Source organism: Macadamia integrifolia, chromosome 1 (assembly GCF_013358625.1).
Source record: "Macadamia integrifolia cultivar HAES 741 chromosome 1, SCU_Mint_v3, whole genome shotgun sequence".
Classification (NCBI taxonomy): domain Eukaryota; kingdom Viridiplantae; phylum Streptophyta; class Magnoliopsida; order Proteales; family Proteaceae; genus Macadamia; species Macadamia integrifolia.
In genome coordinates, this window is record NC_056557.1 from 11170967 (window position 1) to 11232802 (window position 61836).

The 61836-nt window shown below is 40.8% G+C and overlaps 3 protein-coding genes across 6 annotated transcripts; 2 read left to right on the forward strand and 1 right to left on the reverse strand.

Moving 5' to 3' along the window:
* The first annotated feature begins 13447 nt into the window (after positions 1-13447).
* Positions 13448-28416, forward strand: LOC122079492 (mitogen-activated protein kinase homolog NTF6-like). Its single transcript, XM_042646010.1, has 6 exons — positions 13448-13997; positions 14632-14761; positions 14856-14993; positions 26779-27111; positions 27674-27857; positions 27957-28416. The coding sequence occupies exons 1-6, from the start codon at positions 13846-13848 to the stop codon at positions 28130-28132; spliced, it is 1113 nt and encodes a 370-aa protein (XP_042501944.1). The 5' UTR covers positions 13448-13845; the 3' UTR covers positions 28133-28416.
* Positions 28417-31610: 3194 nt separating this feature from the next.
* LOC122077318 (disease resistance protein At4g27190-like) lies at positions 31611-36295 on the forward strand. 4 transcript variants are annotated; one of them, XM_042643257.1, is made up of 4 exons: positions 31611-31899; positions 32504-33553; positions 33704-35374; positions 35981-36295. In XM_042643257.1, the coding sequence occupies exons 2-3, from the start codon at positions 32935-32937 to the stop codon at positions 34009-34011; spliced, it is 927 nt and encodes a 308-aa protein (XP_042499191.1). In that variant the 5' UTR covers positions 31611-31899; positions 32504-32934; the 3' UTR covers positions 34012-35374; positions 35981-36295. The 4 variants fall into 4 exon arrangements, with proteins under 4 accessions (XP_042499191.1, XP_042499177.1, XP_042499186.1 ...); XM_042643243.1 differs by having other exon boundaries at positions 32504-35374; XM_042643252.1 differs by having other exon boundaries at positions 31611-31781; positions 32504-35374.
* Positions 36296-53561: 17266 nt separating this feature from the next.
* LOC122062569 lies at positions 53562-56814 on the reverse strand. The gene is made up of 5 exons (XM_042626223.1): positions 56500-56814; positions 55106-56280; positions 54710-54949; positions 54418-54601; positions 53562-53582 (listed from the first exon to the last, which is right to left on the reverse strand). The coding sequence occupies exons 1-5, from the start codon at positions 56812-56814 to the stop codon at positions 53562-53564; spliced, it is 1935 nt and encodes a 644-aa protein (XP_042482157.1).
* Positions 56815-61836: the final 5022 nt, after the last annotated feature.

Below are 61836 nucleotides of genomic sequence, written 5' to 3' on the forward strand. Positions count from 1 at the left end.
AACCATGACCATATTGGCTAACCAGGTCGGGTACTTTACTTCCCTCACAAACCTTGCAGCTAGGAGTTTGTCAACCTCCTCGTTAATGATGGTGTTCCGCTCAGTCGCAAAGTTCCTGCGCTTCTGCTGGATAGGCTTGAAGCTAGGGTTAACGTCCAGACTGTGCTCAACTATGGCCCTGGAGATGCCAGGCATATCAGAAGTCTTCCATGCGAAAATATCAGAGTTTTCGTCGAGGAAATTCAAAATCTCATCACGGCATTGGGAGCTTAGCAATGCTCCGAGCTGAACGATTTTTTATAGCTCAGCCTCAGTGATTGGGACAATAAGCAGCTATTCCACTAGCTCGGCTTGGGTCAGGAGGTTTTCATCTCGGCAATCAATAATTTATACCATACACGCCAGGCTCGAGCATGGTTTCTTAACAGATTTTATGAAGTTGGCATAGCATTCCTGGGATTCCTTTTGGCTGGACTTGCATTCCCTGACTCCATTGCTAGTGGGGAATTTAACTTTCATATGCTTAGTGGACACAATCGCCCCAAGGTCATTGAGATCAGGTCATCCAAGGATTGTATTGTAGAGTGAGGCGATCTTGGCAACCATAAAAGAAACCATGGTAGTGGCTATCTAAGCTCCTTGTCTGACGATCACGAGCAAGTCTACAATTCCTTCCAGCTCTGTTGGTGTGCCTGAAAATCCGTATAAGGGTCCTGGGGCTAGCTTTAGGGCCCCAGTGCCAAGCCCCTATTTTATAAAGGTTTCGTAGGACATGAGGTCAATGGAGGCTCCTGTGTCCACTAGGATCCTGTGGAAGGGGTGGTTGCCACCACTAATTGAACTACGACAGCGTTGTTGTGAGGCCAGTTCAACTCTTCCAGATTTCTGTCAGAGAACGTAATGGGTGGATCCATTCTGAGGGTTGTGACAGGCTGTTCTGTGATGCACATGAACTACGCATGTGCTTTGAATTTTCTGACTGATTCCGCCATAGGTCCGCCCATGATTGTTAGAATGACTGGTCCCATTGGTTGGTTATCGTACGCATCAGCTCGATCTGTGGTTGGTTCCATGGGTGGCTCGGCCCTATCTCGGCTCGGTCTGGCATCATCTCTCTTTGGCTCGGGCCAGTTCCCTCCATATTTCTGCTTCAAATACTTGTTAAGTTATCCATCCTTGATGAGCTCATCAATTTCCCTTCTCAGAGACTTGCAGTCTTCAGTGTCATGCCTATGGTCTCGGTGGTATCGGTAGTACCGGTTGGGGTTCCTCTCCTCTGGTTTAGCCGTCATTGGCCTGGGCCAACAAAAATACTTCTGATCCTGGATCTCTAAGAGTAAGTTTGTTCGGGAATGATCAAGTTCATATTGCTCGGGTTCAGCAGTGTCAAGCGATCAATCTGTTCTATTCTTCTTTGGCTTCCCGCGAGCCTTAGAGACCTTTTCTTCTCCTTCTCTGACTGATCACCCCTGTCAGCTATCCCTCTGGTGGCTAGGACTTCCTCTATGTTGGCATATTGATTGCATCATCTTAATAGCTTAGGTATTATTTTTGGAAAGTCAAGGGCCAGAGATTGGACCATATCAGGGTGCATTACCCTGTTGCACAACGTGCTATATGCCACTCCTTCCTATAGGTTTTTTACCTCCAGTGTCGCCTTGATGAATCGGGTAAGGAACTCTCTTGTAGTTTCTATTGCTTCCTACCTCATGTTCATCACGTTTTACGTAGTTTGCTTCTGCTTCCTACTTGCTTCGAAATGTGTGAGGAATGCTCTTGTCAGCTCTTCATAGTTACGGATGGATTGGGGCCGTAAGTTTGACATCCATACCAGCGTAGCTCCTTTTAATGAGGCTACGAAGGCTCGGCAGAGAATGGCATCTGACCTACCATGAACCGTCATGGCTGAGCTATAATACAACAGATGATCATAAGGATCTGCGGTGTCGTCATATCCATTGAAGACGGGTATCATGAAATTTGGGGGTAGTTCAGCATCTATCAGTTCGTCAGATAGTGCATTATGGGTCAGAGTTACAGTTATGTCGGTCGGTGCCTTTGCCTCTGCATTCCTTTTACTCGCTTAGTGAGGCCCTGTATGCGGCTCTCCAGGTCATCCCTTCTCGCCTCGGCTCGGTGGTTCGTGAAGCGACGTGCCCTTTCACCTCTTCTAGGGCTTCTTCCTCAGTCTTGGTGACCACCAGGTCGATCTTGCCAAACTATCCTCTGGGAGTTCTCACGTTCTTCTCTGTGCAAACGTGCACCTCTAGTGAGTCTTTGAGGCGATAGCTGGTGTCTTCCTACCCAAGGTGGGGATCTGTGGGCATCATGTGTCTCTGGACTCTTGGACATGCGGAACAACAAGGTCCCCCATTTTGGGTAGGAGATCGGGGTGGTACCGAATGAACAGTGCGTGATGTTCTGGTCGACCTCCTCCTAGCTGTTGATTGAGGGGTGACACTATTGTCAGGAGATTCGTCGTTGGGTTGTCTGCCCGGAACAAGCGTAGGCGATTAAGCTGAACCAGTCCGTGGCACAGGGAGTGCTGAGCCGAACTGACGTATGAAGTCCCGCATCAGTGTGTTTATCGTTAACACCTGTAGCTGCAGGCTCTGCTTCTGCTCTTCCATATTTGGGTGAGTTACCTAGGATGATGGGACATGGCGAGATAGTTGAGGGTTTTACTCGGGCTGATCTCCCTCTCCCTAGGCAACTTGAGCATCAAGTCGGGCTTGCTGGGGCCCTCGTGGAGGGGTCTCTACTTGGACATTCTCCTGCTCTGCCATTGGTGGGGAATGGGACGTCCAAGTGGTAACTCGCAGGTGGATCTTACTCATTTTGTCGTAGAAGAAACGACCTTCTCACTCCTCAATTGCATTGGTCCAAGGTGGCTTTTTGTAACTGAGCTCCCACAGATGGCGCCAATCTGATGCGACAAAAATTGACTAGATGATCTTTCCTACAGTTCTTGGTGCTCCAGCCGACCAACACAGAAAAGAGGACAGGGGAGAGCCAGGCTGACCCGACAGGGGACTCTTCAATGCCTAAGTCAGATCTTTCCACAACAGATGCTCAAGAGAGCTTTTTCAGTCAAAAAAGTGATCCCTCCCCATGATGGAGGCTTACCGTGATATTTATAGGTTGTCGATGGAGAGAGAATGGGAGACATTTGTGAAGAGTCCTATTTAGGCGTAGAGTCCTTAAGGGGAGTGGCTCTGTAATTCTGGGAATATTTCGAGTCCTAGGGTATTCCAAGGGAATATTTCCCTCTTATCTCGGAGATTCCAACCATGTGAGGGATAGATGTCTCTGGTGACGTGTAGTGGATAGAGTCATGTCCTTATGAATAGGGACCACATTCCTTGAATGTAGGAGTGGATGAGAGCATGTTTCTGGGAATCTTGTTGTTGACTCTGGGCTGAGGTGGCAACACGGCCAGATGAGAGGCCGAGGTGGCAACACGGCTTGATAGGGGGCCGAGGTGGCAGCACAACCTGATGGAGGGCCGAGGTAGCATCACGGCCCGATGAGGGCCAAGGTGGCAGTTTGGACTGATGGAGGGCCGAGGTAACAACACGGCTAGATGGAGGGCCGAGGTAGCATCATGGCCCGATGAGGGCCGAGGTGGTAGCTTGGACTGATGGAGGGCCGAGATAGTAGCACTGCCAAATGGAGGGCCGAGGTAGCATCACAGCCCGATGAGGGCCGAGGTGGCAGCTCGGACTGATGGAGGGCTAAGGTAGTAGCACGGCCAGATGGAGGGCTGAGGTGGCAACACGGCCAGATAAGGTACCGGTGTAGCATTGGTCAGGACTCTCCTTGCCTGTGCTATGGTAGGGGAGAAATAGCCTCAGCACCAGGTAAAAATTGACTAGTCGATATTTTTTGCAGCTCCTGATGCTCCAATCGATCTGCATAGAAGAGAAGATAGGAGAGAGCCGGGCTGACTCGACGAGGGACTCTCTGATGCCTAAGCCAGATTTTCCACAATAGTTTGCTCAAGAGAGCTTTCATTCAAAAGAAGCGATCGAACCCCCTTGAGGGAGGCTTACCTTGATATTTATAAGCTGCTGATGGAGGGAGGAAGGGAGATGTTTGTGGAGAGTCCTATTAGGCGTAGAGTCCTTGAGAGGAATGGCTCTCTGATTCTAGGAATATTTCAGATCCCAGGGCATGCTCTGGGAATATTCCTCTTTAATCTAGGAGGTGCAAGTCATGAGAAGGGTGGACGCTTCTGGTGACGTGTAGTGACCTGAGTCTTGCCTCTATAATCAAGGATCACTTCCCTTAAATGTAGGAGTGGACATGTGTATGTTTCTGGGTGCCTTACTTGACTGTACCGAGCCAAGGTGACGGGTTAGCTTGAGGGGAGACCGAGGTGGCAGGTCAGCCTGAGGAGAGACAAAGGTGGCAAGTCAACCTGAGGGGAGACTGAGGTGGATCGGCTCGGCCAAGGATGACCTAAGGGGTCGGCTTGGACAAGGATGACCCAAGGGTCAGCTCAGCCAAAGATGACCAAGGGGGTCGGCTCAACTCGGCCAAGGATGAGTCAAGGGGTTGGCTTGACCAAGGATGACCAAGGGGTCATCTCAGCCAAGGATGACAAAGGGGTCGGCTTGGCTCGACCAAGGATGGCCTAAGGGGTCGGCTTGGCCAAGGATGACCAAGGGGTCAGCTCGACCAAGGATAACCCAAGGGGTTGGCTAGGCCAAGGATGACTAAAGGGTCGACTCGGCTCGACCAAGGATGACCCAAGGGGTCGGCTCAGCTCGGCTCCGCCAAGGATGACCCAAAGGAGTGGCATGTTTACCCTCATCATGAGCCCCCCACTCCTTCTGGTCAAGGTCCGTAGGTTGACCTGTAGGAGTTCCATAAGTAAGGATTGTGTGCTCGGATTAGGTTATGGATCTTCAATTTAGTGGACACAGCTTTGTTACTTTTGATTTTTCTATAGTTATCTTTTTGTACCGACCTTTGAAGTTAGGTTTTTGAGTGCCAATCACCAAAGAATCACTGGCTCGATGGCCTTTGGTGTCGAGTTAAGGTTGGGCCTTACGTGCTTTAGTACGCAAAGCCTTGGGGTGTTGGGTGTATCTCGGGCTCGCGTGCTTTAGTGCTTAAAGTCTTAAGGTGCTGAGCTAGAGGTTGGGCTTGAGTGCCTTAAGGCCTAAGGGCTTGAGGTGCCGATCAGGGGCTCGGGCTTGCAAGCCTTAATGTTTAAGGGCTCGAGGTACCAAGCCGGAGCTTGAGCTAGTGAGGTGTCGAGTCGGGGCTTGGGTTTGCATGCCTTAATGCCTAAGGGCTTGAGGTGCCTAGCCGGGGCTCGAGCTTGCATGCCTTAATGTGTAAGGTCTTGAGGTGCCGAGTTGGGGCTAGGGCTTACATGCCTTAATGCGTAAGGGCTTGAGGTGTCGAGCCTGTGCTTGGGCTTGAGTGCCTTAGTGCATAAGGGCTTGAGGTGTCGAGCCATGCTCGAGCTTGCGCGCCTTAATGTGTAAGTACTTAAGGTGCTAAGCCGGGGCTTGGGCTTACATGCCTTAATGTGTAAGGTCTTGAGGTGCCGACTTGGGGCTCGGGCTTGCATGCCTTAATGCGTAAGGGCTTGAGGTGTCAAGCCTATGCTTAGGCTTGCGTGCCTTAGTGTGTAAGGGCTTGAGATGTCGAGCCATGCTCGGGCTTGCATGCCTTAATACGTAAGGGCTTGAGGTGTCGAGCCGATCTTGAGCTTGCATGCCTTAGTGCGTAAGGGCTTGAAGTGCCGAATCGGGGGCTCGAGCTTGTATGCCTTACTGCGTAAGGGCTTGAGGTGTTAAGCCCATGCTCGGGCTTGTGTGCCTTAGTGAGTAAGGGCTTGAGATGTCGAGTCGTGCTAGGGCTTGCATGCTTTAATGTTTAAGGGCTCGGGCTTGCAACGTGGATGTAATATTCTTTTGCTGACCAGTTCGGGTTGACCTTTCTTTCCTCGCGAATGAGGTCTTCTTTTGTCGACTATCGGGGTTGAATCATTCTTTCATAGTGGATGAAATCTTTTACCAACCAGTTCGGGTTAGCCTTTCTTTCGTCACGAATGAGGTATTCTTTTTTTGACCATTGGGGTTGACTTATCCTTTCATAATGGATGAGATCTTCTTTTACCGACCAGTTCAGGTCGGCCTTTCTTTCCTCATGAATGAGGTCTTCTTTTGCCGACCATCGGGGTCACCTCATCCTTTCTTTGTGGATGAGACCTTTTACCGACTAGTTCAGGTCAGACTTTCTTTCCTCGCGAATAAGGTCTTCTTTTGCCGACCATTGGGGTCACCTCATCCTTTCATTGTGGATGAAACCTTTTACCGACCAGTTTGGGTCAACCTTTCTTTCCTCGTGAATGAGGTCTTCTTTTACCGACCATCGGGGTCACCTCATCCTTTCATTGTGGATGAGACCTTTTACCAACTAGTTCGGGTCGGCCTTTCTTCTTCGGTGGACTGATTATCCCATTCTGCTCGGCTTGGTCTCATTGTTATTGTTGGGGTGATCATCACGCCGACAATATTGTTCAGATGCTCAGGAATAGACCACAATTGATTCTATGACTATTTTCGCGGCTAGTTCGATGGTTTGCTCATCGTCGCTCCATGAGATGTTGGTGTTGTAGCTTGCTAATGTCGTTCCCACAGATGGCGTCAATCTAATACGGTAAAAATTGACTGGATGATCTTCCCTGCAGTTCTTGGTGCTCCAGCTGACCTACACAGAAGAGAGGACAAGGGAGAGCCGATTGACCCGACAAGGGACTCTCCGATGCTTAAGTTAGATCTTTCCACAGTAGATGCTCAAGAGAGCTTTTTCAGTAAAAGAAGTCACTGTTGAGATTCATAACCAGATAGTTTCCCTCATATCCATGGAATTTAAGTCCCATTTGCCTAGAGGTGTCAAAAGTTGGCCTACACTAATAGGCCTAACTTGAACCAATTGATTGAAGCCCGAGATCGGTCATGATTGATTAATAATCAAGGTGTTCACGGTACAAGATAGTAAGTTGACGGTCGTTTAACAGAGACCAAATAGATATTATCACCTACTGATTACTTAACCCGTTTAAGGATCATTTAAAGCCAAATTAGCCTAATTTGCTCGAGTACCTTGATAATCGTTAATCAACATACTAATAAAAATGTATCCATACCCAAGATTATGAGATTCGATTAATTAAAAACAAGTAAAAATGATTTAAAACATTAAATTGATGGGAATCGATCCGACCAAGTCCAACCAGTTGATATGCCTACATTTGACATACCACCATTTTTTTTTTTTCCCTGGGAAAGACAATTAACCTATCACATGCTAAAGAAAATGTGCGCATACATAGACTCCTTTCCTAGACAGCGATATACCAAATCATTCTCAACCGCACAGTGCCGAAAGCCGATGTTTTTGATATGATCGCCTCTTCCTCTAGGCCTCCAGTCCTGTCGGAGAGTGATTGAGAAGTGCAGATCGCTGCGCTCCACTAGTCTTTAGAGACGTCAAGGAGTTCCCTCGTGAAATCTCTATCGCTAAAAGAGACTTGTAAACTCGCTGTTCACCAGAGATTGAAGACAAATTTGATTCACCGTTGGATTATGTATCATTTGATCGAATGGCTACCAAACCAAACCTCAACTTGTGGTCGATATAATGCGGCTTACTTTCTCTCTCTCCGCTCTCCTCTTCGGCTCTTCCTACCCAAATTCTGGCTGCGTTTGGTAAAATATTTCTTGTTAAAAAATGGAAAATTTATGTTTTTGTGTCAAAATGGCCTTTTTTTTTTTAGAATAAAACTGGAACGAAGGGACTACCTTTTGTCATTCCATTAGTTATCATTTCAAGCATTTTTTATTTTCACCTTTTGTTAAAAAAAAAAAAAGTAAGTAAAACACAGCATAAAATGCACCAAACGCTTTATTCCGTTTTTTCATTCTCATAAAATGAGAAAACTCTAAAAACGTTGTTTTATAACAATACCAAACACAGCCTCAAAACTTGAAATGTATTCAAGAACGAGGCCCATTCTAGAACGGATTTTTTTATCCATTCCAGGTTCTTGTTTTTTATAGCCGGATTTCAGTTGGGGAAATAACACAATTGCGAACACTACTCTCCCTCTCTTTCTCCTCCTCTCCTGTCCTCGCGGGTTGCTGAAGATGATTTGATCACATTCGAGATAGAAAAACAGATGGAACTTATTAGAGGAGATGAACAAATGGCTTCATCTCATAATCATTGGCATCCTTATCATCTTCTCCATCCTGTGTAAATTAAGAATAATTTGGAGCTGAATATACATCCTAAATTTCGAGAATGAGAATGCACATCAAACACAGTCTTAGGTTGTATTCAATCATAGTCATAGGTTGTATTGGATAGTCATTCAATTTCAGAAACGAACGTTTTGTGCCAAAAATAGAATTTTCAATTTCTGTGTTAAAATGTAATTTTAAAACAAAAAAATAGTGCTTGGTGAACATATTTTAGGAACGATTACCCTAATTGTTCAATTTTTTTTTTTTGTATTTGATAAAGAAATCAAAATAATGGAACCAAAATTTCCATCATATTGCGTTTCTATCGTCTTTCTTTTCTTTTTCATTTCAAAAAAATCAAAAAATACCAAAAACGCCTTATTCAATTTTTTTTATTTCAACAGAACTAAGAAAATGCCAGAAACACTTTTCTAGATAATTACCAAACCAAACCCAGCTTTAGTGTTTTGACTTAAGAGCAATTTTACATGTGGTAGGAATGAAGAATCTGGCATTCTGGCAACCTGCGTGATCCCAGTCTTTCTATCGGTCTCATCCATCAACTCAATATCCACCACAAAGTGTAAGTTTCTTGGATCCAAGCCCAATAAGATTTTTCAAATTGTAAGTTTGACTTTTGATTGGATATGAGCAGTCATGTTCGGTTCTTTCCTAATACAATATGTCGATTTGTGATCTTGAGTTTCCAATTTATATTTTCTTAGAATAGATCACCAATTTCATTCCAAGAAAAGTGAGACTTCTTTTGGGTATCTTGGTAGAAAGGAAAATGAGATCACAATGCACCAAAGCTTATGATATCACCTACCCTTTTGTTCAAAATCTAGGGTAACAACTTGGGATAAATATGATCGGATTGGATTGGGTTTCTTAAAACCTTAGACCAACTCTAGGTCTTCAAAATTTAACCCAAGTCCAATCTAACCCTGCCCTAATTGACTCTGTCAGGGTCAGGTTTGATCGGTTGGATCAGGCTTGGCTAGCCTGGGTTGATCTTGACTTCTACAATAGTTGGATTAACCTTGATTGACATGTTTTTGTCATTCATATCCTATACATTAAAAAATTATAGAAAAATAAAATACCAATAAGAGTCCTAAATTCTAATACAAAAATTCAGGGTTAAATTTTGGCCCGGGTTGGGTCAAGCTGAGGCCTCAACCCAAGCCTGACTCAACCCTGACCCAGGGTTGGGGTTTTTCAATCCTAATCCGTCCTCAAGATCAGAAAACTTGGCCCAAGCCCTGTTCAGGTTCAAGGCGGCCCAGGACGGCTTTAGGTTGTAAGAGCTAAACTTTCACCCCTAGTAACAACCATAGTTGAAAACCAGGTTTTACTTTAGTGAGTCATTCGAGTTGAATAAAAAAGAACAATGAAATTTGGTTAGGAATCATGAAGATTCATCTAGGTTTTAGAAATAACTAGACTAGGTTTGAGTCAATATGAGTTTCATTGACTCGATGGTTTGTTGGAGTCATGTGAAACTCACCGAGTCTGATTTTTTTTTTTTTTTTTAATTGCACACAATATATAATATTCATAGAACATAAGTTTGGTATACAACTAACAAAACCTTAGTACTAAAAAAAAAAAACCCTTAAATTTTGTTCGTTATCTTCAATATTACGCCCCCCGCTCCCCCCCCCCCTTTTTTTCCTTCTTAGTTGTGAAGCAATCATATCCTCAACCCCTTCTCATCCGGAAAAGGAGAAGAAAAAATATATATTAGAAAAAAAAAAAACTCGTCTTGACCAAATTTGACTTTCCAAATCTCCATATTTTTAAAAGGCAAGTCAAGCCAAACAACTTAGGCACCGTTTGACAACGTTTCATTTCTACGTTTTCTTGTTCTCAGAAATGGAGAAACAACTTAAAAAGTGTTTGATAAAGTTGTTCCGTTTCATCTGTTTCTAGAAACATAAATCAAAATTTATGTCTACTTATAATTCTAGAAACCACTTTGACGAAACAAGTCGAACTTGTTTTGTAGTTTTTATAAACTAATTTGAGAGAAAAAAAAAAGGTTGTTGCGCCCCGATAAATCTCTCAACTATTTAATCCTAAAAAGAAGCAACTGATCCCTCTTTCCCTTTTGGGTATCCGATGATACTATTGGATTTTTTAATGGAATTATGTCCACAAAAAACGTTTCAAGAAACAGGTTTATCAAACACCAAAAAATCGATTTTTGTTTTTAAAAACGTGAAAAACCATTTCTACTGTTTCTAGACACAGAAACAGCAGAAACGTTGTTAAATGATGTCTTAGTTTTCCAATTATAATAACAAGAAGAAATCTGGGACCAACCTAAAGTAGCTCAGGTTGCAAAAATAGGTCAGGTCTCTAAAGATCATAAGGAAGGGAAAGTCCATTAATTAGCATCACCTCACACATAAAACTGTGGCTCTCATAGCATCATCTCACACATTAAATTGTGATTGAAAACCCAACTATAGATTTTAAAACCAGACTGGACATCGAACCAAGACTAGGCTCCTATCAAATTTGCTGACTAGTCCCATTTGATAAATTGTAGATTAAAAAATTGAGAGGGGTTGGTGGCCAGCGGTTCATCCACTTTCTAGGGCAAAATAGAAAGAGAAACACAAAAGGCATAGGGGAGGGGGTGGGGAGAGAAGTATTTCGTTTCCGTGGTCTGGACTTTGGAGCACTGAACTATGGTGTTAGTTAGCTGGTAGATGGAACATAATTTTTTTTCCTTAAAATATATTATATAAATAAAAATTAGAAAGTTATCAAAAAAAAATTAGAAAACTATCTAATCAAATTAGTAAATTATCTAAAAATGGGACATTATTATTATTATTTTCGTTTTAGTCAAAATATGGTTCTATATCAAGACTAAATTACCAAGTACCAACTTATCAACTGTTAAGTCTAATTCAGTTTTAACTTTTCATGAAAAAAAAAAAAGTTTTAATTTTTTTTTTAATTTTTTTTTTTTTTTTTAAGGTGAAAAGAATGAAGTCAGCTGATAGTACAGCCCTACACCTTGATGGAAAATAATCCTCTGTTTTTCTCATCCCTGTTTTTTCTTGTTTTGCTACCTGCAGAACGCGACATGTGGATAACTTTAAGACCAACGCACCGGATGTAATAATCCTCACCCAATCTTGACCGTTGATCTCCTTATTGTCCACGTGTCGCGTTCTGCAGGTAGCAAAACAAGGAAAAACATGGATGGGAAAAACAGAGGATTTTGATGAAGATGACACCCCATCAATGAGATGATGCATGTGTCAGTGTGAGGGCCATGTGACAGTGTGAGGGCCCTCACCTGGCATAAAGATGACGTGATCAGACAACGTTATTTTTTCCTTCTTTTATTACCCTTTCATGAGTATTTAATGCTACCAAAAAAAAAAGGAAAAATTATTTGATTACCCATTATTGGGTTTGCTTTTACAAAAATATCCACATTATGTTTTGTTCCATAGATTTACACAAAATGAGTTTGGGTATTACAAATATACCCATAATATTATTAATCATACGTCTTTTAACGTATCCCTATGAATTAAGCATGTATTCTTCTGCAATCGGTTGTACTTTTTCCGATTTTGTCCTAGTTTTCTCTAATCGGGTCTAAAACATCCGTTTTCAGCAAAAGGTAGTCATTTCTTCCTCTTGCCCCCGGACCCACCTGCCCCTTCTTCTTCTTCTTTCTTCCTCCTGCAACTCCACCTGCCACTTCCTCTTTTCCTTCTTCCTGCAGCACCACCACCTCCACCCCTTGCTGCCACTTCCTTTTTTGCTGCCGTTGTTTGTTCTTCTTCCTTCAACACAACTCGGCCCCACACCAAGAACCCAACCTGCCTCTTCCTCTTCTTCTTCCTACAATGTAATCTCTCTAGATTCAGCTGAAAAAGTGGATGGAAGCTAGAGGAAAGAATAGTCAGAGAAACCCCTCTACATTAAACTAGTTTGTCCTCTTTCTTTCTCTATCTCTGATGGGTGAGGCAATGGGGCTGCGGTGAGGCCGATGTTGAAAGATCAAGGTTTGCGACGGGTGAGGCGATGGTGGTGAAGGGTGCGATAGGTGAGGCGAGATGGCTCGTAGTTGGGGATTGCGACCTCGGTAGAGAGTTGCAGTAGTCAGGCGAACAATATTGGTGTTGTGACGGACGAGACAAAATGGCGATCTCTGATTTATTTATGGTTTTTTTTCCTGTTGATTTAGTTTTCCCTGCTCCTATTGTCTCTTTCTCTCTCTCTCTTTTTTTTTTTTTTTTTTTCCGGGTCTTCATGTAGTTGGGTTCCCTGATCTTTGGATTTGCAATGGTGTTGGTGATCAACCTATTCCTTGTCACAAGGGTTTTGAAAGTCATGTTCACTCACAAGGAGGATCCCTTCGCAGTCAACCATAGGGAGTGGGGGTTGCACAATCTGAAGGCCGAGGATGGGTTTGTGGGGGAGTAGCAGCGGGAAGGGGTAATCTTCTGTGGGTATGGTATATGGTTCTATGGCCGCTGTAGTGGACGAGAGGTAATTTCAATGGTCGACGGAGCAAACGAGATAGTGAAGAGGTAATCTCTAGGGTCGGCAAAGTAGACGGGATAGTCGAGGGTGTGTTGGATGTTCTTGCGGGTTGGCTTAGCATAGCAGACATGGGTGTCGACTATCGACCAAGATGACGATGTCTGTTAAGAAAAGAAGAAAAAAAAAAAGAGACATTGATGTCTCAACTCGTAGACATGCAATAAAAGGCGTACGACAAACACTATTCTGGGTATATTTGTAATACCTAAACTCTTTTTGTGTAAATCTGTTGATCGAAACATAATGTGGATATTTTTGTAAAAGCAAACCTAATAATAGGTAATCACGTAATTTAAAAAAAAAAAAAAGAGCTTTTAATGGGTGTTAAATTCAATCTTTTTTTAATTCATTACCCTTTAATCTTAAAAGTTTTGTAAGATTCTTGTAAATGAAGAGATTCTTCTTCACCATGTGTTAAAAAAATGCCTTTTTCTTTTGGAAAGTAGGAACGTAAAGGCAAAGTCGCAAAGATATTCCTTGGCTAATTCTTTTTAAGTTCTTTTGTTAAAGTTCAGACTAGAGACTAAAGAGACTACAAAGACTGAGAGACCCACTAAAGCGGTGAAGCCCATACACAGAGAGAGGCAGAAAATGGGTGTCTGTCTGTAGGTGACCTCTCCCCCTCCTCTCTCTGTTCGTCTCTTCCATTAATCATGAGTCACGACTCCATTCACCACTCAACATACGCGACAACATAAAGACGCAGCATTTAACGACCCAGTTTGCCTTGGAGACCTGGACCTCTTTTCTCCTTTCTTTAATCAAAATCCCAAACGGCCTAGCCCAAACCAAGTTGTTCACTCAATTGACCCCACAGAGCAAAAGCAAACTCACAATAAAAAGACACTTTCCGATTTGGGTTTTCTGTTTTTTCTTCTTTTCCCCTTCTTTCCTCTGTAAATCTAGCTTCTCAGTAGAAACTTTCAGATTTGGGTTTCTTTTTTCCTTCTTCTGTGAATCTAGCTTCTCTGTTCTGTGTTAGATATAGGATTCAGAAATGGAGGAATCTGGAGCCATGGAGGTGAGAGGGGTTCCAACTCACGGTGGGGGTTACGTGCAGTACAACTTACTGGGTACCCTCTTCGAGGTATCCGCCAAGTACGTCCCTCCCGTTCATCCTGTTGGTCGTGGCGCTTACGGCATGGTTTGGTAAATTTCCCTCTTTTCTTTCTTTTGATATTTCTTTTGGTTGGAGTTGACTTCAATTTAGGATGCTTCATTTTCTGCAAATGATTCCCTCTGGGATTGTTATCGACGGAATGGCTTACATAAACTGGTTTAATACGGGTTTCTCTCTTCTCTGCTGGGTATTTGAAGCTCTCAACTTGCCGTTTTGAGTCTGCTTGGAGTCTTAACTTTCTAAGTTTGTCTGTGATTGTTGGGATTGTCATCGTAGTATAACCATCTCCCTACAAAGTTTAATGCTGTAGACGATTCATGACTCTTTTTGAAGGGTCTGCATGTTATATGATCATTGGTCTTGGATGATCAAAGTCTATCAGTTGATGCATAATTGCAATTATTGAGGCTTTTTAGCACATTGGAGAAGTAAGTTTCCTACCATTGGGAGGAGACCCAGTTAGATTGTATGGTTGATTTGAACAATCACTGAGGCCATGTTTGGTTACAAGTGAAGTGATGTAAAATTACTACAAAAATAAAGGAGAAAGATTGAATAATTATCAAGAATAACTGTGTAATTGACTTTGTGTGATTTTCTCTTCATTTCCCTTGACCTTGGTGAATATTATCGTCTGAGCTAGGTTTTATTTCCTTATGACAGCTGCGCGAAAAATTCTGAGACAAATGAAGAGGTTGCAATTAAGAAAATTGGGAATGCTTTTGATAACAGGATAGATGCAAAACGGACACTTCGTGAGATCAAACTTCTTTGCCACATGGATCATGAAAATGTACAAAAGAAAGATGTAGATCTGAGTGGTCTTATTAATTAAATGTGCATTAAATCACTAATTCCCTGATAGATTGGCTATTATGCTTGTGCAGATTATCAAAATTAAGGACATCATACGCCCACCTCAGAGGGAAAACTTCAATGATGTGTATATTGTATATGAGCTAATGGATACTGACCTTCATCAAATAATACGGTCAACCCAGCCATTGACTGATGATCACTGCCAGGTGAGTGACTTCGGACTTTCAAGTATATAAATGCCAAATTTTTTCCCTATTTGCACTTGAACCCTGTATGAGAAACTTTTCCCTTTTCCATGGATATTGGTGGGTGCAAAGGAATTGTGATGCTTTAACATCATGTAAGGTTTTGTCAAAGACACTTTTGTCTAGAGTATGCTTTGAAATTATCTCAGCTGGCTCAAAGATATGGTTGCCATGTCTGACTTGTCTAAGATTATCTCTGAGTAGTGTAAAAGAATTCTCCTTCATGGAGTAATAATTGTAGATGGCCATTTTTTGGTCAAATTTCTCTCTCACTACTTACCTTCACATCAGTGTCTCATTGCTTTCTCATATACAGTTTCCAGCCTTTTTAATTTTCACATTGGTGGTTAACCACTAACCACACCTCCAGTATCTACTGTCCTACACCGAAGCATAAAACCTAGTACTGGTGTCTAATGTTTTCCTCAAAACTCAAAATGAAAAAATTATTCTTGGTACTCAAGCCTTTGTAAGTGGCCTCATAGTCCGATGTGAACACAAACTCTATAGTCATAGTGGATGAACTCTAGTGATTCCCATGTGATGTAGGAGGGTGCCTAGTCAACTAGGTTTCCTATAGGGGCTACTCAACTAGAACAAGATAAACTCAATAGGACTTGGATTGGGTTAGGTTCAATGGAGCTTAGCAATAATACAGATTTAGCATGCAAAATAATGGACTAATTAACAGAGCAGCAATGATCAAGAATAGTCTAAGCATGAAAAAGTGAGGTTTAAAGTATCTTCGATACCGATACGATACACTTCGATACGTATATTAAATTTAGCCGATCGATATGATACACACCGATATGATACATGGAATTTTTTAAATCCTTTTGTATCGATATATACCCTACGATACATACCGATATGCATTAATACACCGCCGATACACATCGATACGATACGATACGATACGATACGATATGCACCGTTACGACTTTATGAAAAATATAAAATCAAGGTGAAATGTACGTTTCGGTATGTATCGGTACGTATCAGTGAGTATCAGTGTGTATCAGTGTGTATTGATTGGTATGTATCAGTGAGTATCGGTATGTATCGATTGGTGCGTATCGGTGAGTATCGGTATGTACCGATACAATGCGTTACGGTCATATAATGGCCAAGATGGGTAATGTTTCAAAAAAATACGATTTTTTGAAAGGTTTTTGTTCCAAAGTTGCTACCAGCCATATTTCTCTATAACTAAAGTGGAAATCAAGGTTGGGAACAAGGATTTTACATTTATGGGACAACTACAAACCTTGAATTCTTAGTGCGATATCCTCAATCTTTTTTTAACAAATTCTTTATGCAAAAGTGTTTAAAAAAATGTTTTTTATCTATTTATGTGTGTATCTTTAGCGTATTTCCGATACGATACGATACCCTCCGATATGTATCTTAATTTTGGCCGACCGATACGACGATCGATACCAATACGACGATCGATACCGATACTTTAATCCTTGTGAAAAGCACATAAACTACTTAAGCATCAAATGAGGATGTGGGGAAGGGAACATAGCAGCATGTATATATTAAGTTTTGCACAAATCAGCCAAGACACAAGCATGATAAGCAAACCATACAGTTCTCTGAAATCAGCCAGTTAATAAAAGTAAATCAGCAGGGATTCTTTAAAGACAACAGAAAATAAAAGACTTGAAAACAGAGGATGGTTTCAGATTTCAGTGGAGGGGATGGGAAGGTGACAAAGGAGTTCATTGGAGGTGGAACGGGGAAGGGGTTTACTTACCTTATTGCTGTCCCGATCTGAGGAGAAGAAAAGAAACCAAGGTCTTCCAAAATATAGAGGTGCGATCCACTTTGGTTGAGGGTGAAAATCCAGCTTGTAGTTGAAGTGTTAATTAATAGTTTCGATGGAGTTTGTATGATTGATGGAGCCTTCAGCAGTTGTGAACAATAGATACAGCAGTGTAGCAGTAACTGAGAGAGACAGAGGGTGAGAGAGAGAGAGAGAGAGAGAGAGAGAGAGAGAGAGAGAGACGTTGGTTTCTTTCTTTATTCAATAATTTTCATTCATTAACAATAACCGTGGCCAACGGTCTTACATAAGTAAGGAAAATAACTGCTAAAAAAAAGAAAACCAATTAGGAAAATAATCTAGCATAAAAGAAGTTTCCTAATTGAACCCAACAACTTGGGCCAACTAGGAAGATATTTAGTTTCCTAACTTATTTCAAAGATCTAAAAATTAAAGATACTAGGGAAAATAAAATAACTAATTAACAAAGTAGTGGGCTCCACAAAATTTGGACGATAGGAGAGAGAGAAAGAGACCAGCGATAGTCTCTTTCCTCATTCTCACGATAGACTAAGGCTGGTCGACCAACAACCTTCTTTCTTCTAGTTTCATTCTGTGAGACTATCTTCCAGCCAAATAGAATGCAAGCGTGGCTGGGTCTCACGTCTACGTCGTTGGTACGTATGGATGTCCCCATCAACTCTCCCCCGGCTTGGAAGAATTCACCTCTGGTGAATTATGGTTTATGTAGTACTCAAGCAGATCCAGGTTTAGCTGTTAGATTTCTTGCACTATGATCCAAGTGTTGTCAATTTCCGAACGTCTACACCATTTGACCAAGAACTCTCTAGAACCTCCTGTATGTGTGGATACAATCCTCTCATCAAGGATTTCCTCAATCTCTTCAGCTCTCCTCGTGACCTTAGGTACAGGTGGTAAGGAGGTTGGGGGAAGTGCTTGGGTTGGCTCAGCAGTCTCATCAGGGGTGAAAGGGAAGTCCTCAAGGTCATCAGGGTAAAAGGGGATAATGGTAGAGGCACCATGGTATGGGACAAGATCTTTCACATTGAAAATGTTACTGATTTCCATACTAGCTGGTAGATCAAGGACATAAGCATTGGCACCTATCATTTTCAAGTACTTTGAAAGGACCTGTGCTACGAGCATGTAGTTTGCTCGCTTTTCCCCTAACAAAACGTTGTGGCTTGATTCTAACCTTCTCCATATCTCCCTCTTGAAACTCTTGTAGCTTTTTGTGCACATTTGCCTTTGACTTGCATTGATCGTTGCTCAGTGCCTTCTTATATCTGCATACAAATCATGTATATGCTGAGCAAAAGATTCGGTTGACAGGGAAGTTCTAGAACTTGACACAATTGGGACAAGGTCTATAGGTGCCTGGGGTTGGTATCCTAAACAAATCCCAAAGGGTGACAGATCAGTGGTATGGTTCTTAGAGCTATTATATGTAAACTCAGCCTGGCGAAGGACTCGATTCCAACTGGTAAGGTGTTCTCCTATGAGGCAACGCAACAAATTTCCTAGACTCCTATTGACAACCTCAGTTTGGCCATTGGTCTAAGGGTGAAAGGCGGAAGAGAAACGGAGCTTGGTACCCATCATTCGTCATAGGGTCCTCCAAAAATGACTGGTGAACTTAACATCCCTATCGAACACTATGGTGAGGGGCAACCAATGGTACTTGACAACCTCGTTAAAGAAAAGTTTGGCTACTATGGACGCATCAGAGGTCTTAGAGCATGGGATGAAATTGGCCATCTTCTAGAAGCGATCTACAACCACATAAATCGAATCATGGCCTTGAAGTTTTTGGTAGACCAAGCATGAAGTCCATGCTAAGGTCCTGCCAAGGGGCATGGGGAATGGGTAGGGGAGTGTACAATCCTGTGTTCTGCTTTTGTTGTTTGGCAGTTTGGCATATCCTACACTGATTCACAACTCTAGCAACATCCCTCTTTAGTCCTGGCCAAAAGAATCGCTCAACGAGGGTGATGGTCTTATCTCGACCGAAATGGCCAACGACGCAATTCCTATATTAGGAAATCTCGGAGTGAGGTCTGGGGAATGCACAACTTGTTTCCTTTAAAAAGGGAGCCCTCCCGGAGTAGGTAATTTGAGCGACTGACAAGGTTACCTCCACTCAAGGAAGTGAACATCTCACTAAAATCAGGACAGCTGAGGTACTGGTCCTTGACTCGTTCGAATCATACAACCTCTACACTCATGGTCTGGAGTTACACACTAGCCCGATTCCTAGCATCTGTGTGACTAAGGAATATGTTTACCTAGCTTAGTGCATCTGCAGCGGTATTCTTGACACCAGGTCTATATTTGAGTACAGAAGTGTACTCTTGGAGAAACTTAACCCACTTAGTATGTCTCTGGTTTAGATTCTTTTGGGCGCTCAGGTATCTTAGAGCCTGGTGGTTAGAGAATAGCACGAATTATCACGGTAGAAGGTAATGTCGCCAATAGCGCAGTGATTGGACAACCGCATAGAATTCTTTGTCGTATGTGGAATATCGTTGCCTAGCTTCATTAAGCTTCTCACTAAAGTAGGCAACGGGGTTTCCTTATTGTCCTAAGATACCACCTATTCCAATACCAGATGCATCACAGTTCACTTCGAAGACCTTAGAAAAATCTAGGAGGCGCAGGACGAGAGCCTCAGTCATAAGCTTTTTAATCTCATTAAAGGCCTTCGTAGCACTCTTAGTCCATTGAAACTCTTTCTTTTTCATGCAATCCGTGATAGGAGACATAATGGAACTAAATCAGTAAATGAACCTCCTGTAGAAAGTGGCTAAGCCATGAAAACTTTCGCACTTCATGGACATTAGTTGGCTCATGCCACTCTACAATCGCTCTCACTTTCTTAGGATCAATAGATACTCCTTGGGCTGACACAACAAACCCTAAGAAGATGACTTGATCACTCATGAAGGTGCACTTCTTGAGGTTGACATGGAGTTTTTCTTCTAAAAGCACATGAAAAACCTTCTATAAGTGATCCAAGTGCGAAGACGGAGTCTTACTGTAGATGAGGATGTCATCAAAGTAGACCACTAGGAACTTGCCAATGAATGGTTCAAGCACTTGATTCATTATTCTCATGAAGGCGCTAGGTGCATTTGACAAGCCAAAAGGCATGACTAACCATTCGAAAAGGCCATCCTTTGTCTTGAAGGCTGTCTTCTACTCATCTCCCGGCCTAACCCGAATTTGGTGGTACCCGCTCTTGAGATCAGTCTTCAAAAAGATCAATGAGTTGGCCATCATATCCAACCTGTCATTAAGTCTAGGGGGAGGGAACCTATACTTGACAGTGATCTTATTGATGGCTCTACTATCAACACACATATGTCATGTGCCATCTTTTTTTGGCGTGAGCAAGGCAGGTACTGCACACTGGCTAAGGCTTTCCCTAGTGAATCCCTTCTGTAACAATTTATCCACTTGCCGCTTGAGTTTGGCGTGCTCTTTGGGATTCATTCGGTAATGGGGCGAGTTCGGGAGAGGATCCTGGAACTAAGTCAATAGTGTGCTGGATGTCACGCATAGTTGATAACTCATTGGGTAGTTCCTCAGGGAATAACCTCTCAAATTTCCTCAACAAGGGTTGTACTTCTATAGGAGCCTCAATGAATAAGCGTGACCTATCAGTATTACTCTATATGGCAACTAGAGCATAAATCACCATTGACTCTTGACACTCTCCTTCAAATTGTTGTTGATTTAAAATGTTGAGTGTTTTGGTGGAGGTGTGTTTGGAGGTACTTCTCTTGTGTTCTGGAACCCTTACTTCCTTAGAGGCACTGGGGGTTAGCATAATTTTTTTCCCTTTGAATTCAAAGACATAGGTGTTAGACTTCCCATAATTGATGATATCCCTGTCATATAACTAGGGTTTACCTAGGATGATGTGGGAAACATTCATCTTTAGGACATCACACCCCACTCGATCCTCATATCCTGCAAAGTATTGGGGAACTAGACACCTCAGATTAATGGGAATGGTAGACTGATCTGCCCAGGAAACCTTATAAGGCTTCGGGTGGGGCTTGGGTTTGAGGCCCATTCGAGCAACAAGGCTCTTGGCGACCACATTCATGCAACTCTAGCTGTTTATGGCGATGTGGCAGTTCTTGCCTTGATGACATGTGTAAGTGATGAAAATATTAGTTTATCGCCAATCATCGCTACTCCTAGGTTGTGAGACCATGCATCGCACAATACCGAGCTTGAGGTCACCGGCCTCCTTGGCGTCCTTATCAGATATGGTTTCATCTGGTTTATGGTCCTCGAACTCATGGTCCTGAAAGCCCTCTTGGTCACTTTCTTCAGGAGTTTGCTCCCCCACATAGAGGTTCATGTTGGGGCATTCTCTAGAGAAGTGACCATACCCTCGACACTTGAAGCATTGTTGTTGTCCACTACTCTTGGGTGCTTCTCCCAAGATTCCTTTACCCCTATTCAAATTGTCGTTGTGGCGTAGTAGGGGGTTTTGGGAATCCAGTTGAACCTTGGGGTGGTTTCCTAAAGTGGGACTCCCCATCTTGAAAGCCCTTTCTCTGAGAATAAGTTCTCATGGAGAACTCCACCTCAAGGGCTATCCGGAAAGCTTGTGGAACGTCTCGCACCTGGTGGGGTGCCATACGTGATTGGATTTCGGAGTTGAGCCCAGTAAGGAATCTAGAAAGTGTCTGCTCAACATTCTTCCGAATACGGATTCTAATTCTCAACTCATTGAGCTTGCTTATGTATTCGATCACAGTCAGTTTTCCTTGCCTCAGGGTATTCATGTCATTCAACAACTGTAGCCTATAGGTGATAGACAAGAATTCTCTCTTGAGCCTCACCTACATTTCTACCCATGTTGTGATTGGCTCAAGTCCTAGGTTGGCCTCGTGGTACTCTAGGTCTGTCCAGAAGTCCTGGGCAGCTCCAATAAGCTTGAACTTAGCAAATCTGAAGCGGACTTCCTCAGGCATATCATAAAACTCAAAGCACCTATCCATCTGCTTAATCCAATCTAGAAGGATCCTAGCAACAATTTGACCATCATAGGTAGGGGCTTCTACCTTAATCATCCGCCTGACATCAAAGCCCCTATCATAATGCTCATAACCTCATCATCTCCATATTGGGTATGGTGCCTTAGAGCAGGTTGTCCTCGACCCCTACCCCGACCTCTACCATGCCCTGTGCCGAGAAAATTATCCCCTATTTGGTCATAACCATCAGTGTGGTGGTCATTGTTCTCTATCTCAAGGCTAGGGGCTCTTGTTCTAGGTCCAGTGCCTAAGGTATGGTGGCCTTGCCATCTGTCTGAGTTTAGGGCATTTGTCTCAAGGGCTGCAAGCCTAGTGGTAACAGTTTGGAGACGAGTAGCCTATGCTTCCCTATCAGCCAACAGTGTTTCCCGTTCAACCCTAATGGCAGTTAATTCGGCTTGGAGGTTCTTAGGAACTCTTCGTTTCGTTGGAGGGTTCTTGCCCATTGCTCTGGCTGAATGGCGATACTAGGAGGGTCAGACATGTCTTGGTATGCTCTACCACTACGGGTGAACATGAAATAAGTGGGCAGCCAAGGTGTGGTTGCCAAGAAAGACTCAAGGCCTACTCAGAATCTCCAATTAAGATAGGTAGTTGGCCCTCTCGATCATAAGGTCAGAAATCTCCCTCTCAAGAATGTGTTTCTAGTGGGAATAACATCCAATGCTATTAGGTCCCGCCAAACCAAGGAGAAAGAGGGTGTCTTCTAACCTAAGGTAACACTCCTTTAGCTCAGACTCAACTACAGACATGTTGTGACAGAGATTAGACCTCAATGGACAAGACATGAAAACAGTAACAGCGACACCCAATCATAACAAGACCAACCAAAACCCATGCTCTGATACAAAGATGATGTAGGAGGGTGCCTAGTCAACTAGTTTCCTATAGGGGCTACTCAACTAGAACAAGATAAACTCAATATGACTTGGATTGGGTTAGGTTCAATGGAGCTCAGCAATAATACAGATTTAGCATGCAAAATAATGGACTAATTAACAGAGCAGCAATGATCAATAATAGTCTGAGCATGAAAAACACATAAACTACTTAAGCATCAAATGGGAATATGGGGAAGAGAACATAGCAGCATGTATATGTTAGGTTTAGCACAAATCAACCAAGACACAAGCATGATAAGCAAACCATATAGTTCTCTAAAATCAGCCAGCTAGTAAAAAGGTAAATCAGCAGGGATTCTTTAAAGACAACAGAAAATAAAAGGCTTGAAAACAGAGGACGGTTTCAGATTTCAGTGGAGGGGATGGGAAGGTAACAAAGGAGTTCACTGGAGGTGGAACGGGGAAAGGGTTTACTTACCTTATTGCTGTCCCGATCTGAGGAGAAGAAAAGAGACCAAGGTCTTCCAAAATACAGAGGTGCGATTCACTTTGGTTGAGGGTGAAAATCCAGCTTGTAGTTGAAGTGTTCATTAATAGTTCCGATGGAGCTTGTATGATTGATGGAGCCTTCAGCAGTTGCGAACAATAGATACAGCAGTGTAGCAGTAACCAAGAGAGATAGAGGGTGAGAGAGAGAGATGAGAAGAGAGAGAACAGCGAGAAAGAGAGGGACTAACGCGAGAGAGAGAGAGAGAGGGATGCTGGTTTTTTTCTTCATTCAATAATTTTCATTCATTAACAATAACCATGGCCAATGGCCTTACATAAGTAGGGAAAATAACTACTAAAACAAAAGGAAAACCAATTAGGAAAATAATCTAGCATAAAAGAAGTTTCCTTATTGAACCCAACAACTTGGGGCAACTAGGAAGATATTATTTAGTTTCCTAACTTATTCAAAGATCTAAAAATTAAAGATACTAGGGAAAATAAAATAACTAATTAACAAAGCAGTGGGGTCCACAAAATCTGGACGATAGGAGAGAGAGAGAAAGAGACCAGCGATAGTCTCTTTCCTCGTTCTCACGTAGACTACGGCTGGTCGACCAGCTGCCTTCTTTCTCCTTCCTTCCTTCTTTCTTCTAGTTTCCTTCTATGAGACTATCTTCCAGGCAAATAGAATGCAAATGTGGCTGGGTCTTGCGTCTACTCGCTGGTACACGTAGATGTCCCCATCACCATGACTGTTTGATTCTCAATTTAAAGGCCATATGGTGGTTCAAGTGTCTGGTCTTTCTCATCAGATTCCACTTAGCAGTAGTGACCATGGTGTACCATTAAAGTAACATCCCCTGTTTCTGGACTGTAATGAGAAAACATTTGTGAGAATAAGCCTGGTGGGACCTTTCAATGTCTTTTGTGAATGTATACACTGAAAATGCAACCAAAAGACCTACAGTTGATGCATGCATTCTCCATCTATTTAAAGTTTTCTTTTGTTGGACATGTTAGGATCGGAAGATCTCCCAAAGGGGGTGGGAAGACTAATAACTGAAGTTCAAAAACTTTTGACAATGGTAAACACTGAAGCCATGAATTTCTGAACACTCTCTAACACACAAGAATAACTGTATTAGTTGTTGAAAGGAAGTACAATTTTACCATTTTTTATACAAGTTCGCCAATTAAGCGCATTACTTCACACCCTTACTGTATGATGTCACAAATTAAGCACAATGGAAGATGAAAAATGGAAGGGGAGGAATTTGCATTACTTCTGGTCTTACATAGCAGTCACATTACTCACAAAAAATATTAAAAGATACCACATGTTAAAAACTTGTTAGTGGATTATTGTCCAATTTTAACGCTTGATATCAATTGTAGATTGATGGGTATCATTCCACTTGATAAACAGGCTAAGATTAGAATACTGAGGCCCAAGCCATTGGACTTGCAAAGAATCCCAAAAGACATACCATTTAAGCACATAAAACTATTGCCATTCATGGACTGACTAACGTAAATTCTCAAAAATAAAAATAATTGAAGCACAAAATCTACTACCTCTATTGGCCTTACATAGAACCCAAAAGATATACCAATAGAAGCAAGGGGGAACTAATGCCCCAATTGGACTTACTTAGAGCTCAAAAGATATTCCAACTTAAGCATTGGAACTCTAAAGCCACAAATGGACTTACATAGGCTATCAAAGAGAGTTCTAATGTTCCAACACACTCATAATGAAAATGCAAAAAGACAGAAAATAAAAACAGAAGAATAGAGATACAAGGAATGACAGAGATAGGAACAAAAGGCAATATAGACATAAGAAACAAACTTCATTAAAGAAAAAACCCATAGTACACGCACAACCACACTACATTCATAACATGAGCTTTCCACCCTGAGCTCTGTACAACACAAAAATTTCCCGTATGGGCATACATTTAACAAACTTCAAAACATACAGATGTAAATTGAAGGATATCACAAAAAATAGTGTTTATGGAGTTCTATGACCGCCATGCAGACCTGGTGAGGAGGTCTTGGATGAGGAGGAGCTGGTTGAAAACTTGGAGGAGGGGGAGGAGATGCTCTCAGTTCACCAATGAATCTTGACATATTTCTTGGGTTTTTTCTTTTAATTAGTTCAACAAAGCCTAGTGCAGGTCTGTTATATTGAATGTGCTTCCTTTGACAATTCCTTATTTGAATGGTCAAAAATGCATATTTCTTGGATTCTCTTTAACCTCTTGCAGTCTGTGTTCAAAGGCACCCTGTCCTGTTCTAAGTGTCTGGAATCCTTCCTCAGTGACTCTTCTTATGTCCATAGAAATTTTGTTATGGCTGGCTCTCAGCTCTTAAATTTGAGCCCTTATTTTTCTTGTGCAGCCAAAAACTTCTTAGTTATGGACTCTTGATCTGATCTTGGCACAGTATGGGAGGATTCTGCTGTCTGCTGAAGCTTCTCAAGAGAGGTTCCCAAGTTCTGAATTCTCTCCTGAGGTCTTGAAGTCCACACTCTAGAATATCAAACCTTTCTTCCATTCTTTGCTCAAAGACTCTAGACCCTAGAGGGACTACCTCTTCCAGGCCTTCTGCTACTTGCTTCAGATTCCTTAGCTAAATTTACAGTCCTTTCCTCTTCTTCTTCAATCTTTCTAGTGTATCTATTCCTTTTCTGTCTTGGTCCACATTCTCTCTTCTTTCATCTCCTTCAACGTCAGTGTCCATTGTCTCACCCCAGAGCTTTCATCAGTTCTGATGGTTCTTATTTATGCTATCACCTTCCTCTGGATGAAGAGGAATCTTCATTCTCCCTGGGAAGACTTCATCAATGTCTTCCAGTTACTTTCATTGTAGCTTCTCCGCCCAAGTCTACTTGAAAGTGTTTCCTAAGCTTAGTCATTATTCTACCAAATGGCAATATTCTTGTCTTCACTTTTAGCTCAAAACATGCCATGAATCTCATCAAAATGTAAGGGAGATTTATCTTTCTCCTAACTGTTAGGCTGTAAACAATGAAAGCCTGAAAGGGAAGAACAACATCTCTGTTATCCTTTCTAGGTAGGGTGTTCTGAATAATCAGCCCGAGGTTCTTTGAGGATCTTTTAATTAACTCTGAGACTCTGAGTTACTCTGTATTCATGCCTGAAATCTTTGCAAATGGTTTCGTACACTTCTACCTTATTACCAACACTGTCAATCTCAAAGATAAACAAGAGAGAACATAAGAGATTTAGAGTGTTCCTACTAAGTCAGATTGTTCCACCCAAAAAAAAAGACAGACAGATTTTTATAGATGATGATGGATAATGCCTCATTGCCTAGCGAATAATGGATCTGATGCATCACACAAAAAGTAAACTAAGCACACCAGCACAAGAATATCTGGCTTTTCTGCAGTCTTTTGATCAAGAAAAATCTATAATCTCATATAGCATTTCACTTGTTAAGTTTATTCTGAAGTACTATTCTCTTTATATTATGTAGATTAAAGTTGCAAATGTTTGATACCTTAAAACTGTTCTCTATATTGGCTTTGGCAGTACTTCTTATATCAGGTACTGCGAGGACTGAAGTACATTCACTCAGCAAACGTTTTGCACCGAGATTTAAAACCAAGCAACTTGCTAGTTGATGCAAACTGTGACCTCAAGATTTGTGACTTTGGGCTTGCTAGAACTACCTCAGAGACAGATTTCATGACAGAATATGTTGTGACACGTTGGTATCGAGCCCCAGAGTTGCTTCTCAACTGTTCAGAGTATACTGCAGCCATTGATATTTGGTCAGTTGGTTGCATTTTGATGGAGATTATTAAAAGAGAGCCACTGTTTCCTGGTAAAGACTACATTCAGCAATTGAGACTGATTACTGAGGTTGGATTCAAATCCATACCAGTCCATTCACTTCTTTGTTTGGAATCTGAATAGGGTATATCCGTTATTGTTTGATGCAGTAGATTGCCATATGTCACATGGCGATCTTGACATGGGAAACTTTCTGGGCTAAGGCTCAGTGATTGGGTGTATTCTGGTCCCCTGCATGTGTAACATGTCTGCTGATAATTCATTTGTGGATTCCAATTTTATGATGCTCTACTTATGGATTTACCAATTATGAATCATAAGCAGCTGAAGATGCAATTGGTTATCTTCCCATGGGCTGTGGGAAGAGAAAGTTGGTCCTTTTTCCCCTATGGTTGCCTTGGGGAAATCTTTGCACTTTTGTCTCTCTTTTTGAAAGTGGAAGTTAAAATTAAGTGATGATCATTGGAAGAGGGAATAAAACAATTGTAGGGGCTGCCTCCAATCATTTTCTTTTCCATAGGACAAACATCATATAAAAATTTCTGAGAATATTCTTTTCTGATTCTTATTCATTTTACATGAAAAACAGATGGAGGCTAACAAGTCTTTGATTGTATATTTCCATAAACAGCTATTAGGTACACCAGAAGATTCAGACCTCGGTTTCCTGAGGAGTGATAATGCTCGGAAGTATGTTAAGCAACTCCCCCCAGTCCCAAAGCAACCATTCTCTCAGAAGTTTCCCAATGTGTCCCCGGCAGCCATTGATCTTGCTGAGAGAATGCTTGTTTTCGATCCAAGCAAAAGGATTACTGGTACGTTTTCACTGACATTTTTCCGTTCTTTCGGTTTAGGCTTTCCTTTTACTCCAACTTCTGATAAATATACATATTCTGCATGTTGTCTTTCTCTAGTTGATGAAGCATTGAACCATCCGTATCTGTCGAGTCTCCATGAGATCAACGTGGAGCCAATTTGTTCCTCTCCCTTCAACTTTGATTTTGAACAGTCATCGTTGAGTGAAGAAGATATAAAGGAGCTTATATGGAGGGAGTCTCTGAACTTCAATCCTGATCGGATGTTGGAGTAGTTTATGATTTGTGTTCCTTAATTAGTTTCTGTTACTTAAATTTTGTGATGTCCTGATCAACAATTGTTTCCCTGGGAAGTTAAGTTAGTGCATCATGAGTCATTGGATTTCTGTGTATGTTTTGTGGAGGGAGACAGGTTCTCTCTCTTCTCTCCTTGGTGAGAATGTATTTAAGAGTGTGATGAAGCAGCAACAGCCAGTTGTGTCAGTGTATGAGGATTTTCCAGGGTTCACATCTTTGCGAATCCGAGTTCCATCCTGATGATGATATCTGCATTGAATGTTAAATTTTCCACAAAATGAAGTTTACCTTTAGCAAATGTTTAAGCCTTCTACAATGACAGTTGCTTCCTCTGTCAACACAGGCAGCTAGATTGTAAGTTGGGCTCAATCTGTGCTCCACGTTGAAACACATTGGGCCGGGATGAGCTGACTTGAGCTGAATTTGGTTCAAACAGTGTCAAACTCCTGAACCCAGGTCTGCCTCGTGGTGTGCAGATGGGGTGTACCATGGGCCACATTTAGTCGAGCATGTGATGAAATTTGAACTGAGTTGAAGTTTAGCCCAAGAGTTGGCCCCATGTGTTTCAAGGCTGAAACCCTAAGTTGGCTTAAGGTGGGACCTAAAATTCGTCCAAAAATAGGCTTAATTTCAACTGTCAATAAAAAAGGCATACTCAGTGTATGAGGTTCTCGCATGTGTGAAGTCTACGAAGACAAAAATTATTCAACTTTATCCCAAAAATGTCGTAAGGCTATTTCGATTACTTGACCACTAGGTCGCCACATTTGTATTGTACAATTCAAATGTGAATATGAATTCAAATAAATTGTCTAGTATGTTTCTTAAAAGAAAAGAAAAGGTAATAAAAAAATTAGGTAATACACTTGGTCATTTGAACGTCCTCATGTTTAGGCTGTGTTTGGTAACGTTTCTGTTCTAAAAATGACGTTTCGTGTTAAAAACGAAAATTTCAGTTTTTGTGTCAAAATGTCAATGTTTTTTTGAACGAAACTGGAATGACAGAGTTACCTTTTGTCATTCCGTCAATTCTCGTTTCTAGTGTTTTTTTTTTCAAAAGAAAAATGAAACACACCATAAAGGCACCAAATGCTTTATTCTTTTTTTTTTTTTTCGTTTCCATAGAACAAAAAACTCCAGAAACGTTTTTCTGGAACGTTATCAAACACAACCTTAACCAATGTTACTTTTGAGGTATCGGCCGTAGATCGATATTGATACCTGATCGATCGGGGGGCCGTATTGTAGTTTTTTTTTTTTTTAACCCAAATATTATCTGGGACTTGAGGAAGCCCCTAAAATTTTATTCAATAAAAGAAACAAAATAATGAAGAAACAAAGGGGGGGGGGGACATAACCCGCCTTACACCAACCCATGAGATACAAATCACTTTGACACTAGCAAAACCCAAAGTAAAACTTGCAAAAGAAGAAAGATTACATTGATAATCCCACTTTATCTTCCCGAATGATGCAATTAATATTAGATGGGGTATCCGTATTAGAGTGAAAAACATTTTTGAAAGGGAAATTATCCAGTATCAACCCTAAAATTGAAACTAACTCGGAGTAGCACCCAAAAATGAAAATAATGTTTAGTAGACCCCTCACTTTCTTAAAATTATATCTAAAAAACCCATTCCGTTAGGTTTAAGGTACTAAGCGATGATGTCATCAGTCAGTTTTTTATTAAATGGCCAATCTACCCTTATGGGTATGTTAAGTTACGATATTGACCTTCGTCCCCAATTAGTAAAGCAGAGAGACTTGAAATACTTTCCCAAAATCAACAGCTATTGCTTCGACATCCCTAACCTCCGATCATCACTGTGCTGCTCTGCTCCGTCGCCATTGCGCTGCTCTGCTCTACTCCGTTCACCTGTGAAGACTACACAAAAGAGGAAAACCTCCATACGATGAAGTTGAGCACCTGGTGAAAGCACTAACCTCTGCTCGGACTTCTTCTACTCCATTCACCTGCGAAGACTACACGAAGGAAGAAGCTTCTCAGTACGACGACGACGAAACTTCTGCACGAAGACTACGAAGCACTCTTTCTCTCTCAAAGGCCTAGGATCATGAATGACATGGTTGAATCCAGAGATTCGCCGAGGTTTAGGGCAAACAACCACATCTTTGGCACTCCTCATGTCTTCGCAAGCTGTGAAGGTGTTCTTCTGGTATCCACAATAGTTCATCTCCGCAACTGCTAAAGATCCAAAGCCGAGCGCCGGTAAAACGAAACAAGACTCGAAATTTAGATAAAACCAAGGCTAGAGTTATGGATCTAACAACAAGACACGCGAATCTATTCAACAAAGATGAGATCTTTAAGATCTGTTAAGTTTTACAATCCATCTAAATAGATCACCATCTAGATCACCAAAAAAAAACAAAAAAACAAAAAAACAAAACTTTTAGTCATCTATAATCTTTTGACAATAATTTAGTGAGATTAATATTAAATCATTCCATCTGTTCACAGTGGTTCACCTCTTAACACCTGCAATTTATGCAGTATGCTTTTAATCTGTTCTCACACAATGCACCTGTTCTCGCCAATGGGTAGAATGAGGAGGAAATGAAGTTTGAAGGAAACAAGAAAAATTTGGGTATGCATGAAGACGAATCACTATTTTCTCAGTTATCAAAGTTGATCAATTTTCTTCTTGACTTTCCTTTCTTCGTAGATGGAGGCGAGCGTGGTGCTACAGTAGTTGGCCAAGGTCTTGTCTTCCTAGGTAAGCTGAGAGTTGGCTATTGAGCTACTGATTTCGAAACTAAGGGCAACTAATCTCATAGCTGCCCGCTCTTCTTCCCGACTGTTGAGCTAGAGTAGGCCAACAAGTGAGCCTCTTAGCTGTGAAGCTCTCTTCGATCTACAGAAAGATGATTAAAAAAAAAACCTCCCATCCAGAGTAAAGATTTTTCCTCCAGAAATCTCAGAAAAAAGAGCTCAGAAAATCAATATAACACCTCAGAGAAAGCAAAAAAACATAGAACTATTCAGGTCTGTCGTGGCACATTAGAGAACAGAACAAAACAGAATTTTCTTTGCCCTAAACCGCATTTCCAGTGAGAGGAGATAACCAATAACGGTTTATTCTCCTAGCTAAGGTCGTGACTGAGAGAGTTTGGAAGAAAATGGGTTCTTTTTAGAGTTTAAGTATAAGAGGAAAATGAACATTTCTCACTTTCAGTTAACGGTGTTACAAATTAGGGATGCGGTAGACATTACTTTCATTTTTAGGAGTTATTCCAAGTTAATTTCAATTTTAGGGATGCCGCCGATAATTTCCCTTTTTGAAAAAGCGAGGGCAAAAGTGATACCGATGCCGATAACCCATGCGGGTGATTGGTACTGATACCCCGATACCGACGTACCGTGAACTTAATCCCAGTATTGAAGATTTAAGGGAAAGATGAGGTACTGAGCTTCATAACTGTGGAATTTGGTTCTGGTTTTGCTTCTGAAGGGGTTCCCGGTTCCCACACCGTTGATCTGGTTATAAGTTTCTCATTCTGGTTTTGAGTCGAATAGCTTCTGATCTGCCAGAGCAGTTGAGCTCAAATTGCTTCGCTTCCTCATTGAGGAAGAATGTGGAGGAAGTAAAACGAAAGATAGAGGTAAGTCGAAGAGAGGGATTAAACAAGTGCATTCAGAGAGAGAGAGAGAGAGAGATGCATAAAACCTTCCCGAAAATGATTCTTGAATTTGGATCGAAAGCAATTCGATTTATATCAGGTATGTTGGTTCGAATACATTTCGTTGGCTGTGTTCTTTGTCCTTTTTTATTAGAATGTTTGTCTTGATAAGAGGCTTGTCTTCTTCTATGGTGTCCGTCCTTGCCCCCTTCCTTGCAAGAGGAGAGGAATTTTTAATTTCTCATCTCTAGTTGGTGATCTCTGGTTTCGTTAGTCGGTCCTCCCTGCTTATAAGTGATAACCATGCTTTTTAACTCCATTGAGTTTTTATCTTTGGTAATGTTTTTCCCTTGATTTGATTTTCCAAAGGTAAAGTCCGGATGCCGGTTAGATGTGTCGTTTTCCTTCCTGGATGTCGAAAGTCTATTGCTCTGTTTTTCTACTTTCCAAAAGGTAGTTGGGAATGGTGGAGGAGAACTTTTCTCCAAAGTCCATTACTCTGTTTTTCTATTTTCAAGTTTTGCTGCTTTCTCACTTGCCTCGTCCAAGGAGCGGCTTGATTTCAGATTTCAGGCTTCATAACCTCTGTTTATCTGAATCACAGCAATGGCAGTTGCTGTATCTTCAATTGTTGCTCAAGTTATTAATCAAGTGGTCCAGGTTGTGAATCCTTTGGGTCATCTTAGTTATCTTGTTTACTGCAGGAGGAACGTCAATGATCTTAGAAATCAAATGGAAAGACTTGGAAAGCTGAGAACAGATGTTGAGCGGTCCGTGGATGTAGCTCGAAGCCGAGGGCAAGTGATCAAAGAAGTGGTTAAAAGTTGGTTAGATACAGTTGATGCAATACAGAGAGATCTGATGGAATTTAACGGCAAAATTGAAGAGCACAACGGATGCTTCCGATGGGATTTCCGTGCTCGTTATCTTGTGGGCAGAGAAGCAAAAAGCAAGACCGATGTAGTCAATAATCTCCAAAAAGAAGGCCAATTTGATACTGTGTCAATTCCACCTCCACCTCCTCCTGGCATGGAATCCATGCCAATGCCTAATTTTCAAGTTTTTGAGCCCACCAACTTGGCCATGAAGCAAATTATGGAGGAACAAGAAGCTCAACTTCGTCGGAGTTTATGGGATGGGCGGAGTTGGAAAGACCACCTTGATGAACGAAATAGTGAAGGAACTGAAAAACAAAGGGTTCTTTGATGAGGTTCTGATGGTCACCGTGTCTCAAGACCTTATTTTGAAGAAGATTCACGATGATATTGCTGAGAACTTGGGGTTCAAATTGGAAGAAGCAAATGAATCGGTAAGAGCGAGACGTTTGTTAGTGAGAATTGCGCAAGAGAAACGAATCCTTATAATCTTGGATGATCTATGGGATCCACTGACATTAACGGAAGTTGGAATTCCCTATGAAGATAGAGAAGACATTGGCAACGATGTAAGAGGATTCAAATGCTGCGTTATTATTGCAACAAGATTCATAGAAGTGTGTGATCAAATGAACACCCAATACAATGTTGAAGTTAAGGTGTTACCGGAAGCAGATGCATGGCAGCTATTTAGAACCAGTGCAGGTGATTGTGTGGACTCCACAGTTTTTCATGAGGTGGCCAGGGAAGTAGTTAAAGAATGTGGGGGTTTGCCAGTGGCACTTGTTACAATTGGAAAGGCACTACGAAATAAGGACCAGATCGTATGGCTTGATGCAGTTACACAACTAAAGAAGTCAATCCCATCAAGAATTCCAGGTATGCAAAAAGAAGTATTCTCCTCTATAAAATTGAGTTATGACTATCTCGAAATTGAGGAAACACGACGTTGCTTCTTGTTTTGTTGTTTATTTCCTGAAGACTTTATTATTTCTGATGATGATTTGCTCCCTTATGTATTGGCTGAAGATATATTTGAAGATATTGAAAACATGAAAGAAGCGAAAAATAGGTTGCATACTGTGTTAGACACACTTAAACGGTCATGCTTCTTGTTAAATGTCGATGAAAAAGAGGGGTGTGTTAGAATGCATGATATTGTTCGAGATGTGGCTATTTCGATTGCATCACTGGAAGAGCATGGCTTCGTTGTAAAAGCTGGAATTGGACTAAAGGAGTGGCCAAAGATGGAGATCCTGAGAAAGTGCAAGCGACTCTCACTAATGCAAAATAAAATCAGTAAGCTACCTGAACAAATGTGTTGCTCCCAACTTTAAGACTTTATCATTACGGGATAACCGATATCTGAGGGAAATCCCTGATGAATGTTTTAAGGATACGTTATCACTCAAAGTTTTAGATCTCCGAAACACAAATATTGTCTCAATACCATCATCATTCTCATGGTTAATGGAGCTTCGAGTGTTACATATAAATATAGTTGGGTCTTCAGATTTGTCATTGCTTGGAAACATGAAGAAACTTGAAATACTCGACCTAAGTAGCTCCAAGATAAGGACTTTGCCACAAGAAATAGGGGGATTGACAAATCTTAAGTCCTTGCGTTTATCAAGAGTCTTTTTTATGATTATTCCCCCAAAAGTCTTGTCCAGATTCTCTCTCTTAGAAGAACTCGACCTATTCTATAGCTTCGATAAGTGGGTGCCTGAAGGATCAGAAGATATAAGTAAGGCTTGTTTGTCTGAGGTGGCATCCTTGGCTAGTTTGAAAAATCTTAAATTAGGGATATCGAACATAGAATGCCTCAGTTCCCCCATCTCATTGTGTGCAGAAAACTTGACACAGTTTTTAGTAATGATTTATGCAACACCAAGACCAAATAGCTATGAAATGTTCTATGGGACACTCAATGCCATCTCTGAAGGTTATTATGCAGCTAAGATGTCTTTTTCTGAAATAACATTGCCTAACCTTTCCAATTGGGTTAAGATGTTGTTGGAACGAACAGAGGAGCTAGATCTCTTCAAATGCCATGGTCCAAAGAACATTTATCCAGAACTTAGTGGAGGAAGTGGTCTAAACAACTTGCAATCTCTCAAAATTCAAGTATGTGGGGATCTAGAGCATATTTTGAGTGCTGAGGCAGAAGGGGTCCCTATACTCGCATTCAGCAAGTTGGAAGAACTACAATTAGAAGACATAGGGAACTTGAGGAAAATTTGCCATGGACGTTTTCTAAAGGGGAGCCTGGAGAACTTAAGGATCCTAAGTATTGATAGATGTTCCAATTTGAAGCACATCTTTCAAATGAGTATGGCTGAAGGTCTCCCACAACTAGAAGAAATTCAAATTCTTTCTTGTGATGGTTTGGAGAAAATATTTATGAAGAATGAGGCAGAGGACGAGGAGGGTAAGGTGTTGCTTCCTCGATTAAGGGTCCTAGAATTGGTATCATTGCCAAACTTCTCAATGGTATGCCAGGGGTTACTGTCAGTCCATGATTTGCCTCTCTTTGAAAGATTGTGCATTTACGAGTGCCCCAATTTGAAAAGGCTCCCTTTAAGTCTGAGTCCAAAGAGCACACCAAGACTAAGGGAGATCAAAGTAGGAAAAACATGGTTCAATCAGTTGGAGTGGGATGAAATAAGTAACAAGCTGCACATTCAAGAATGGGTTAAGGTATGTTATTCTATCATTCACTATTAATTTATTGTCCTAGAGTATGGTTCTAATTAATGTGCATCAACAAGACTTCCTCTCTCTCTCTCTCTCAAGTATCAATGTGTCAATATCGTATTGGTCATATTAACCGATATTTATCGATATTGTTGATACCTGATATTGATAAGGATTGACTGAGTTTGACTCCCACTAGGCAACCTTGAGCCACTCAAACGGAGGTGTTTAGTGTTCTTCATTGCCTTCAGTGAAAGTTGAATGGTTCTCATTCAACCCTGGTATGACTCGGTCCATGCAGTTGTGGGGTCAGTATGGGCCCACGGGAATAGTTAGGCCGAAGGCCTGGATACCCGTCGTTAGCCAAAAAAAAAAAGATATTGATAAGGATTAGGATTGTCGTCCAAAAAGTGATATGTTTTCGAAATTATAGTCAATCTGGGCTCGATCCATATCGTATTTGTATTGGTATTGATAATGGTATCAATATCGGCAATGACCAATGATATTAATACCTATAGCCTCTCTCTCTAGCCAAAAATAATATTTTCTCACTCGTGTAGCACAACAAAAGTCCATTTTTTGTTTAATTTTAGATCAATCCAACAGGTTGAATTTTTAAACAAATCCTCAATCTTTAACCGCACCAGACCTTGCCGAAGAACAAGAAGGCCGCGGCCACGTTAACCAAGAGATGAAGCAATGTAAGCTTTCACTTCTTTACCTTTTAAGAATGCTTTAGCCATTTGGGTATGTATATGTCAAATCCCTTAAATTAGCTTGCAATATATATATATATACATGCATGCAATGAAATTTGTTACATGATGATGACAATAATAAGGGCTGGTCCCTTTATGTTTTGTTAAAACAGACTTGTGTACATGGCCTTGAGTTTCTCCCACATTGCAGCTCTATGGGAGCTCAAAGTTTGTGAATGTGTAGTTTATTCTCAATATTTAGGTAGGACCCATTGACTCTTTCCATCGCTATATATATATGCTCCGCCCCCACTGGGGAGAAGAAATAAAAGTATTCACAAGCATGTAATTCAACAATCTCTCTCTCTCTCTCTCTTCAAAATCCTTAACTAGATCAATCCATTTCTAGACTGATAGTGTGTACCTTCTTACCCATTTGTCACCTCACAGCCACTTCTATGGAGGGTGAGGTAAGCATGTCATACCCTGTAAGAAAATGGGGGTGGACAATTCTATTGGTCCTGATACAAATGTACAAGTTAAGGAATCTTCCCCTCCCCACCCCATCTCCACTCCACCCCCACCCCAAGAAAAAAAAAAAAAAAAGAGTATAATTTTTTGGTGCACGCTTGCCCACATAGGTTGGGGGATTATGTGATTTAACATAATATGTCAAACATCCATATGGGTGAAATTTTTAGTTATATAGAGATATTTCAGGTTATTTGTTTGCCAAGGATTTATGTAATATATTTAGGTTGTTTATTAGATATCAGAGGTGAAATTTTTATGTCCCACTTTACCCTCATTTCCGAAGGGCAAATGAACTTTTAGGACGGGACAAACGTAAAGGCCAATCTTTACCTAACCTAGAGAGGTTAGGATGATGTTATCTAAAACTTATAGCGAAAGGGCGAGGTTAAAGCGCTTACCCAATTTCTCATCCCAGTTGATCAACCCATGTGTATCCACCTCAAACTTTTTTGGGATCAGGCCATTGGTATATTTTCTGAAATCCTTATTGGGTGTTTTTCCCCCTTGTTGGAGCTCCATCTATTTCCATGAAAAAAATGAGAGGAAAAGAAAAAAATTCTGTAAGCTAGGATTTTTCAGATAACACAGTTGCATCCTCTCTCAACGTAGGATTTCAGGTAAAACTGGTGCCAACTTTCTTTTCCTTGCCAGATTTTCTTTTTCTTCCTTTTACTATAACACAGTTGCATCCTCTCTCAAAGTGCTAGATTGAAGGTTGGGATGAATCTGGGCTCCACGTCGAAATACTTTAAATGTTACCATGTGGACATGATTTGGGTATTGTGACCACTGTATAGAGAGGTCATGGACTTGATTAGTAACATTTCAAATTTCAAATCTTAATTTAATCAACTATTCTCCCATGTTTTGACCACTGCATGTTTATGTTATCCCATAACAAATATTGTGCACTATTCCTTAACCCCAAAGTTTTATATCTCTAATTGCCACATGTAAAGCTCTAATAGGATTGAAACTTGACATTTGAGCAAGGAACGAAGGGATCCACTTATTGATTCTGTATGAAGCAGTACTGAGACGTTGCCTCGGGTGGATGTGGAATTGATTTTGGATCTGCTTCGACAAAATTTGCTGGATGGAAGAGAGGCGCTCTGAAGGTGATGATATGGATAATGGTGATCGTGAGGCTTTGGATCGAGGACCCCCTCCTCAGGGGCCGGAGGTGAATGCACCTACTCGTTCTTATGCAAGGGCGGTAGGTCTCGCCTCATGGCCTGCAATTGATTCGCTCCCAGAGCCGATTCAAGCAGGAAATATTACAAGGATCGTCATACCACAGAATAATTATGAAGCAAAGAGACAGAATTTCAGATTTTCTCTAATAGGCCGTGTAAATTTTCGTCTTTTATCTTTGGATGATTTACGTCAAGAGGCAAGAGATAACTGGAAATTGAGTCAAGGGGTTGTGATGCACCCTCTGGGAAAAGGCTATGCCATTTTTCAATTTCGATGTGAGGGTGATAAGGCGGCTATTTGGAGAAGAACCCCTTTGCGTGTGCGTGGACAGTTAATTCGGCTTCAACACTGGAGACCGGATTTTAACATCCATGAGAAAAATTCCTTCACGAAACTCGTGTGGGTTCGTTTCCCAGACCTTCCCTTGGAATATTGGCATGATAATGTCCTTCTCTCCATTGCGAAGGCGGTGGGACGTCCAGTTACCCTGGATAATCATACTAGACAAGGAATTTTGGGATATTTTGCCCGAGTGCTGGTTGAAGTTGATAGCTCGGAAGCTGCTACTCGGGTTGAGGAGGTTCAGGTAGAGAGATTTGAACCAGGTACTACTAAGATTTTTGGTTTTCGTCAGCGAGTAATATATGAAGATAATTGTGCAAAGTGTGGTTTCTGTAAGCGGATGGGTCATCAAGTAAATAATTGTCGACTCAAAAAGATGGAGGATGAGAAGCAGAGTGCTCGTGACAATGTAAGGGTACCAGGTGCGGTATACGAGGAAGACGGAGTTGGCTCGGACAAGGGGGACTCGTTGGGTATCTCTGGATCTTCTTTGGAAAGAAAATTTTCAAATCTGCCTCTCCAAAATCAGATTTTGAAAAATAAAGGGGAGTTACCTATTGAAGAGGGAAATGGCTCTGCTGGACAATCTCATAATAAAATCTCTTCTCAACTTCCAAATATAGAAGAAGGTGTGATTCAAATTAATTTGAATCCGGATAATACAAATCTCCCAATTTTGGAAAATGTGGGATTAGCGCAGGAGAGAGTTGAGTCAGAGAAGGACTCTAGTGATGATGTGGAGGGGTCTGATTCTGGTTCTGAATCAGAATTAGAATCTGATTCAGACCAGAATTCTGGTTCAAAAGAGAGTGGACCGTATCAGGTCCGATTTTCCCCAGTCTATGATACGGTGGATACTTCTCAGCAGGAAGTCTCTTTGGCGAGGGTGTCGCAGGGTCCTGTGAGAATGTCATCGTGCACAAAGAGAACGGGACTGATTCAGGGATCCAGTCGGGGCGGCCTGACGAGCAGGGGTGGTCGGATCTCTTCCTCTGGGTATGGTCCGGCCCCTACCTCTACAATTAGTAGAAGGGAGATGTCTGTGATGGGCGCTCAGGCAGTGGATAGAGCTGTTTTGCTGGGTGAGCAGGGCAAAACAGTGGGAGAAAAAAAGGGGAAGAAGAAAAAAGGAGGAGGTCAGACATCTATATCTGACAAGATCGCGGACTCAACAGTTTGATCATGCGTGTTCTTTTCTGGAATATTCGTGGTGTGAAGAAGGAGGCTGGTAAGAGATTNTGATGGGTGCTCAGGCAGTGGATAGAGCTGTTTTGCTAGGTGAGCAGGGTAAAACAGTGGGAGAAAAAAAGGGGAAGAAGAAAAAAGGAGGAGGTCAGACATCTATATCTGACAAGATCGCGGACTCAACAAGTTGATCATGCGTGTTCTTTTCTGGAATATTCGTGGTGTGAAGAAGGAGGTTGGTAAGAGATTTTTACAATCTCTTATTTCAGAGTATTCTCCAGATATTCTGTGTTTGGCTGAACCAATGGTTCAGGTGAGTAAATTCCCTGTTTTATTTTTTAATAAATTGGGATATTCGGCAGAGTTTATCCATAATATCCGCCATGAAAGGTTGTCTAACCTGTGGATAATTTGGAAACGTGGTCTGAGTCACCCTTCCATTGTCTCAATGTCGGATCAACAGCTCTCTATTGAGGTCGACTGGCAAGGGAAAAAACTACTTTTGTCCTTTATTCATGCTAGTTGCTTTAAAATTGAGCGTAGAGATTTGTGGTCGGAATTGGCGGCTGTTTCAGCAGCTTCTCTCCCTCTGCTTATTGTTGGTGATTTTAATGCGACGCTGTTCTCTAATGAGAAAAAAGGCCCGGGGAATTTTAATGTTGGATCGGCAGCAGAGTTCCAAGCAATGGTGGATTCTTGTATGCTTATTTCTACCCCTTCACAGGGTAAAAAGTATACTTGGTCAAATAATCGTAGAAGGGGTAATGTCATGGCTGTTTTGGATAGAAGCTTTCATAATGAGTTATGGATTGATGAATTCAAAAATATTTCTCAAAGAGTTATAAGCTGCACTGCATCTGATCACACTCCCATCTTGATCCATTCAAACGTGATCCAAAAGCCTAGCAACATTCCGTTTCGATTTCACAATTTTTGGAGGGAAGATGATAACTTTCAGTTGGTGGTGAAGCAAGCCTGGTCCCAACAGGTGAGTGGCTGCCCCATTTATATCTTGGCGCAGAAATTGAAGGTGGTTAAAGGGATGCTAAAAGCTTGGGCAAAAGAAAGATTTCCTAATCTAAATGAGGAAGTAAAAAAAGCTACTTCAGAGCTAAAAAGAGTGCAGGATATTATTGAGGTTTCAGGAATGTCGGATGCACTCTTTAATGAAGAAGCTGATGCAAAAACAGCCCTTTTAAATGCTAGTAAGATGCAAGAAAAACTGTGGTCTGAGAAGGCTAAATTACGTTGGTTGAAAGAAGGCGATCGGAACACAAAATTTTTCCATCTTTCAGTGAAGATTAGAAGATCAAGAAATCAGATTAGTATGTTACGTCGTGAAGATGGTTCTTGGATTTCTGATCAATTAGATTTGGCCAACTATATTGTGGACTTTTACAAGAATTTTCACTCTGAAAATCCTGTAGAACCACACTATGAGTTACTTGACCAGATTCCGACTCTCATTTCTAATGAAGACAATGCTTTCTTGGATGCTGTTCCCTCAAGGGAAGAAATAAAGATGGCGATATGGGATCTGGATGCGGACAGTTCTCCGGGACCTGACGGCTTTCCAGGTCAGTTTTTCAGAAGTTGTTGGGATATTGTGGAAAATGATTTCTGTCGGGCTGTTTTCTCTTTCTTTTTAGTAGGGAAAATTCCTAAGGGGGTAAATAATTGTTTCCTAACCCTTATCCCTAAAGCTGATGGTGCTTTTTCTTTGGATAAGTTTCGTCCCATATGTATGGGAAACTTTTTCTGCAAAGTTTTGTCCAAAATTGCTGCTTCCAGGTTATCTCTCTTTCTCCCAAGATTAATCTCAGAAGAACAAGGTGCCTTCCAGAGGGGTAAAATTATTTCAGAAAATATAAGCCTTGCTTCAGAGTTGGCAAACCTAATGCACTCATCTGTTCGAGGTGGAGGTATGGGTCTAAAGCTAGATGTGCAGAAAGCCTATGATTCTCTGTCTTGGGAATTCCTCTTTGCAACCTTGAAGAAATTTGGTTTCTCTCCCAATTGGATCAACAAAATTCACCAGATGCTGCTCTCAACAAGGATTTCAATTTTACTAAATGGAGGTCCAGTGGTTTTTTTTGGTGTGGAGCGTGGTCTCAGGCAAGGAGACCCTATTTCCCCAATCCTTTTTATTCTGGCAGAGGAAGTTCTTTGTAGGGGGCTGAAGAACTTGATTCTGGAAAGGAAGATGAAAGCTCTCCCAGGCCCCAGAGGAGCAATTACTCCTTCCCATTTACTTTTTGCAGATGATATTTTCATCTTTATGAATGGGTCAGCTAGGTACGTGAAGCATCTTCATGAGTTTTTATCCAAGTATCAGTCTTTTTCAGGGCAGAAGATAAACTTGGAAAAAAGTAAAATATTTTTTGGGAAGATTGCCCCTCATAGAAGTCATTTTATTAGTGATTTTCTGGGCATTGCCGCGGCTGATCTTCCTACAAAATATTTGGGGGTGGAGATTTTTAAAGGCAGAGTGAAGAATAGTCATTTGCTTCCTCTTCTGGATAAGATAAAGGGTCGGTTGGCAGGGTGGAAGGGCAAAATTCTTTCTATGGCTGGGAGAATTGAATTGGTTAAGTCAGTTATTTCTGGTATTCCCATACACAATTTCTCTGTGTACTGGTGGCCGGATGGAACTATTAAGGTGGTGGAACGGTGGATGAGGAATTTTATTTGGTCAGGTGATATGGAAGTGGCAAAAAAGATTGTTATGAAATGGGAAGGGGTGTGCAAGCCTAAAAAGGAAGGGGGTCTGGGAATTAGAAGGATGAGAGAAGTGAATTTTGTTTGTTTATGTAAACTGGCTTGGCAAATCAAACATGAGGATTCTCTTCTGAGCAGATTCTTAAGGGAACGTTTTATCAAGGAAGATGGTTCGCTGCGAAGGGGATATAAGTCTTCATCTATATGGCCGGGCTTGAAAAGAGTTTGGAGTTTCGTCGCGAAGAACGAGCAATGGATTCTGGGAAATGGGGAAAAAATTGATTTTTGGTTAGATAGATGGATTGACAATCAATCTATTGCTGAGAAGACAAACTTGGACCCTGTTTTTTTCTTAGATGTAAAAGAAAAAGTTTCTGATTTCATATGCCAAGCCGCCTGGGACCTCCCTCATGTGGAGTCGGTTTTACTTGCTAAAATTTGGGAGAAAGCTAAACATATTCACATCCAAGGTGTGAACGACCAATGTCTTTGGCGATTGACCTCTTCAGGTATCTTCTCTATTAAATCTGCCTGGGAAGAAAATAGAGAAAAATATCAGAAAGTGAGTTGGTTTTCTCTTATATGGAACTCATCTAACCAACCAAGACAAGCTGTTTTTGCTTGGCGGTTAGTTCAAAATAGATTACCAACAGATGAAAATGTGTCTCGTCGTGGAGTGCAAATGGCTTCCCGGTGCAGTTTGTGTGGTAAAGATGAAGAACAAATGTCTCACTTATTTTATAACTGTGAATTTGCTCGTAGTTTGTGGAGAGCTTTCTGTGAAGGCTTCGATGTGCAATGGAAACCTTATATGGACATGCTTTCTTTTATTGCATGGTGGAAACAAAAAGCAAAGAATCTCAATTTTAAAAAGGTGTGGATTACTGGTTTCTCTCTGGTTCCTAGTGTCATATGGCAGGAAAGGAATGCAAGAATTTTTGAGGGGGTCTCCAAATCATCTAGACACTGTTTTGCTATGATTAAAAGTGAAATCAGCCTCCAGATGACTGCTGCTACAGGGTCCCCTCTCTCATTTAGCTCCCTACTGTGTGCCAAACGATTGGGGATCTCTAGGGTGCGATACAAACCAAGAAAGGTAATGGAAATCTTTTGGTGTCCTCCCCAAAGGGGATGGGTGAAGCTAAACTCAGATGGTTGCTCTTTGGGAAATCCAGGAAAAGCAGGTGTGGGTGGAGTATTTCGGAATGAAAATTCAGAAATATTACAGTCTTTCAGAACTTTTCTTGGTGTCCACACAAATTTTGAAGCCGAGATGATAGCGGTTATTACTGGGCTGGAATTTGCAAGAGATATGGGTATTACTCATTTGTGGATTGAGTGTGACTCAGTAGCTGTAGTTTTACTTATATCTAAGGGAAGAATCCCTTGGGTTTGTCTTCAGAGGTGGATGAGTTTAACCTCCTATTTGAACTCTCTTACCTGGAAAATCACTCACTGTATGCGGGAAGCAAATCCGGTGGCTGATTTCTTGGCAAAAACAGCAGCAAAATTCGAAGTTTCTTCTCCTATCCAATCCTGGCCTGCGCTGATTGCTATAGAGTTGGAAGTGGATGGTCAATCCCGGCCTAGATACCGCTTCTTTTAATGTATTCTGTTTTTTTTTTATTTCCAATTTTTGTGATTTGGTTTCTGTTGTGAGTTTTTTCTCTGCTGATGGCAATGCCGAAGGTGGAGTAGAATTTTCCAGAATCCAAATGTGTTATTATTTTTGTATTCTCTTTTTCCCCTTCTTTTAATACAATGAATTTTTAGCGAAAAAAATCTAACATCAGGTTCGGGCCTACTAATGAACTGATTTTTTTTTTTGGCCAAGTAGCGTGTAGTACAATGATCAAGCGCTTTGTAATCCGAACTTCAACACTCTAGAAAGGATATTATCTTAATTTAAATTTTTTATTTTCTCATAAAAAAGTCAGCAATGAACATATATTTAAAAAAAAAAGAAAAAAGAAAAAAAAGCAAAAGATGTACTTTAGTTCAGTGGAAAATATATTAAAAAATATATATTTCCTAGTAGACCACATGATTAAGATAGGAAAGGGTGTCAATTCCAGGCCCAATAAACCCAACTGGTCAAGCCCAAAAGCAGCCTGGCCCATTTAATAAATTTGTGAAGCTCAACCCCTTCCATATTATAAACGGATGTTCTTGATGCAAGGGATTTATCGATAGTTCATCTGACTAGGACTGATGATTACAATCCCTAGCCTTTAACTTATTTGAAATTCTTATTCAACCCTCAAAACATAAAGAATAAAGACTAGCCCCTGCCCAATGCCCTAACCTTGTGTTTCTCTTCTGGCCTTTCACAACTGAGGCTCATTTTGTTGGTATTCCCCCGTGGCCCTACTTTAGAGACCAATTTTTGGCATGGACTGTTTATACTTAAATGGTGCAGTAGTCTGTCCAAGTTCCTTTTACGGATTTACCTCAATTAAAACTCGATAATTGACCGACCGATAATAAACAAGAGGATGCATGCTTGGTAAATTCATTTAGTTAAATGGACGGTCATAAATAAAACAAGAAAATAAATAATAAATTCAGGACAGCATCAATTGACACCCCTAGAGAAAGGCCATAAAATTGAGGTGATGAATCAATTACTAAATTAATTAAACATTTCAGATCAGATATAACAGTAAAAATCCATCAATCAAACCACTGATTATATGGACTAGGTTGGTTGACGGGTTCATTTTCCTCTATTGGTTCTGGTCCACCAGCTGTCGTAGAACCAGAGAACAAAGCCAAGCTTAACCAAATAAAGTTTCGGGATTCAGTGATTTCATGTTGAAATTTTGGCCAAAACTTTCCATCTAAACTACCAACTAAGAAGGAAATTAAAGCTTTATCAGATCACAAAATTTTTAAATAAAAAAAAAGAAAAGAACCCAATTATTTTTAAAGCCTTTTATTGCTCATATGGTGACCAGACATGTAAAGAGAGAGAAGCTTATTATGGTTCTAGCAAATGCAGTTACAAACACATCTATATGTGGGGTGTACAGAAAAATCGTTCTGTTCACAAACTCCTCTGGCGCCGTTAAATTTTTTGTAGCACTCTTCACCACAAGCTAGGAGGGTGCAGCTAGTAGGATGCAATACCACCGGGCAAACCTTCACTTGCGCATCTGCTTTCATCACCACATTGACGATGCAGCTGCATGCAAACAATCCATGATATAAATATTATCCAATAGTTTATCATCAACACCAAATAATGATGAAGTTAAACCTATCATTACATTGCAAACCACATAGGGCTAGGAATTGAAAGTGAGAACAAACCTGTGAAGACAAGGATAGCAACAATGAGGAAAGGGGTACAAGAAACCTTAGCCATTACTTATGAATCTCCAACTGTTATAAGCTAATCCTCAATCCGATGTTAAGTTGAGTGCTTTTTGTTCCCTCCCTGCTTATAATGAGTGGTATTTATAGAGAAATAGGGATTACTTTTGGAGCTCCAAAGATGATCTGCTTACTTAGAATGTAGATATATATATATATATATATACTAGTAAATACACACGTGCAAATGCACATGTAGCGGAATATTTTTCTTAGAGTGTGTTTATTTGGATAAACTTTTACTCGTAAATTTTTGGAACGATTTCCATTGGAATGTAATCTTTTTCCCCTAGAAAATATATATGACCACCTTTGCTTTCAAAAGTTGAGTAGATCTTACTTAGCATTGTTTTATCAATAGTTTCTTCCATAGGTACTAACTTCTCTAGTGAAAATCTTTAATAGTAACGTCTAGAAAGTATAGTGGATACTTTCATTATGGATAGTGGAATCAATGATATTAGAAAGTATAGAATTCATAATTTATAGCATTATAGAAAATAAATATAATCCTATCAATATTCTACCAAAAACCAATGAAATCAATGCATAAAATGATAAGAGCTAACACCGGTGATATGATAAAAAGTATATGATAAATGCACAGAATCATAAGATCCATCCAACAATATGGCATCGGCCAAGAATTGGGATCGGAGGGGGCCGATACCAATATGGTTTGAACCGATTCCTCAAACAATGCAATTACCCAAGCAAGCTACAACCAAGATTGGCCCCAAAAACCTCACTTGATTCTGTGAGAGAAAGAGAAAATATTTTGGTTCTCTATCTTATAAAAATGGATCAAAAGATTCAAAACCAATATTGGTTCTAATATTAACCTAAAATTCATAAGGTACCTTTGCCGGCTCATGCTTTGGTTTCACTTATTGTCACATCAAAACCAAACCAAACCGATTAAAACCCTAACAATATTAAGTTATTCTCTTCTATTCATATTTCGAGGAACGAATAATCATACTGTGAAACTGTTCTATAATGATACTAACAGAATATAGATTACCAGATTTAAAGATTTAACTTCAGAATTAGCGAGCAACTTGTCATTTATCAAATTGATATAACCAGAAACAGAGAATTCGGGGGAGACAGTAAATAAGAGAGAAAAATGAGAGAGGGGATTGTGGGGGTAGAGAAAATGGGGAACGGAATTGTGGGGAAGGGAGAGGAGAGAAAGAAGAGATCAAAAAAAAAAAAAAAAAAAAAACCTTTTCCATTATCAAAATCGTGGGGGACTGTGAGCCATTACCTTATTTAAAACTGTAAGAAAGCAAAAACTGACTAAAAGACGAAAACTCCCCCTTGGATGGCTAAGATGGGTTTCATGGACTGACGAGGAAACTTGAAAAAAAAATAAAAGGCTTAAATAAATCTGGAAATTATAATTCATATTCCACTCTATCTTGATGACTTAATCCCTTCAACAGGCTCCGTTACCGATCTGGAAACCAAAAATCCTATAGATGCCCATCAGGGAACCTATAAACAAAACTTCAAACGACCAGAAAAAATAAGAATATTCTCGCCACGGTGAGCTTAACAAACGATCAGAAAAAACAAAGACATGAGAAAATCGTACAACTTTTGTATGATTTTTTTTTGTTTTGTTTTTCTTTTCTTTGCTTCTCCTATCATCCAAACACGGCCTAAATAGGGAGGATTTTTTTTTTTCTCTTATTAATCACAGAGAAGAACCTTCTGCTGCAACCAAAGAAAAAAAACAAACATTAACATGACATATTGCTTTGTATATATATATATATATATATATAACAGTGATGGGTTAGCTCATATTACAATCTGATAAGTTTAGTTAGCCGTTTAGGTTCTTCAGATATATATGGAAGCAGAAGAAGAAGAAGAACCAAAACCCCACGTCTTTGCTTCTTGTCGTCTTAGTTCAGGTTCTGCTGCTACATGTTTATTTTTTTTGCAAGCTTCATGTTTATTTTTTTTCCTGGCTACATGTTAAGACCAATTTCAAACTGCTATCCTGCATTCAATAGCTCTAAAGATTTCTAAAGAATGTATATAGGTAGAAATTTGAGAAAACCCAATAGCTTTTCAAAATAAAATTATTGATACCTTTCTGCTGTATTTGAAGTCCCATTGGTTTTGAATTCAATTTGCTTTGGCAAGTCCTCATCTCACTTGCGTTCAATCCAGTTCCCCACTGCATCAGATTCAATAGATGAAAATCTCATAGGAAACCTTGAAGATGCCATTAGTTTGCAGATAAATTCTAGGGGGGGGGGAGAAAGAAGAGAGTATAGAGAGGAGGGGAGATCGTGCGTGGGAGAGTTTGGGAGAGTCTAGGAAATCAACTATCTCTCTGACTCTATTATTGGAAAGAGAGGGGAGTTTGAGAGATAGAAGGAGAGTAGAAAAAAATTATTGGAATATAAAAAATATAAGGGCACCAATAATATTAAATTTATAAAAGAATATAAAATAAAAGAAAAGGGTAAAGTAGTCCAGTGAAAGATTTGCCACTTCGTGCTTTTATATAATAGTATGATATATATTTTCAGAGCATCTTGATTAATGTTTGGGTGGTAGTAGAATTTTAATGTAATTAAACAAAATTATCAGTTTATGATAGAACATGTTTAACTCATCTAAAAAAAATCAAGCACCTACTCACAAATTAGAGGGAATAAAATGCATTTGGTGAGCTGTGGTGAGTAAAAATCCCACGTCACCAGGAGGTCTAAAGAAAAAAAAAAAAAAAATAGAGGTAATAACACAATATTCATATTATACCCCCCAAAAGAAAAGTATTCAAAATCTACCCAAAAAAACATAGTATTCAAATCCAGTAGATAACCTAACGCCTCGCTGCATCCTAGACCTTTCCATAAAATATACTCACTGCACTATAAGATTGGTGGAATTGCATAGGTTAGAAATTGAGTCTATAAACCAGGAATTTTTTTGAATTACTATAAAATGAAAATTATTAAATAGATAAATGCACACCTAAAAAATAAGAAACACAAATAAGCAACCGTGTAGAAGGTTTGTGGATCAGAAAATGTTAGCAAAAAGGCTTTGTGCTTCAAAACCATCCTCCTTGCACCTTATGCGCCGCGACTCTTTGAACACCTTCTGTAGAAGACCCTATAAAAGAAGTTCCATCCATCCTGCATAAGGTATGCCTGACATTTTAGAATGTATATAGACCTTTATGTCAATCCAAAAAGTACGTGAATTAAAATTTTCAGCACATAATGCAAAGTAAATCATTAGGTAAGCGGTAGACTATTATGCAAATGCCCAAGACAAGCACACATCATGGATTAGTCTCAGCCAATACCAATCCAATCAATGATGTATTAGCCAAACTGGATTAGATTGGAAATTATTGGTAGCCTTTAAACAACAAAACTGAAATCATATTTTTGAGACTTTCTTTGGGCTTCAAGAATTCAGAACAATTTTAGATATTAGGGGAATCATATAGCTTAAATCAGCAATACAAATTCAGACAATGGATCCAATTATCCTAATCTCTAATCATCCACCATTGCTTTGGACATTTAGGATTCATCTCATCAAGTGTAAATCACAAAATGGATCAAATTAATGACTTTTTGAAGCCCCAAACTCATCAAGTAATTACTTCTATCCATCATAAAGAAGAGGAAATTCTTCGTGAGGCCCTGAGTGCCCATGTGTTGGTGTGACAAGTCTTCTAGGTGACTATTGGAAAGCTCTATTCCTATTTCAGTTGTCCCGTATTCACCATTCCCAGTTTCTGCAGGCCTTCCCAAATGATATCCCTTCTATCGGGAAATTCTTCACATGAGGGAGAGGAGCCATAATTGGCCTGAAGGAAGTTTTGGTTGCATTGATTTCCCCTTTTAATTTTACCAGAACTTAGAAACGGATTTTAGTGGTAATTTCTTGCCTGATCTGAACAATTTGAGGCCTATTGTTTGATGATATATGAAAAACCCATCACTGCTTCAAGTTCTGTCGAAGAGGAGATGTCTTTGGGCTGCTGGGTTCAATCCAATATTGTCTGCCATGACACAGAACTAGACCATGAAGGGAGGAGGTGAGGATGGAGGTGTGCGCAAACAAGAGGTGTATCTTTTTTGTGATTGGAAAATTCTCAATTTACGGCCATTGTACAAATATTACCCTTCCACTTAAAGGGATGCAAGGAAGGCTTTGCTGATTGATGAAATGACAGTTACAGCCCTGCATCCCATGGTACCTGCCTTTATAATTTCTTAGGCAAATTTGGATTGAGAAATGGCTTATGTAACAAATGGTTATCACATGAAGCATTACCCTTTTATTTATTCCATTTTCAAGTAGCCTGTTTTGACAGACCAAGTTTAATGTTTCCCCTTATTATCCATGGAAATAAAAGGCCTGTGAACAATTCCAAACTTTGAGTCCAATTAGAATTTGGAGCATTTAATTTGGGAAGTGCAGTTTGGCCAAATAATTTGTGAAATTTTGCTGAATCTACTATCTTCGGTTTGGCCAAATAATTCGTGAACTTTTTCTGAATTTACTAAATATTGTGCGGACCTGAACCTCGTTCGCTCATCCTGAGCCATGTACTTTATTGGCTAAAATTCTTGTATTTAGGCTGAGTGATGTAGATAAGTCACTTAATGTGCTTATTTTATTGCAAATAAGCCTTGGGTTGGATTATGTATGTGTTGGGCTTTTGATCCCATGGGTTTTCGTTGTAATGGGCCTAAAATATGGGTAGAAAGTAGGAAAATGGGATTTGATTCATTAGTTTAGTTAGAGCCTCTTTTGATTTTATTTCCTTTGTTATTTCAGTTTGAGTCAGTTTAGGTTTTCTATTAGTGAATGACTAGTTAGTTACCTACTCCATGTTAGAGTTATAGTCTAGTCCTATTATGAGTCGAAGTCTTACTAGGAGTGTCTAGTCCTATTTGGAAACTAGCTCCTAGTTATGTTATGATTGCTATTCTGCCCTCTTTAAATAGAGGAGCCTATGTACTCATAATTTGAGATTTGAATAGAGAAGAATTGCAATTATTTGCTTAGAGCAGTTCGGATAGCTATGGGTGAGAAGCCCAGACTGAGATAGCCACCTCTTCTCCCACTTCCCTTGTTTCTTCTTGGTTTAATCACTTTGTTTCCTTTGCTATTTTCTGTTTACTGTTATTAGAAGTTTAGACCTGTTAAAGCATTCATAGACAGAATCGGCCAGCTAAGAAGTTCCTAGTACTACAGTTAATTGATCCCCATTGCTGCCCCATTCTGTGACCTGCCTAGAAAGACATCCAGCAGGAGTGTTCCAGGCCTTCAAAGGATCCATCGATCCCCATCAGAGCACGGTTAAGGAATCAGCCATGTTCATGAGGAACTTCTCTTGTTTCTCTCTCCTCAGCCTGAAATCAAGAAAGTAACTCCTTATCCCTCCGTCAATAGTTCCTCATCTTTTTAGGTTTTTGTCCCCTCCTTAGGGACTACCATTGATCCAATTTTAGCTCATTTTGAGCTTCACAGCAGCAGCCGCCCCATCCCCTTTATTACCCTCTGCAGGAGACTTTCTCTCTCCTGGCCGATTGTCTCTTTTGGGGCTTGTTTCTTGTGGGTTGCTTATTTATTGTAAGGGTTGTTTAATGTAGTTGTTCCCTTGCTCTGAGATCTCTTTAAGTTGTATTGTTTGGGGTTAATCTTTTGTAATCTACTCCTACATTACTGAGCCTTGCTAGCCACGAACTTATTACAGTTTTGCCTTGGGATGATTTGTATCCTGAAAATTAATGTATTTTATGCAGTTTTGCCTTGGGATTACAGTTTTGCTTTTGAGTATGGACGAGTGTTAGATCTTAGGCGTTGAGTGGGTTAATCCAAACTGTGATGTCAGGCCCAAAATTGAGCATAGTCCTTTGCTTGCTTGCTGGCAGAAGTTGCAACACTAGCCTCAATGCATGACTATGTGCAACTTGAAGTCTTGAAAGATATACGTGACTATGTGGTTCCATTTTTAAGCATGACTGTTAGCTAGATGCTGGAATTATCGCAAATTATTAGCTTTTTTTTTTTTGGGGGGGGGGGGGGGAGAGGCCCCAAGGAGAGTTAAACTTGTGACTTCTTAATTCTGAGGTGGTGCCATTTTTAAGTGACTGTGTTAGCTAGATACTGGAATTATCACAAATTATTAGCCTTTTCTTTGGGGGGGGGGGGATAGTTAGGTCCCAAGGAGAGAGTTAAACTCAGGAGTTCTTAATTCTGAGGTGTTGGTCTTTCCCAACTGAGCAACCCCCTTGGGGTTATTGTCTTCTTTCTTATTAAAATCTTTCTATATCATAAGCTTCATATTTATTAATATCTTAATGTCATTATTTAAAAGTTTGCTGTTGTGATGCAGCAGAATTTTAAGTCTGCTGTGAATGTGATTTTCTTCTATGAAGAGGCTGATGTGGCGTATTCCAGCCACATCATAGGTGGCCTCTGGATTAGCCACATATGGTTTCCCTTCTCAATTCCAGCTCCAGTGTACACCTTGTGCACTTTTTCTCTATGAAAAAATATCATTTGAATATTATTAGATATAAATCAGGCTTCAGAAGTGGCTTTTTTTTGGCCATTGGAAAGACCACCCAGGATAAATTTCTTGATAACTAATCATGACTGTGTTAAGAAAAATTAAAAGACGTAGTTTCTTATTTTCTTCTTTTTTAATTCTCGATATTTGCGAATAATTACTTATAGTGGTGTGACTTAAAATTTTGGAGACTATTAACTCATATATTGTTATTTATCCCAGGTGCAAGGTTTGATGCTATTCCTGTTCTGTTCTGTCTATTTTCTACCTATCCTGCCTTCAATAAAATATTTTTGGACGTTCGCAAAGGTTTAATATTCATCAATTCATGGGCATTTCTTATTCTCATTATGAACTTGACAGTACAATAGCCAATGGGGTAATGTTATGTATTTCTATACTATATACCACCCACTCTTTCAAAAAGTAGACTCTAGGGTTTGATAAGTAATTTCACATGCAAAATGTGGAGCTAACAAGAATCCAAGCATCAAAGCATCATGGGATTTGGTTTTTTTCCCCTTTTTTCTTTTTTTTCGCTAGAAAGTCATTATATTAAAATGGAAGAAAAAGGAAGAAATTACAGAGCTACATCAAACTGAGAAAATAGAGTGAATCAAAAATAAAATCGATTCCCTGACCCCCACCTTCGGCATTGCCATCAGCAGAGGAAAGAGAATCCCACTAATCAAATCTATAGTTTGGTCTGCCATCAGCATCTCTTCTGATGAAATCCTTAATGTTGGCAGGAAAGTCAACATTTATGGCTGATATCCCTGTCTTCGCCGCATCTCTAGCCAGGTAGTCGGCAATTGAGTTCGCTTCTCTGAAGTTGTGAGTTATTTTCCATGTGATACTCTCCAAATATGGCTGGAGGAATATCCATCTCTGCAAAGCAAACCATGGAATTTTATTTTGCTGGATAGAGATTGCAACAGCACTAGAATCCGTCTCTACCCACAGACATGGAATGCCCATCTCCCTAGCACGCATCAGCCCCACCATTAGGCCTTCGATTTCAGCTTCGAAGACTCCGGAGACACCCATAAAAATTTTGTAGGAGCCAAGAACGCCTCCCCTGTGATTACGAAAAATTCCTCCTGCACCTGCACGACCTGGGTTCCCCCTTGAGCTTCCATCAAAATTCAATTTAATCCAATTTGCCTCGGGTCTATACCAGAAAACCTCTAAGATTGCTTTTGGTGGAGATCGCTGAATCGGAATACCAAGCTTCCTGCAGCAAATGAGATCGGACATTGTCTTTACTTCACCTTTAGTGCTTGGCTTAGCAAACTGAATATCCTCTAGAATCATCTGCTTCAGGTATCTTGCCGGTCGTTCCTTGCCATCATGCCTTCTCATATTTCTTTCGCGCCAAATGTGATCAGCCACTGTTAGTAACCCCATGATCCATGCCTCTTTGCAGCAAACTGATTTCTGTTTTCTTCTCCACCATGTGAGGAAATCGGCCATGGTTCCAGCAGGCTGCCATTGCACATTGAAGCATCCACAAAAAAAGAGCCATATTTCTTCGGAGTAGGAGCATTGAAGGAAAATATGAGACGATGTCTCAGCCTCCATTCCACATAAGCTGCATTTAGAGACAAGGACTATGCCCCTCTTTTGAATAACGTCATCTGTAGGAAGCTTGTCGTGCACCATTCTCCAACCAAAGATAGACACCCTGGGTTGCATCTTTTTACCCCAAATCAAAGAGAACCATGGCACTTTCGGGTTACGAATCCTAATATCTTCCCAGGCAGAATTAGAATTGAAAATCCCATCTGATGATAGACTCCACAGGCACATATCTTCACAGGGATAAGATGGAATTTTAATGGTTCGAATTTTCTCAAAAATATCATGCAGCAAAGGGGAGATAACATTTGGCAATTTCCATTTAAAATTGTCAATGAAGTCATTGACCTTTCCCTTGCAGAGAAGACTCGACTCTCCCTCCAAGCCAACTAGCTCTAGGATGGATTTGCCGCCCAACCATTTATCTGACCAGAAATTTATGCTGTCCCCATTTCCAATCATCCAGGCTTCTTTGGTGGTCATGAAGTCCCACATCTTCCTAAAGCCTGGCCAAATCGATGAAGGCTTATAGGACTTTTTGAAGGAACCATCACCCCTCAAAAATCTCGCCCTTAAGAATTTGCATGCTAAGGAATTCTCATGCTTGACCCTCCAGACCATATTACAGAGCATGGCTTTGTTTATGTCTCTGAGCCTTCTCAGTCCCAAACCACCTTCATCCTTAGGCCTGCAACAAAGATCCCATCTGACTGATTTTTTTTTGCAGTATCAATCTCACCTGTCCAGATAAAATTTCTCATCCACCTCTCCATTATTGCAATAAGGGATGAAGGCCACCAATATACAGCTGAACTATGGTTCATCATTCCCAAGATCACTGAGCGTACCAATTCCACTCGTCCAGCCATGGACAAAATCTTTCCTTTCCATCCTGCTAGACGCCCTTTGACTTTATCCAGAATGGGGATTAGCGACTCCTTTTTCAGCCTTCCCTTAAAGATCTCGACCCCCAAATAGCGGGTGGGGAAGTTACAAGTGGAGATACCAAGCTCTTCTGCAATGGCTTGCTTCCTAGAGGCAGGAACAGATCCCAAGAAAAGCTTGCTTTTGTCTAAATTTATTTTCTGGCCAGAGAAGCTTTGATATTTAGCGAGGAAATTATTGAGATTTTTAACATACCTGATGGAAGCATTAGAAAAGATAAAAACATCATCAGCAAAAAGAATATGTGTAGGGATAATCGCCCCACGCGGACCCGATAGAGCTTTAATGCTGTTATTGGCTAGGAGCTCAGATAAGCCTCTACAAAGGACCTCTTCAGCAATGATAAACAGCATAGGCGAGATTGGATCTCCTTGTCTCAGACCCTTCTCCACACCAAAGAATCCAACAGGGCCACCATTAAACAGAACTGAGATTCTGCCAGAAACAAGGATCTGATGGATCCAAGAGATCCATTTTTCAGAAAAACCAAATCTCCTCAGAACATGAAAAATAAAATTCCAAGAGATGGTGTCGAACGCCTTCTGGATATCAATTTTTAAACCCATACCTCCACCTCTTGTGGATGCAAACATCATGTTTGCCAGCTCCGAGGCAAGTGATATGTTGGAATGAATGATCTTCCCTTTCTGGAAGGCCCCCTGCTCCTCAGAGATGATTTTTGGAAGAACACACGATAATCGCATAGCCAGAATCTTTGATATTATTTTGCATGAAAAATTTCCCATGCACAATGGCCTGAATTTGTCTAGGGATAGTGCTCCTTCAATTTTAGGAATCAAAACCAGGAAATAATTGTTAATGCCGTAAGGCATGAACCCGGTTCTGAAAAACCATCTGATAGCATTGCATAAATCTGAAGATATGATGTCCCAACATGATTTATAAAAAGCTCCAGGAAATCCATCTGGACCAGGAGCACTATCTGGATCAAGATCCCACACCGCATGCTTAATCTCAGAGTCAGACGGAATACCATCTAATCGACCTCTATCCCATTCTTCCAAAACATTAGGAATGCATTGCAATAAATCCATGTGATTGGTAAGGGGAGTACCTTTGTGAAAATGCTCATAATAACCCGCAACATATTCCTTGATCTGCACTCTATCAGAGATCAGGGTCCCATCAACCATCTTCAGAGATTTAATGGAGTTCTTCATTCGCCGAATCTTCACTGAGATGTGAAAAAATTTTGAGCATCTATCTCCTTGATTCCTCCATCTAGAACGAGATTTTTCAGCCCATAATTTCTCATAATTTTGCAGGGCCTTCAGATATCTGGTCTTTGCATCAGCTTCTTTGGCATAAATTGAGTCATTTATCCCATCTCTGTCAATTTCAGTCTGGATCTCCTCCATGCATTTTTTTGCTTCCATCATCTCCAAATTAAAATTTGGAAAATTTTCTTTTGCCCAGGAGCGCAGGAAGAGCTTCAATCTTTTTAATTTTTGAGCCATAACCATCATTGGCGATCCAGGAATGTCATTCACCCAGGAGGACTTAACTGCATTTAGATAACCCTCATGGTCTGCCCAGAACCTCTGGAAGCGAAAAGGACAGTTTTTTGGTCTTTCAGAGCCTTCAGACACCACCAAAATGGGAGTATGGTCAGACGCCACTCTCTGCAAGACAAATTGGTGACATTCTTGAAAATATGAAATCCAGGCCTCATTGCAAAAGCTTCGATCGAGCACTGCAGAGACATGTCCCCTTCTCCTGTTATTTGTCCATGTGAATTTCCTTCCCTGCGAAGGAACTTGAATTAGTGAACAAGTATCCACCATTGCGCCAAAATCTCCCGCTGACCCTAGGTTGAAAATTCCAGGCCCCCTTTTTTCAGAAGAGAGAAGGGTGGCATTGAAATCTCCAAAAATCATCCAAGGAGTAGTCAGCCCAGGATGGGTTGCCACCAAGTCGGTCCACAATTCTCTTCTAGCAGCTCTTAGGCATTTGGCATGCACTACAGATAAGATGAAAATTTCCTGAGCCCATTGCACAGAGACAGAGATTTGCTGCTCAGAAGATGATAGCACAACAGGCTTTGCTACACCTCTTCGCCAAATCAGCCATAGATTTGAGACTCCGCCTAGACGCTCGTTATGGATGAAATCAGGGTCAAAACCCAGCTTGTTGAAGAACAACGTAGGAAAGGCGTCAGAGGGGATCATAGGTTCGGCAATGCAAAGGAAATCAGGTCTTTTGTCCCTTAAAATATTCCTCAAAGCTAACCTTGCAGCAGCCTTCTTTATCCCTCTAATATTCCAATAGAGGGCTTTCATTTACTATTTTTTGATGAGGCAATGCGGCCAGACTTTCGCAAAGTCTGCTCTGTATTGGTCAGGTGTTTCCCCTTTCCCTGTCTTCCAGGATCCAGATCCAAAGCCTCCCTTTCGCAGAGAGTTTTGTCTATCTGCTCTACCTCCTTATGATTTACCACCACCGTGCCTCCATTAATCTCAAGAGGGTTGAGTGACGAGATGACATTATTGTACCATTGCAGTGGTTGGCACTGACCATTCTCATGTTGCGAAGATTCCTTCTCTTGTATGGCCCTATGGGTGATAAGAGACCCATTTCCACCAACCAACCCATTATCCGATCCATCCATAGAATCCGCCCCATCATCCAAGTCATTCTCCCCATCATCCAAGTAATTCGTGTCAGCTAGATTATTTCTTTCCATATTCCCTTCTTCTTCTAATGGAAGGCATATTTGTATGTCTCCATTCAAATTATGCATAACTGATTTTCCATCAATGTTCCTTAAAGTGTGCGAGTCAAACATGGAAGGAGATCGTTCCTTCGAAAGTAAGGAAAATCTTTCCAAGTTAGACGCACCAGCCATCAGATTCTGCTCATTCCGGCGGCCACTGTTCTCATTCCGGTGACCGTTGCTCTGGACGCCTTCCTCTTCATCAACATAGGTCGCCCCTGGAATAGCCTCTTTGCGCTGCGACTCCTTCCTGGTCTCTGCGTCCATTCTCACTCTACATACATGGACAGAATGTCCCATTTTTTTGCAGAAACCACATCTGATCAAGGCATCTTCATAAATAATATTTTGTTTGAACCAGAATGTTTCGTTAGTTCCTGGTTGCCTTCGTTCTACCTGGATTTCTTCGAGTCTGGTAGCTCCAATCTCTACCTCAACCTGGACTCTCGCAAAAGCGCCCATTGCCGCAGATCGAGTTCGTCTGTCCAGTGCCACAGGTCTCCCTGATGCCTTGGCCATTGTTAGCAGAATCCTCTCGTGCCAGTATTCCAGTGGCAGGTCAGGAAATCTGATCCAAACCAACTTTGTTTTGACGTTCTTGGCATGAACATCAAAATCTGCCTTCCAAGGCTGGAATCTGATGATCTGCCCACAGACTCTTGTAAGACTTCGTCTCCACATGGCTGCCATGTCTCCTTCCCTTTCAAATTGTAGAAGAAAATACCCCTTCCCCATAGGAGCCATCTTCACTCCGCCTTTAAGATTCCAATTCTCCTTCGCCTCCTTTCGAATGTCATCAATTGAAAGGTATCTAAAGTTCGTCCTCCCGATCAATGCAAACCTGAACCGTAGCAGTCTTTCCTCATAGGCATCTTGTGGGATTATGATCTTGGTGTAGGCTCCAGCGTGAATTGGATCAGGTAAAGTTCCCACTTCCGGCAAGGCATGACCCACCACAGTAGAGTAGGATCGTCGCACCTCCTCCCTATTTTCATCTGCATCCTTGACCCGATCAACCTCTCCTCCCTCTACAGATCTAGAATCATTATTAGCAGAAGCCGATACTAAGCAATATTCATTCAAAATTCACTGCTTTACAAACTGACTTTGGTGGCCTTTTATAGGAAAATGATATCCTAAAATCCCAGCTTCTACTAAAAGACTTGAAGGCCGAGGTTGCACAAGATCTTTGCTTATGAGAAAAGAAAAGAAAACTAGATGGTTGTGAAATCCGAATATCTTGGTTTGCTACAAAAGTTATTTCTTATGTTGTTCAAGGTCTTGATGCAAGTTCCACTGGAGAAGAAGGATTCTTGTTAAGGAGAAGGTTCCCCCTCACTTTCCACTAAAGGGTTATGGTGTCAAGGATGCTGAGGTGGAAATCCACTAAGAAATTAGAAGTATGTGCACTGGATAGTTCTTGCACAAGCTGGATTGAACCAAACTAGACTAGCCTCATTGATTGGTTTTCCCTCGGTCTGGTAGACTAGGAGTCTAGGACTAGCTTCAAAGAGATCTTTGTAGGCCTTGACATGATTACACCTTTGTATCACCTTAGGGTGGTCGTAGGTCTTCAATTATTCTGGCTGTGGTCTGGGCTTACATCAAGTTCCTTGTTTGGTTACATAGTACACGTTTCGAGAATAATCACATAAGAAACTCAAATTGTTGACAAAATTATTGTTTTTGGCTCTTCTAATAGGCGAATCTATTTTTTTGGGTGAATAATAAATTCATTACCAAAGAGAAAGAAATAAAATATACATGGGCCTCCAAGAAAAAAAAAAAACTAGCGACAAGCTTAACATAGCAGTAAAAATCCATTAATGGGGAGGGCTGGGAGACTGCAAAATGGAGAGGGACAGACCCGAGGACACAATAATGAGCTTGTTACTCAGGGAATCCCTTCCAGAATGATGGGGGAGCATGGCTAGCTTAAGTTCTAAGTAAATGGCATTCCAAATCTTATCAAATGATCAAGAATTGGAAGTCCATCATCAAAGATTGCGTTCCGTCCAGATGTGATCAGTGGTGGCACAGATGCGAGCTTCCTAGCAATGTCACAAATAGAGCTCCCAGTAAATGCCATATCAGCCCAGATCCAGTCTCTCTGAAGGGGGAGAATTCTTCTCCTAGTAGGTCAACAGCTACTAAGGACTCTCATCGAAATAGTCTAAGGGAAAGGGTAGTAGAAAAAGAGGTGGTCAATGTCTTCTAACCCATTCCAACAAAGACAGAAGGTACATGAATATGCCTATAGAAGAGGAAGGACTGCATTGGGAGGTAGCTAGAAAGAGCTCTCCAGACTATGAATTTTTCCTAGGAGATAAGGGACCTCTCGATCTAACCAAATCTGAGGGAGAGGGAATCTAAATAACTCTGTCTCCTCTACCATGGTAGCTAGGAGGAAGAGGAGGCAAGGAGGACCAAATGTCAATGAGTGAGGGGGTGGGGGGAGGATGGAGAGGGGACTAGGCACCGTTAGAGATAATGGAAGCAACTGGGGAATCCCTATCCAAGTCAGGCAGGTAAAATGTTCTAGTGTTCACCATAGAGAAGAGCACACCAGGAGCCAAGAGGTGTTAGTTATCAAGCTAGAGGGAAGTAGCAGTGCCATCATCAATGGAGGTAGAGATAACCCAAAGAGCATAGGCTTGATTTTGAGAATCTTGCGCCATACCCAAGAGGCATCTTTGGGGGGGGGGGCAACAATCTGTAAAGTCTTTCCATAGGAGAGTGAACCCAAAAGACCCATATACTGTTCTATTTGGATACAAGCTTCCAGATTAGCTTGAGAATGCTCGTAGAGTTTGCCTCTTTGATCCTTCTCAAACCCAGACCCCCCCTTAGGTTTAGGGAGGCAAATTAAAGTCATTATATGGGATGGAGAAGTATGTCAGAGTCCACTCCTTTCTAGAGAAAAATGCACATAGTAGATCTATTTCTAGAGTTTGGTGACCTCCTCGAGGCTTTACTGTGAGAAATGGAAAAAAAATGTGATTGATAAAGTTTTTTTTTTTTTTGGGTCAATAAAAGTCCTTACAGAGGAAGGAAGAGAACATAGCCCCCCAGGGAGAGAGAAATATTTGTATAGATGCGGAAAAACAATTAGTCACCCCACACTAAAAAGCGGTGTGGGAGTTCAAGAGGCGATATAGCCTATTTTTGGGATAGTAAACAAATCTAAGGGGGGGGGGGCAGAGGGCACAAACAGTTTGCTTTTGATTTCAAACAAGATGGAGCCCTAAGTCTTTAGAAACGATGTAGAGATGAGAGACCATCTACTGAGGTTACGCTCTAATCAAATATGATGAATGGCGGTGCTAAAAGCTAATTTACTCATTCGTTCACAAACTAGGGACCTCCAAAGGTCATTTCCACCCAAATCCATTCACGCTAAAAAGTCAAGATTCTTCTTTTGCAGTCTAAATCCTTGAGAAAGGGAAACCATAGAAGAGTTGATCAACATATTCGTTTGTATTCCAACAAACCAAACTGCCAAGATTTGAATTTGTGGCAAGGAATTTGGGATTTAAGACAAACAAAGTTGTGCCAATGAATAACCGAGCCACTAGTTTTGAGAAGATCTCAAGCCGATTTAAGATGAATAGATCCAAAGGAGGCAGGCCAAACTAACTAAATCTCCCCTTCCAACAGGCCTCCTGAGCATGGTTTAAAGTATCTCTGATACTGATACGATACCTTCGGATACATATCTTAAATTTAGCTGACTGATACGGCGTCTGATACCGATACTTTAATCCTTGATCTTTAGCATATCTTAGCATATCTCCGATATGATACAATACCCTCCGATACGTATCTTAAATTTAGTCAACCGATACCGATACTTTAATCCTTTATCCTGAGGATACCTGAGAGGGGTAAACCAAATGGAATTCAATTGGGTGGAGAAAGAAATAGGAGAGGCCTAATCATCATCCAGAATAATGTCAGAGACTATGGCTAGTCTATCCGATCTCAAGTTAGAAAAGGCTCTAACACCCACCAATGAAGGAGGATTCCTAGAGCGTGCCAAAAGTCCAACCAAAGTCCAATGGAACCACCATCATCAATCAAAGAGGTGATAATTCCATAAACAAGTGGCCTAAGTTTCAAAATATTTTTCCAGATCCAATAAGCATTTGAGATGAGGGGATCCGGAGTCTTTATAGAGATGTTTAGAGTAGACCTAGTCAACCCATATACTTTTCTTCTTAGCTGCTAACTTTCAAATTGACTTGAGGATACCAGCCAAGTTGCTTTCTTTAATATGCCCTAACAATAAGCCTACCTTAGCTTTAGGAAGACAAATAAAGAGGCCCATGAAATGGTTTGAAGGAATCTAGAAAAATCTGATCCTTTCCAGAGAAACGAGCACATAAGAGTTTCAAACTTCATAATAACTTCCTTATGAAGACCAATGATGCCGATCCAATAAATATAGGTGGACTAAAGATCTACCCTTCTAAAGTTGGAGTCTCTTATACATAAGGTCAAGCATGGGGGTAGGAAGATTCCCCTTACTGATGCTCAAAGAAGACCAAAATTTGGCATCTCAAGAGGTTAATTATAGTGTTTTGCCCCC

Excerpts from the sequence above, each read along its gene's own strand:
- LOC122079492 (XM_042646010.1), top strand. The coding sequence starts at position 13,846 with ATGGAGGAATCTGGAGCCATGGAGGTGAGAGGGGTTCCAACTCACGGT. Across the intron at positions 14,994-26,778 it reads TGACTGATGATCACTGCCAG|TACTTCTTATATCAGGTACT; the intron begins GTGAGTGACTTC and ends TGGCTTTGGCAG. Across the intron at positions 27,112-27,673 it reads AATTGAGACTGATTACTGAG|CTATTAGGTACACCAGAAGA; the intron begins GTTGGATTCAAA and ends TTCCATAAACAG.
- LOC122077318 (XM_042643236.1), top strand. The coding sequence starts at position 34,145 with ATGGAGCTTCGAGTGTTACATATAAATATAGTTGGGTCTTCAGATTTG. Across the intron at positions 35,375-35,980 it reads ACATTCAAGAATGGGTTAAG|GTTGAATTTTTAAACAAATC; the intron begins GTATGTTATTCT and ends TCAATCCAACAG.
- LOC122062569 (XM_042626223.1), bottom strand. The coding sequence starts at position 56,814 with ATGAAAGCCCTCTATTGGAATATTAGAGGGATAAAGAAGGCTGCTGCA. Across the intron at positions 54,602-54,709 it reads TTTTCTAATGCTTCCATCAG|GAAGCAAGCCATTGCAGAAG; the intron begins GTATGTTAAAAA and ends TCCTGCCTCTAG. Across the intron at positions 53,583-54,417 it reads TGGCTGGACGAGTGGAATTG|CTTATGTGGAATGGAGGCTG; the intron begins GTACGCTCAGTG and ends CTCTAAATGCAG.